The 57483-nt window shown below is 39.1% G+C and overlaps 3 protein-coding genes across 3 annotated transcripts; 1 reads left to right on the top strand and 2 right to left on the bottom strand.

Annotated features, from left to right (window-relative positions):
* The first annotated feature begins 12928 nt into the window (after positions 1 to 12928).
* LOC122082101 (geraniol 8-hydroxylase-like) lies at positions 12929 to 14077 on the top strand. The gene is made up of 2 exons (XM_042649590.1): positions 12929 to 13186; positions 13451 to 14077. Exons 1-2 carry the CDS (start codon positions 12929 to 12931, stop codon positions 14075 to 14077), a joined length of 885 nt encoding a protein of 294 aa, XP_042505524.1.
* Positions 14078 to 25500: 11423 nt separating this feature from the next.
* On the bottom strand, positions 25501 to 26607 carry LOC122081149 (50S ribosomal protein L7/L12-like). Its single transcript, XM_042648137.1, has one exon. The coding sequence runs from the start codon at positions 26371 to 26373 to the stop codon at positions 25723 to 25725; it is 651 nt and encodes a 216-aa protein (XP_042504071.1). The 5' UTR covers positions 26374 to 26607; the 3' UTR covers positions 25501 to 25722.
* Positions 26608 to 28355: 1748 nt separating this feature from the next.
* On the bottom strand, positions 28356 to 32060 carry LOC122081197 (phosphoribulokinase, chloroplastic-like). Its single transcript, XM_042648211.1, has 5 exons — positions 31163 to 32060; positions 29960 to 30044; positions 29736 to 29820; positions 29352 to 29596; positions 28356 to 28814 (listed from the first exon to the last, which is right to left on the bottom strand). The coding sequence occupies exons 1-5, from the start codon at positions 32029 to 32031 to the stop codon at positions 28563 to 28565; spliced, it is 1536 nt and encodes a 511-aa protein (XP_042504145.1). The 5' UTR covers positions 32032 to 32060; the 3' UTR covers positions 28356 to 28562.
* Between the last annotated feature and the right edge of the window lie 25423 nt (positions 32061 to 57483).

Below are 57483 nucleotides of genomic sequence, written 5' to 3' on the forward strand. Positions count from 1 at the left end.
GCACATAGACTTACCTTGCTTAATATTAATACAATCCACAATACAGAACATGGTTCTTAATCATGGAAAATCTGGTAATTGAAGACGACAATCTGACAATCATGACTGCTAGAAAATTTGCATCAATGAAAAAGACAATACAAGTATACAACATTACCAAAAAAATAAAAAATAAAAAATAAAAACCAAGGAAATCAGAACAGAGAAAGATTTCTGTTCTGTGTGAGTGAACTAAGGAAGAGGAAGAAGAAGATTAGAAGAAGAGAAGAGACTGATTACTGATTAGTAGTAGAAAAAGGGGGGAAAAAAAAGAGGTGAAGACTCTGAAGAGTCGAACACACCAGACTCTGTAGGATCAAGGAAGAAGGTTAGAAGAGGAGAAGAATAGAAGAAGAGAAGAAGAGAAGAAGAGAAGAAAAGAAGAGAAGAAGAGAAGAAGCCAGAGGCAAAGAAGAAGAAGGTTAGAAGAAGAGAAGAAGAGTCCATAGACTCAAAACCAGAGACAAGGAAGAAGAAGTTTAGAAGAAGAGAAGAAGAGTCGAACATACCTATCTTCGTTGGAGCACAGAAGCAGCAACGCCGGAGCAGGAACAGCTATCGCCGGAGCAAAATAAGATTAAAACAGAGAAAGATTTATGTTCTATGTGAGTGAACTAAGGAAGAGGAAGAAGATTAGAAGAAGAGAAGAGACTGATTACTGATTTAGTAGTAGAAAATGGGGAAGAAAAAATGAGAGGTGAAGACTCTGAAGAGTCAAACAAACCAGACTCTGTAGGGTCAAGGAAGAAGAAGGTTAGAAGAGGAGAAGAAGAGAAGAAGAGAAGAAGCTAGTGGCAAGGAAGACGGTTAGAAAAAGAGAAGAAGAGTCGATAGACTGAAAACCAAAGACAAGGAAGATGAAGGTTAGAAGAATAGAAGAGTCGAACATACCTATCTTTGCCGGAGCACGGGAACAGCAACGCCGGAGCAGGAACAGCTATCGCCGGAGCAAAATAAGGGTTGAAGGGTTGAAGGGAGTCTTCGGTCTTCACTTTGAGACTTAGGGTTGGAGGGTTGAAGGGAGTCGGAGCCGCGACTTGTCTCTTTGGTCTTAATTTAGACTTTTTTTTTTTTCTTTTTCATTGGTACAACTTATTAATTTACAATTTTATCCCGTGTAGCATTAATTTGTACATTTCAATTACACCTGCCAATAACATTGTTAGAAAGAGAATCAATTTAGTAATTAACAATAATAACTTCAAAAAAAAAAATGGCGATCGATTTATGTGTACAACGTCATAAATCGTCGCCGGGGACGATTTGGCGACGCCATACGACCCTTGGCAGTCGATTAATGAAGGTGACACTAATCGGTCCACCGATTTTCCCTCTCCAAAACGCCGGGCCGCCTTGGCGACGCCGTGACAACTATGGTGAAAAGGTGGGTGTCATCTCCTTCCTCCAGCTGAAACAGGGGTGGAAAACAGGATTGTTCTCGAAGAAGAAAATTCCTTTGTATGAAGCCTGATCGAGTTGAAATTTCAGGATATAATTCCTAACACAAGACCCTCGTGAACCCAGTTCGTTACCACCCGGAAGAACAACCCAAGCTTTAAATTCAAGCAGCTGAAATTATACTTGGTGGTATAAAGAATATCAGATTTGAAACTCGATGTGCTTCCCACAGTCCTTTTAAATATTAGACACCAGATTCCATACATTGAGTTGCCCCTAGGGTAGGCATTAGCACAACAAATTAGTGGTTGAAAACTTGAAAGGATCAAGAGTGAGAGAGATCGATCCGAGTAGGAGTACTGGTAGTGTTGTTTGAACTGACTGATGGAACAGCAGCATAGCATGATGAAGAAAAGATGCAAGGTAAGAAGAACAGAAGAAAAGAAGACCAAGGCTGCAGAGGACAGAGGAAGAGAGGGAGGGGAAAGCACACAACCACACCATGCAAGCTTCAACTAAAACAATCTCAATTTCATTCTCAAATCTGAAATCCATTCTAGATACGATCTATATAAAAGAAGAAAACCCAACTATAAAATGAAACTTATTTAACTAGGAAACTCTAAAATAAATTTAATCTCCAACACAACCTACCCAAATAAAAGATAACACAGATTATCCCAATAAAAATCCTAAATATCCAACTAGAACACAAAACCCAATTGGACCCAGTTCATCTTGATCTCGATGGCCGGAATGGTCGAACTGGTTCAACCACGAATCTGTATCACTGACCGTATCTCCCTCCCTCTCTCATCCTCTCTGATTCTGTTCCTTCCTTTCCTTTACTCTCTTGTTTTCCCCCTTACTCCCCTTTCTTCCTTTCTCTCATTGTTGGACTTTGTTTCAATGATAAAACTGGTAAATGAGAGAGTTGTTCTTTCTAGATGCTGCTCTGTTCGGTCTCCAATCCTGGTATAATAGTCGCTGCTCAAGGGTGACTTTAGCTCCAGAGTCCTTACTTGCTGGAGCTAAACTGGCTGTGAAGAACTAAGACTGAAACAGTCCCTTGACTTGTTCTTTCTGCCTTGCTTATTATTTGTGGTTATATCTCCTCTAAACTCTTGCTGTTTGGGCAACCATTGGTCGATTATTAAAAGGGTTGGTCAAGAGGATCTCTAGCCTGAACCCTGAAGTTTCAGGTTAGACCATGGTAATGCAAGAGAGTTTGATCAGTTTTATGAAGTCTGGTTCTACCTTCCTTTTGGTAAGGTTGAGAGGTTGAAGAAGAAAAAAAGTTACATTTAAGACCCTACCTTTTTAGTATTACACCAAAGCCCTTTTATTCCTATTTTATCTATACTTAAACTCTTTAATTTTCTGAAATCCCAAATTTGTACCTCACTTAGTAGGTTTCCTTACGAGGGCTCAATCCAATCAAGTCCGTACCATCTACCAATTTCACCATATCCCCCTTTGTTTTGAGGCTAGGATCTTATTGTGATGCCAACCCCTTGTTTCTTTTTTCATTTATGCTGCAATCCCTTTCCTATTTAATCTATAGTTGACTCTTTAATTTTCTGAAATCCCAAATTTGTACCTACTCCTTTAAATCAATTGCTGTTCTGTCCCTTCCCTTGTTCATTCTTCCTTGCAGGGTTCTGGGCTTCCATTTAATTAAAGAATTGGCATCGCCTTTTTTGAGCCGTTAATCAATTGGGTGGGCCCATGTTTGGAATCCAGGGTTGCATCACAACTTCTGTAGTAATTATGTTCAAAAGATTTCATCTCTGCTGTGCTTGGGATCCTACCTGCAATCCATAGCAATTTCAGTTCAGTGGAAGTTAATTACGATTTACGATACCACCATGATATTGTGGATCATCTAATTTGATTTGGAACCAGCTTGTCCACTTTTCGCACCTTTCCTTCTATTTGCTTTTTGATTTGTACAAAGTTATCAATTTTACTGTTGCTTTTGTCTCATGTATATTCTTGTAACTGTGAATCAGCATCAACGTGTATTTGTGATTGTTCTCTTTGACACTATTTGTTACCCTCTAGATTTTGGAGAACCAAGGATGAACTTTTCAATGCTCAATTTTTTAGGCTTTTTTAATTCTATTGTTATTTTTGGCGATTGTCAAGTGATGAGAACTCAAACCACCAAAATCTTGACAAAGTACTTGTGGAAATTTCTGAAGGAACCTCAAAACATTTGGGATTAAAGCCAAATATGGATTGAATTGGAAATGGTTGGGACTCAAGCCACCAAAAATCTTGTCAATTGAGCTTCAAATTTGAAAATTATCAGCTTTGTTCTTCCTAAATTTTCCTGATTTGCCCATTATGTGGAATAGGTTCTGGTTGTGAGTAGATGTCTGGTGGGGAAATTCTACTTTGAATAAATATCCTATGGTTGTTTCTCTTAAAAAATTCATAACGGAGTGTCTTTCTCGTTTTCTTAGGGTCTGAATTGGGGCTTTGGGCTGAGGTGGGAGATGCAAGATGCGGAAGTAGAAAAGATCCGACACTTGAGTTTCTTGGAAAATATTAATCTTGCAACTTTGTTGATAATTGTAGGATACGTTCTCTTTTCTCCTAAGAGAAATTATCTTTCATGGCTCCAATCAACACATTCGCAGCCATTTTTTCTATCTACATAAGATAATATGGAAAGTTCTTGCCTTCTTTTCTGCTTGCTTCCCAAGGATAGAAGAAAGTGTAAAAATGAGAAAGTATGAATTCCTTCTTAGGGACTCTCCAATGCCAAAGTCAGAAAGATATCGCAAATGTTTGGAAAGTCTCCGTCTTTGGTAGGAGATTCCTTGGGAGAGTCCTATTAGGAAACTGGTTCCTTGTCTGTTGAATTCAAGATCGGACTGATCTCCTAGGAGAGTCCAGATAGGGCAAGTAACCTCTCAGAGAGATTATGTGAGCTTCAAGTGATTAGGCTTGCTGAGCTAACGGGAAGATCTGCTGAGTTGGCGGCGCGAGATCCTCGGGATCGGGTCAGACATGTTGATGGGCGTTCTGGAGGGCTTGGATGTGTCAATGAGTAAACTGGAGGGTCAGCCACCTTGATGTTTCACGTAGCCCCTGCCATGCGTACGCATAGGAATTAGCTTGTCTTTATTTGGCTTTTATCACTAAGCAACTAGAAAATCGACACAAAACAGGGGAACGATAAGCTAGTTAAGAGAGGAAAACTGACGAGACTTGTGAGAACTGGAAGGAATGAATGGTCCAGGAATCAACAACAGCGCCATTGAGAATCCACCCAAGTCAATTCCTCTGACCCAGAAGCAATTTGCAGAAAACTGAAATCTCAATGTCAAATATCATGGGGTGGCCTCTGACCTTACAACTATTTATAACTGCTGGACAGACTAAATCCAACAACTCCTATTCTTATCTGGTATTCAAACTAACACAAGGAAACTAAGTTTTCAGTCCTGACATTTGAACTTTCAATCATTTCTACTTTTACTAGGACTTGTATCTAACTCTCATAAACAGAAAAGAAAACTGAAATTATATTATTCCTAATGACTTGACCAAATAAAAGTAGTTAAAGAGACAAAAATTGATCCACTACTTAGCTATCTGTCCTACAGAACAAGAGTAGAACTGCTGCTAGATCCTTCTCTTCTTCCTTTTGGCTGCTACATCATTTATTCTTCTTCTCTTCGAGGCTTTAGAATTTGGACGAGGAAGGAAATTTAGCAACAGTTATAGATTGGAGGGGTTCAGTTGGAAGAGGCCCATGGAAGTTTCTTTATCTTACTAGGCATATAATGGATCTAGCTATCTCTGTGAATATCTTTATTCTCCTGGAAATCTTCACTGTGGAACTCCTTGTCAAATGAACTATACAAAAAAGAGAACAAAAAAAAGGAAAAAAGAAAAAAAAGAAGGGGGGTGGGGGAGTAGATTGCAGGGAAGAATGTGTGTTGGTCTTCACCCCTAATGTGTAGGAAGTTCACATGGTTTTGTTTTCTGATCAGCTGTTTGTCCTCCCTATTTCAGCTGTTGTTCCTTTTATTTTACCCATTCGACACCAACCACAGGAAAGCAAAACTCTTGTCTAGTCTCTATTTGCCAAGAGAAGAGACTGAAACACTTGCTTTTAATTGGTTTATCATTTTAGATATCTTAACTGAATGTAAATTACATGGAATTGTTATCATGCTCTCATGCTTGAGAGTTGAGAGCAAGTTTGGCCATTTAATCCTTGCTCTAATGGCTATTATCTGACTTACGGATTTCCATTTGACATTTGTGAATTTTATTTTCCCTGTGTATCTTAGCAGCATAATCTAGCAGAAAAAGAGTATCATTGTTGCATCCTTCTTAAGATTGCGAAAGCCCTATGTTCTCTAGATCTATTTCGTTCTCGCTTCTCTGTCTACTTGATCAATTCTATTCCTTATCCAGTGCTATCGTGTTATATGCAAGTCAAGAATGTCTTCCTTTACTCATAATATGATGTGATCAAATTTCATTGTTCATTTTTCACCTATAAGTGGGTGAGCCTATGGCACAACGGTTAAGTTGCACTTTTGCAACATGTTGGTCACTAGTTCAAAACTTGGAAACAGCTTCGTCTGTGAAGCAGTGGTTACGGCTATGTACACTTGCCCCTCCCAAAAGCGGGAGCCTTGTGCATTGGGTTGCTCTTTAATCTTGGTCTTGTATATTATTATCTTAGTTGCTGACTTTCTATTGTTTACTTTCTGCATTGAATTTAAAATGCAGATTGCATTCCTCAAATATCAGAATTTTTGGTGTACGTTGAAGGTCTTTATTACATGAACTCATGATATAAATTTTATTTGCATCTCCATGAACATCTTCTTGACTTTTTGTGCATGCCAGACGCTGATCCTCTCTAGTTGCTGGTGTGGGATAGTAAAATCTGTTATAAAAGAATTATAAACATTTTGATCTTTCCTCATGTAGCATTAGGGTATTCGAATCAATCACTCATCCAGTCGGAGACAGTTTATTGGTGGGTCCTGTGGTGCAATGTTTAAGTTGCATTACAACAGGTTGATCACAGGGTCAAAACTTGGAAACAACCTCTCCTGCAAAGCAGGGGGTAAGGCTGTATACATTTCCCCCTCCCAAAGCCTGCACTAGCGGGAGCCACTTGTGCACTGGGTTGCTCTCTTTATCAGTGATGATAGAGATGTGAAAAAGATGCATTTATATATAGATGTGTATCAACAGGGATTTTGATTGTAGAGTGTGGAGTTAGATAACTTAGGTGAGGGGATTGCAACAAGGGGTGTTGCCTTGCCTTCTTTAATTCCAAACCAAACTTCTCTAGCACCAAGCTCCACACCATGTGGCAATTGCCACTTGAATGAACGCAAAATTGATGCCAATAGGTATGGTATGATTCTTTTTGGATTCCAACACATACCCTTCTTCCTGATTCAAATGGCATATATCGATAATCTTTGCCACTAAAATCATATTCATCATCAACTGATCTCAAGAACCTCTCTGGTTGGAAGTTGGAACTCCAAGGGGTTAACCTAAACAATGTGATCCCTCTGTATAGCCAATCCATTCACCACAAATTTGGAACCCTTTGGGTGTAGACGAAGGACTTCCTTCACCGCTCCATGCAAGTAATGCAACTTAGGCAAATGAGACTCTTCCACCATATTGAAAGATCTTAGGTTCCTAACCTATTTCTAGACAATATATGAGAAACCTAGACCAGTTATACATCTGTCTTATCTTACAACTTACAAGAAATTGAATTATGATATGTCCCAACCCTCCCGTTTGATAACGTTTCAAGAAATGTGTTTCTGCTGTTTTTGGAAGAAATTGAACAAAAAGCATTTGATAAAACTGTTTCGTTTTACTTGTTTTATGAAATAGAAATAGAAATTTCTACTTATTTATGGTTTAAGAAACGACCCAGGTTCGTCGTTTCTGGAAACAACTCGTGGCCATTCTTTCGTTGGTTACTATCGACTTCCAGAAATATGACTTATCAAACACCTTCAATTCCGTTTCTGTTTCTAGAAACGGAAATTTATGTTTCTGCCGTTTCTTGAAATAGAAACGACAGAAACGTTATCAAATGGGCCCTAAACCATTAGGCGAGAGGACCATTACACATTTTATATATAGAAATATAACACCAGATTAGTATTACAACCATTACAAGAACAATGAAAACTTCATACCACACAACAAAAAAAATCATGACCAAAGAGAAATAAGCAGCAATAAAGAAATTACTTTAGAGGTAGCATGCCTGAATTAGGAGAAACTTGTATCTATTTTGACTACATGGACGCCGAAGCTGGATTTGGCAGATATCCTCATAAGCGAGTTCAAGCTTATATTCTACTCTGCCATGAGACAAGAATTATATCTTCCTTAGCTCAAAACCAAAGTTCACCACAACATTCTGCCCTGACCAGAGAGCAGAGAATTGATCACCTCAAACTTGACAACCAAAATGCAATATCGTATGCTCCAAAGTGAGAATTGAGGGCCTTGAGCTAATTCAAGAAGTATATCTTCCTCGTCTATCTCTTCTTGAGCTGTCTTCATCGTATGTGGGTGTTTCAGTAGCTCAGCCGGTAACCACTCCACTATGCTCGATGTTGATCTAGTATCAGCCCACCATCACATCTTGCGAAATAAAATTTAGGTCACTTTTGGATGTCAAGAAAATAAAATAAAAATCCTAAAAAAAGAAAAGAATTTGAGGAGAGAGAGACATAAATCAATCAGTATGTCATTATAGTTTTTAGAGATCTTATGTTTTTATGTTAACATAGCAAAAACAAGGCCTAAATGTGGGAGATGGTAAGGCAAGGTGTGGTATTATTATGGATTCTTTTTGCCTTGAGATTGAGCTGTTGTAGTATGACCTAAAGAAGATCCTTGTCTTGTTTCCCGCACTTACTCTCTTCTTGATGCTAGCTCGCTTTTTCTCTCTCTGTGTTGAGCCGCTTATCGATGATCGAATACACTATCTAATCGAACAAAGAAAATGATTTCATTCATCGTCCAATATCTTGGATGTCAAGCCACACCAGCATCAGAAAAAAAAAAAAAAAAGGAAAATATTAGGGTCACCAAGAAGCATCACAACTCTATCCATTACTAGTCGAAACTGGACGGTGGTGAGCCACCCCTCCTCTTCAATTGTATCACCACATAACTTGCTGGTTATAATGTTGAATGTGGTGACGAACATCAACTCCCTAATGTTGACTAGTGAGCTGGCCTCAAAATATAGTAGTCTCACCATGTCGCAGATGTCCCTCTGCCGGAGACTAGACCATAAAGGGCTTCGAGCCTTTTGCTGGTTATAATGTTGAATGTGGTGACGAACATCAACTCCCTAATGTTGACTAGTGAGCTGGCCTCAAAATAGAGTAGTCTCACCATGTCGCAGATGTCCCTCTGCCGGAGACTAGACCATAAAGGGCTTCGAGCCTTCTGTGATTTAGAATCTTTCAGATGTATAACTTACGGAGCATCCACCAATGATCATTGTATGGGACTATGTTAAAGCCTCCGTAACTGGAAATAGCCGCCTCCACTGGTACATCATGGTTGGCGACTATGGTGTTGTGATCTTTGGTGACCTCCATCGCCAGAGATGGTAATGTCACCACTATGCAAAGCTTGTTGCCTAGTTGGAGTTTCATGATGGGACCCTAGGTCTTATTGATCTTGGTGAAACTGCGGTGGAGCTTGGTGCCTATGAATTGAGGGTTGCCTATTATTAGTAGGCCTAGTAGCCCTAGAGAAAGTGGTGGTCTCTTCTTCCTTGACCAGCGCCACTACCATGCTACAATTATGGCAGTGGCAAACACTAGTAAGATCCATAGCACACGAGTATAGAGGAGAGGATGCATTTGGTTTGGGACACAATGGTGGTGTCTGGCTTACTTACTCCTGAATGTACCAATTACAAGCATTGAATGTGCTTTGATCTTCAATATATATACCCAAAGAAAGGGGGCAATACTTTCCAGAGCTAAAGTTGATATAATCTACTCTTTGGGGTGTTCATATTGATGTCCTCATTGATTTTGTTCCAGATTCTCCTCCATGGCACATAATGATGGGGGAGATGTATAACAAGATGATAGGATGTAGATGATGATGATGGCGATGATGATTCCCGCTTTCTAGAGTTCCATCACATCAGTATATGAAGATAAATTGGAATGAATTAAAGAAGCAAAGTCGATGAGTATTGAAGCCATGTAAGAGGAGTAACTGCATGATGGATTACAAGAAACAGGTGCGTAGTTTGACTTGTTCCACATTCGAGGGTTGTTCATTCGAGTGAACGCACTACACAGATTGACACACAAACAATGTGAATAGAATCACCAATAGTGGTGTATATGGAATAGTGCATGTAGAGATAGTGGTGCACACAGAATGATACATGCACTAAGGGTCCGTTTGATAATGTTTCTATTGCTTCTCAGCTATCAAGAAACAGATTTTTCTGTTTCCGTGCTGAGAAATAGTTTTTGGGGTGTTCAAAAACATTTGATAAACCTATTTCCGGAAACATTTCCTGAAGACATTGGTGTTTGATAAAACATGTTTTTGGAATTTTTTTTAGGTTTCCAAAATTTTAGACAACTTTTATTGGGGCACAATTTCATTTTGGCCACTTCCAATTGTTTCAAGAAACAGAAAAACAAGTCCAACTTGTTTCATCAAACCCATTTCTTGAAACATGGGTTTGTCAAGTGTTTTTTTTTTTTTTACAGAAAAATGGAGAAACACATTTCCAAAAACGTTATCAAACAGTGCCTAAGAATACGTAGGGTGAAGAATGTAACAAGTAAACTATTTGCAATGACAAAGAAACCACGTTGTGGGATTGGCAAGATGCGGTTGGCACTCCTACAATGTGAGAAGTTTGTTATGCGTCGATGGAAAGCCTATGTTGTCAGGGTACACAGATGTTGACATGGCAGGTTTGAAAGATTCTTCTTGTGAGTCGGAGGGGGAGTTGGGATCCTCCTCACTCGAAGGAGGGGGACCCACACAGTAACTCACCTCAAAACTGACTTAGTTTTCTCATGCCATTTCCTTAGATAGTTCATGTCTCTTACTTATTCTTATATATTATATGGTAAAAGGAGATGAGAAGTACGTATGCCCGCTATAAGATCTGATTTTGATTCCAAATCGAGACGAACTTTTATTGTGTGAGATTTCATTCTACTCTAGCCTTTAGTAAGGGTGAAGAAGAGAGGAAAGAAGGAGAGGAGGTTCTCTTTCTTGTGTTCTCCATATTAGGTTGTGGCATGATGGTGTTCTCTCTGTCAAGGGAAGAAGGGAAGGTATTGAGGCTTTTCCTTATTTTGTCACTATGGATTTTGAGATGAGAGAACTGTGATCTTGTGAACCCATTTTTTGGTGAGTTGCTTTGTAATCGAATAGAAAATATTCTCTTGATGTTTTGGTAGCCTCTATATTTTCTTAAAGAGACGATCTTATGACCCCATTATTGATTATAGTGGAAGTTTACCTAGACTAGGTCCCATGGTTTTTCCTCTTTTACTTTATCTAACACATAGATATAGAGTGATTATGAAAACTTGCTTTAATAACTAGAGTATGAGAGACATCATTAATAGAAAATAGTAATTTCTATCAAACCCCAATTTCAAATCCTTTTGTATTAAATAAATTTAGACTAAAACGAGCATACTACGCCGGGGCTTGGGCTTGGGCTCACTTAGTTTAAAGTTTATCGATATTCCGTCCCTGGCCAGCTCACCTCCTCTTGCACTACAACAAGCCTTAGCAATTAGATTGGCTTTGCTTTTACTTAGATTATGTGTACCAGTAAAGATGAAGAATTCTGGTCAAGAAGGATAATTGAGTTCTGTTTTTTTTTTTGGGGAAAGATTTGAGTTATGTTCGAGAAGGATACTTAACTTGTGTTTTCTGAGTATTAACAACTTGGAACAAGTTCTAGATCCAGAGCCCCAAGTTGTGTAGTCTGGATCTCATCCTTGGGGATCATCTATGGGATTTGGGGACCATACACAGCATAGACGGTGTGAGACGGGGTGGGATGGTTACTTGCAAGGGAGAGGAACTTGATTCCACGTTATGGTACGGGCGAGACCTCATTAAAGAATTGTGATATGTTGGTATTTTTTATGTGGATACCTTTATAGATATCTTACTTTGTCGACTCATGTTATTGCAATGAGTCTTTGGCTTTTTAGTTGTATTTCAGGAGGGTATTTTGAGAAGATACTAAAATCTTATATTTGTGAATTAAAAAAAAAGAAGGCCAGTACCACTGCGCAGGTGGAAAGAGCCATTTGCCATTGCTCCAAGCAACGATCCCTTATTTGTGAATCCTAAGAAGATATTGAATGAATTGTTTTTCTTTTTAAAATAAAAAGAAATCATTATTTAATATATATGTCGAGTGAAAATCATTCTTGTAGGTATTAGTATCGCTGCTTGTATCGAATATCAATATATATGCAGGGTCTTGGGAGAGGTGAGTTTAGAGTTGGTCCTAACTTTTGGCATTTTTTCGTAAAGTTGCACTCTTCAAGATTTGCATCCAGGCATTTGCTGTTACAGCCCAAACCTTTTAGTCTTTTACCATTGCTCTAAGCAATGCCCCCAAGCTCTTATTTGTTAGTCATTTACCATTGCTCAAAGCAATGCCTCCCAGCTCTTATTTTTTGCTAACAGGTACAACCTTGAGTTCACCTCCTCCCCATAATACTCTTCCTCCTGTTGTCACTTTCACTTTTCCCTTCTCTTTCATTTGAAGGCATTGGTTTCAGATCTCCTGTAGTGAGTGGCCGCACTAATTTCAAAGCTGGCATTTTGTTTTGATGATTATATCAACATCACATCCGGCAAGTATTGCTCATTTTTCTTGGGTATTTATCAAAGATCAAGCACATTCGGTGCTGATTGTAAGGGTTATTAAGCCAGATTCCGCCGCTGTGTCCCACACCAAATAATGCATCTTCTCTCCTATACTCCTTTGCTATGGATCTTCTTGGTGTTGGGGAGCGCCATACCTGTAGCACAGTGGTGGCGCTGGTCAAAAAAGAAGACACTGCCACTTCCTCCAGGGCCACTAGGCCTACCAATAGTGGGGAACCTCCCCTTCATTAATGGTACCGAGCTTCACCAGAGTTTCACCAAATTTGCTGAGACATATGGTCCTATCATGAAACTCCGATTAGGAAGCAAGCTTTGCCTTGTTGTAACAACACCGTCGTTGGCAAAGGAGGTCTTCAAAGATCATAACACCATATTTGCCAACCACGACGTGCCAGCAGTGGCAGCTATTGCCAATAATGAGGGCGTTAACATAGTCTGGTCACCATAGGGTGATCATTGGAGGATGCTTCATAAGTTCTGTGTCTCGGAAATACTAAATCACAAGAGGCTCAAAGCCCTTTGTGGCATCCGGCAAAGAGAGGTCCAAAACATGGTGAGACAACTCTATTTCAAGGCTGACTCACCAATTGACATTGGGGAGCAGATGTTCGTCACTACATTTAAAATCATAACCAGCATGTTGTGGGGTGACGCACTTGAAGGAGAGACGGGGCGGTTCACCACTGTCGAGGTTAGCCAGGTAATGGACAGTGCTGTGATGCTTTTTGGTGAGCCCAATATTTTTGATCTTTTTCCGGCATTGGCATGGCTTGATATCCAAGGTATCGGGCTGCGAATGAAAAAGAAGGTTTCTTGACTCAATCAGATGTTGGACTTCATCATCGGGTCAAAAGACAGAGAAAAAGCAAGCCGTCAACAAGAAAAGAGTGAAGACGCAGAACAAGAAAAGGATCTCTTGCAGGTCTTACTACAATGGAATAATACCACACCAGGCCTTGACATCTCCCACATCAAGGCCTTCTTCTTGGTACAATACCATAAAGACATAATAAGACAAAAATTATAATGATGCAATGATAGATTTACCCTTTCATATTTTTGTCTTTCACAGGAAGTGATGACAACAGGGAGTAGATCAACATCGAGCACAGTGGAGTGGGCAATGGTTGAACTATTGAAACGCCCAGATATGATGATGAAAGCTCAAGGAGAGATGGAAGAGGTAGTAGGGTTAAACAATACAGCGGAAGAGTCTCGTTTGCCTAAGTTGCATTACTTGTGTAGAGTGGTGAAGGAAGTCCGTCTGCACCCACCTGCTCCTTTCTTGATTCCTCGATGCCCTTGTGCATCTTGCACCATAGGTGGATTTATGGTTCCAAAGGGTCCCAAAGTTATAGTGAATGCATGGGCTATACAGAGGGATCCTATTGCTTGGATTAACCCCTTGGAGTTCCAACCAGAGAGGTTCTTGAGATCGGTTGATGATGAATATGAATTTAGTGGCAAAGACTATCGACATATTCCATTTGGATCAGGAAGAAGGGTATGTGTAGGAATCCCAATGGCAGAGAGAATGATACCATACCTAGTGGCAACAATTTTGGATTCATTCAAGTGGCAATTGCCAAATGGTGTGGAGCTTGATATGTCTGACAAGTTTGGTTTGGAATTGAAGAAGGCAACACCCCTTGTCGTGATCTCGTCATCTAAATTATCGGACTTCACACTTTATAATTAGGTGTATTTAGAATTTGACACATTCTCTTAATTGTTTATTGTCTTATTCCCAAAAAGTTTATAACACGGGGGTATAAAAGGGTTCTCAAAAATAAATTGAAAGTGACATATTATTATATCATTATCAAAAATTGTAATCGTAATATAGGTACACATAAAATGACATTATTACTCTCATTAAGAAAAAATTGTCATACCATAAATAAATGCATCTTTTTCACATTTCTACATTATTGATGTAATCTATAAATGCACCGTTTTATGTATGTGGAGCCTACACTTTGCAGCAATTCTCATTATAGATCAATTGTAGAATGGTGCTCAGATTTGCACACGAATGATGTATTCAGATCTCAACCAATCTAGTAAACAAAGGTCTCTTCAAAATGATTAAAACACCATGACAAAGTGATATACATTTTTAATCTCTGACTTCTTACCTTGCCAAAGATACGATGAAAACTCAGAGAGAGCTCCCCCACCAATACACTGTCAGAGAATTGATGAGTGATATGATGCCCTTGCTTGTTACATTATTTTCACATTCTGATAATAGATTTCAACTCTACAAGGCCTCTCATATATCAGAAAGGAAAAAAAAAGTTGGAAAGATTCGGTCAATCTGATACAGATATGTCAAACGGGTCAATGGGAGGACATACAGAACATCTTTAGCACACGGGGGAGAATCGACACAGTACTTTAGCATCCACACCAGTCTAGGGCTAAGCATTTCCTACGCCAAATCTCGCATCCATCGGATTTAGACCTTGCTTGTCAATGAGTTGTAATTGTAGTTACATTGTTACATACGTAGGCGATTGATGATTGTGCTATTTTTTTTTCTTTTTCAAATAAATAATAGAGAAAATTACATGATTACACAAAATCAGGTTTCTTCTTACAAAACTAACCAAAATAGTGTTCCTCCATCAAAGGACCTATTTTGATGGTTTCTTCCTTCCTCTCCTTCTTCCCCTTCTCTTACCACGGTTCTTCCAACCTTCTGAGGAGACCATCCATTCCTAGCCCCTTCTTCCTGCTACCCCATCCGCCATGCCCCTGTGGCCACACGACCTCACCGTTTGATGAGTTCCCAAGATTCTGGACTGGCCAATTTGTTAAGAAATGATGACTGCCAGTTTCACCATTCATACGCCATTCGCAAAAAGCATACAGTACCGCTCAGATCACATAATATCAAAACCCTCATTTACATTCGGATTAAAACAAAAAAAACTGGAAGATAAAAGAGAAGCTCAACAGAGATCTGAAAATCATATTTTAAGGGGTGGATAAAAGAGATTTTGCAGACTGCAAATCGAAGAAAAAATAGGTTGTAAAGAAAGCAGTCATCCCAAGATCCAATTAACAGAATCTTTTATTTTGGAAATAATTTGAAACCATTCCACACAATTTAAGGAAATCCAAATAGGATAGCCAATTGGGAAAGGGAAGTAAGAAACTCTAACCATATCAAGAACCAAAACAGGTTTCAATATGGTCATACCAAATCCTCATCGTTGCTGTTCCACCAAATTCAACACTGTGAAAAGAGGCTGGTGGGTTGGGGAGGGATCGGGTTGCAGGTAAAGAAGAATATGCTCAGATCAAAGAACAGAAACAAAACATCATGTGAGGAAAAACGAACTGCTAAGAAGATCAGAGACGATACGAGAACATTGCTGCAAATGGAAACACATTTCAATAACAAGCATGATGTACAGAAAGACGAAGAGATGGGAGTGTGTGGATTTACAAACAAAATGTATCCATGATTGGGGAAGTGAGTTTTAAGGACCACCATGTCTACTGGACCTTCTGAAATTGGCTGCTAAAAAAGGATTGCACTCTCAAGTGATAAGTTTAAATGCAGGGTTGACAGCAAACAAGAAAGCAAAAAATACAAAATCTGCAAAATTATCTTCGTCAACTTTGTAACCCAGGTAATAAATAAAGGTGATCGAAATTAAAACCTCAATGTTCCAGTCATGAGAAAAATGAAACATTCATGAGTTGCACATGTCAGAACAGCAGTAAAGGAACTGAAATGTAATTAAGTTGAGAAATGGTGTTTTCTAGAAGAACGCATCAGATAGAAATCCAAAAGATAAATAACAAACACCAGAGTCAGAACTAACCAAATGTTTGGTTTGTAAGAAAAGAAAAGAAAAGCTTATCATTAGTGTCATTACTTTTTTTGTCTTATTATGTTTTTCTGTTCTTTTCTATCCATTTATTACCAATCAAACATATAATACTGTGACAGAACTTTGTCTAAACTCGTAAAAATAACGAAGGCAAGTATATTACGTAAGATTAGCTCAGTTACAAATCTAAAGTAATAAATCCATGAACACCAAGCGTTTTAGTATGTTCTCCTGTTGAATACGTCCCAAACCATGAGTACTCGTCTGTATTAGGATGGGAAAAATGAAAGAAACAACAAATACAACAAGGGCAACCCCTTAACAAACGAGCTGGTACCAAAACACCAGCTTGAGTCAAGTTGAAAGAGACATGAAATTTTTTTTCCGACAGTAAAAGGCAGGGCTGATACTAAAACGAAATGACGACCCTCTACACACGATTTAATTCAACTCCCCCAACCAACCCAACCCCCTCACCCCCCCCCCCCCAAAAAAAAAAAAAAAAAAAAAAAAAAATGTAGTTTCGTTATTCATTTTCCAGGGAATTGGTACAACCAAGATTTCCAGGAAATCAAGGAATTCACTACAATTGCTAAAGCCCTGGCATGCCTAATAAGAATTAATTTCCAGGGGCCTCCCACCAACTGAATCCCATCAAACCTTTAGCTCCTCGGCCCTTCAAGCTTTAACCTATTTCAGCCAACTGATGAGAACCATAGAAAGACAAATCCGTCAAACCTTTATAGACTGAATTTTCTTTTTTTTTCTCAACCCATCAAAACCTGCTGCACCCGTCCAAAAGCCATAGTAATTGACACTAGCCTAGCCACACCTCCCTTTACTTGCTTCTATTCAATTTTAACTGATATCTGAATTTTAGAATTACAATTTCAAAGTATCCTACATGAAGTAGGACTCACTAAAACACATACCAGAACCAATCCTATTCTCTATTTTCTCTAGCAGATTGTCTTTTGTCAGTGGAATTGAGTTGCGAAAGGATTTCATACATCAACAGGTTGAAAATGCAGTGTTGACAGCAAACAAGAAAACAAAATCTGCAAAATTATCTGCTTTGACTTTGTAACCCGGGCAATTAAAAAAGGTAATCAAAAATAAAATCTCAATGTTTCAAGACTTTCAGTCATGAGAAAAATTGAAACATGCAAATTCGCATATAACTTCATAGTGACCAGGACATCCATGAGTTCCACATGTCAGAATAGCAGTACAGGAACTGGAACATAGTTGATTAAGTAGACAAAACTCAGGATGAAAATAAATCTAGACAATAAGCCTTTTGAATCTCAAGAAGACTGAAAAAACAATGCTTTCTCTGCAAGAATATGCTAACATTCAAAAGGAAGATAAAGTTGAAAAATGGTGTCCTCCAAAAGAAAGCATCAGACAGAAATCCAAAAGAAAAAAAGCACTATTACAGCCACCAGATTAAGAACCAACCGTGTGTTCAGTTGGCAAGAAAAGAAAAGAAGAGGAAGGCACATAAATTTATTGTCAGTGTCATCATTACTATTGTTTTATTATGTTTTCCCCTTCTTTTCTATCTATTTCTTAACATCCAAACATACCCTAAGTGACAGAACTTTGTCCAAACTCATAGAAACAACAACGAAGGCAAGTATATTACATAGGATTAATTCAGTTTACAAACCTAAAACAATAAATCCATGAACACCAAGTGTTTTAGTACGTTATCTTGTTGAATAGGGCCCAACCAGTAGTACTCATCTCCATCAGGATGGGATGCAGCAGAAGAAAACAATCGCAGGTTGGGCCTTGGTGCAACGGTAAGGTTGCTCCATTGTAACCAAGTGGTCACAGGTTCGAGTCAGGAAACGGCATCTCCATTAGGCAAGGGTAAGGCTGCGTACATTATGACCCTCCCCAGACCCTGCAGTGGCGGGAGCCTTGTGTACTGGGTACGCCCTCTTTTATGCAGCAGGAAAAAATGAAAGAAACAACAAATACAACAAGAAGGACAGCCCCTAAAATAAACGAGCTGGTACCCAGACACCAACTTGAATCAAGTTGAAAGAGACATGAAAAAGATTTTCCTTCACTAAAAAGGCAGGGCTGATACTAAAACAAAACAATAACCCCACCTACATGTATTGGCAAAGACCACTATACACTGTTTAATTCAACCCAACCCTTAAAAATATTTTCCTTGGGTAGAAGGGGAAGCTCCCAGAGTGAGTGTAAAACAAAGAGGGATGAGGGCTGCTGAGAAAGGAGACCGATCGGATGATCTAGTTGGTTGTGACAAGAAATCAGCTAACACATTTTGCTTGCCTTTGATATGTGTTAGAATAAGAATAAGTGTGACGTAGGGGCACATTGGGGCTTTCCCACCTCCACCGATCCTATTTAGAGTGGGTGGCTGGATGGGGGGTATTTTTGTAATTATTTTTATTTTTTTATTTGTACTCCTATCATTACTCTAGCATGATTCTATATTATAAATAGAAGACTTTTGTGATCAATTAAAGACACAAGCATTCTCCCATTCATCCTGTCAACGTGGTATCAAAGCCTAATTTTTTATCTAGGTTTTCAGTTTCCAGCCCCTTCTCCTTCAAGAATCGCAGACCTTCATCACCTTCCTTCCATCACCCTTCATTAGCCTCCATCTTCTCCTACCTTTGTCCCATGAACCTACCATAGGACAACATTAATGAGGTGATTCCTACGAATCTAGTGACTGTCCTATACCCTACCTCATGAACTCAAACACCAAAAACCCTTGCAAGAAAATTAGGGTTCTTCACCCCCTCTGCGATTTTTTATTCTTCTACTTTTAGGGAGTGGTTTCTTCCTATTTAAAGAACGCACCTCTACCTCTTGAAGATCAAGGACAGCTACCTAGAAGGACTCATCATCAATTATAAGATTGAAGATCTACTCTAATCAATTTTGTGCAAAAACATGGTTTTCTTCCAAAGCCCTGAATAAATCGATATTTGGGACCCCTCATAATTGTCTAACTTTTGAGATCATCATCACCATTGCAGAGGTAATCAATCAAACTTGTGGCTCCATCTGCCAAGTCTCTATATCAAATCTCCCCTCTTCTTTGAAAATTAGGGTTTTCTCCCAAAACCCTAATTTCCTATCACACCAATTCTTCATCAAAATTCGATATTATTAGAGGAGTGCCTCACTACTCTTACTAAGCAATTCGATCCAATTATAGACACTTCCTGTTGGTTGATTTTGAAGATCTGGTATCTCTCTCTCTCTATCTCTCTCTCTCTCTCTCTCTCTCTCTTCAATCATGTTTGAAGTAACTACTGTGACCTCTGGGTCTGATGGACAAAGTCGAAATGACTACATGCCTTTTAGGACTAGCTCTATGAAATTGGATGGAACTAATTACCTTTTCTGGTCCAAATCTACATATCTTACCATTGCTGGTAGAGATTTCACTAGACACATTACAGGGAAATTGAAGAAACCCTCTTATGAGGGTACCCCTCAGGATAAATGGGCCACTACTCTTTGGTAATGGCTTACTTGATTGGTTCTATTCATCAATCTAAATGTAGAGGATTTTTTCTGTTAGATACTAGTTCTCAGATTTGGGCTGCTGCCAGAGAAACTTATGGGCAACTAGGGAATCATGCTCAGGTATTTGATCTTCACAATAAGGTTCGTACCACTATCCAACAGGAACTCTCTATGTCCAAATTATGTTGAACTTCGAACCTTGTGGTATGAACTGGATCACTTTACAGATTATAATCCCACTAATGTTGCTGATTGTACTACTTACACCAAACATGTGGATAAAATTAGGGTGTATGATATCTTAGCTGGTTTTAATGTCGAATATGATCAGATCTGTGTTCAGGTGCTTAGAAAATCTCCCTTACTACTCTGGAACAGTCCTTTACCCTGGTTTATACAGAGGAATGTCGTCGTAACTCTATGCTACATATTCCTAAAATGAAAAGTCAGCCCTACAAACTGGATCCGCTACTCCCTCTGAGGGAGCAAATCCAACTGGTGATACCACCAAAGAGGTTGAACACTGCCACAAGCCATACCATACCAAGGCAAACTGTTGGAAGCTCCATGGAAAACCAACTGATTCTGAGGCAAACGTGCTCGTGGTAGATCCAAAACTAAAACCCATCAGGCTAAGAATGTGGACACTCCACCCACAACTAATACAGGACTTTCACAACTAACTCCAGACCTTCAAATGTATGCTCAAAGCTTCAAATTCCTCAAGTCCTGCCAATTCAGTCCCCTCCGGTACCAATTTTGCTCACACAAAAGTATTTTATTTGTTGGTCATTGTGCATCAATCTTCTCCAGTCCTAGATCATTGACTCTGGTGCCATTGATCACATGACCGGTTCCTCCAGTTTATTTCACCAGTATTCACCCACCTCAAGCAGACATAAAGTTAGGGTAGCAAATGGCATCTTACCATCCGTCTCCATAAATGGTTCTATTAAGTGTTCTTTCATACCTCTGTCTTTAATTTTACATATTCCTAATTTTCTTACTAATTTGATATCCATTAGTAGTCTTACTAAGGACTTAAACTGTAAGTAACATTTTTTTCCTTCCCATTGCAATTTTTAGGATCTGCTAACGGGGAAGACGACTAGATGTGGTAAGGTTAGGGTGGTCTTTATTTGCTTGATGATGGTTGTCTCCCTACAGATGCAGCATCAATTACTCCTCATCAGCTACACTCTGCTTCTTCTGAATTGAATCAATGGCACTGTCGTTTGGGAAACCCACCAATTGAGGCCTTATCTCTTTTATTTCCGTATTTAGTTAAAACATGTACTAGGGATGAATTCTTTTGTGAAGCCTATACTCTGGCTAAACAGCTTCCAATTATTTACCTTTAAATAAGAGAAGCTCTTCTATTTTTCATTTGGTTCACTCTGATGGGTAGGGTCCGTCTCAAAGGACATCTATTTCTAAAAAAAGATGGTTTCTGTTCTTTATTGATTGTCACTCTAGAACTACTTGGGTTTACATGATGCAACACAAAAGATGAAGAATTCAGTTGTTTTCAGCAATTCCATAAAATGATTCAGACTCAGTTCAATGCCACTCTGAAAATTCTCTATAGGGATAATGAAAAAGAGTACATAGAGGGCCAGTTTCAAAAATACCTAGCTGACCATGGGATTCTTCATCAGACAAGCTGTATTGATACTCCTGCTCATAATGGGGTGGCTGAACACAAACATAGGCACTTGCTAGATATTTCTCGAGCCATGATGTTTGCTAGACAAATTCCATCTCAATATTTGAGTGATGCTATCCTCACAGCAGCCTATCTCATCAATCACATGCTGGCTCGTGTCCTCAATTCTCGAACACCTATTGAGGTTCTTCAAGGGATTACATCCTTCTTGGTGCCTCCAAAGACTTTTGGGTGTGCCTGCTATGCTAAGGATCATCATTCACTAGAAAAATTGGACCCTTGAAGTACTAAGTGTATCTTTTCGGGTTACTCCCCTACACAGAAATGATACAAGTGTTATCATCCTCCTACCCGGCGTACTATAGTTATAATGGATGTTGTGTCTCATTAATCTGTTGGTTACTACTCATCATCACCTCTTCAAGGGGAGTTTGTTATTATTAGTGAAGAAGAGATGACTCTAAATCTGCTTGATCGACTAGTATACCCATCATCTTCACCTCAGGATACTCATGCACCACAAGACGGTGAGGGGACAGACCCTATTGTTCCAACTCAAGGGGAAATTCCTATTGTTCCAACTCAGGGGGAGATGAATCCAGCTTAGAGAACCAATGGTGAATTCCAGAGATAAATTGATGACTCCACTCTTCAAGTTTATCGTAGGAGACATACCAGAAATAAGCAACTTCAAACCATCACCACTATAACACCTTTACACATCCCTTCGCTAGCCCTGGATTCAGAACCGATTGAGCTCATACCACAGGTATAATTTATCCTTCTAATCAACCTATTGCCTTTAGAAAATGCACTAGGACCTGTACTCAACACCCTATATCTCATGTTGTTTCCTATGATTCCCTATCTCCTTTCTATCATGTTTTTGTGTCTTTTCTTTCATATACTTGTGTCCCCAAGAATTGGCAAGATGCTCTTGTAGAAAAAAAAAATAAAAAAAAGGAAGGACGCAATGGAGGAAAAAATGGATGCCTTAAAAAAGAATGCTACATGGAAACTTGTGACCCTTCCACCTGGGAAGAAGCTTGTTGGTTGTACATGGGTGTTTGTGGGAAAACATAAGATCAACGGTTCTGTTGACATATACAAGGCAAGGCTTGTAGCGAAAAGGTTCACTCAGACATATGGAATTGACTACTAGGAGACGTTTGCATCAGTTGCCAAGTTGACCATGCGAGTGTTACTCTCATGTGCTGTGAACCTAGGATGGGAACTCCAACAACTTGATATAAAGAATGTTGTCCTCCATGGAGAGCTTGATGGGGAAGTTTATATGAATATTCCACCAGGTTTCTCAAGCACAAGAACTCAAGGCAAGGTCTGTAAGTTGAAGCGTGCTCTCTATAGTTTGAAGAAGTCACCTAGAGTGTGGTTTGGAAGATTTCACAAGGCTATGACATATGTGGGTTATAAGCACAGCAATGTTGATCACACAGTATTCATAAAGAGGTCTGCTGAAAAAGTTACAATGCTTATTGTCCATGTGGATGACATCGTGGTAACAGGAAATGATAGTACTGAGATTGATCATCTCAAAGGTTTTTTGGGCAGAGAATTTGAGATAAAGATCTTGGAAAGTTAAGGTACTTTCTTGGGATTGAAGTTGCCAGGTTTTCAAAAGGCATCTTTCTCTCTCAAAGGAAGTACATCCTTGATTTGCTGTCCGAGATAGGTATGTTAGGTTATCATCTTTCTGATACTCCTATGGGAGCTAATAACTGGCTCAAGGAAAAGGAGGGTGTGAACAAGTTGACAAATGCCACTACCAACGATTGGTAGGGAAACTGATATATCTCTCTCATACACGACCTGATATTGTTTTGGTTGTGAATTTGGTAAGTCAGTTTATGTATGATCCATATTCCTCTCATATGGAAGCAGTTATGCATATACTGCAATACTTGAAGTCAGCTCCAGGGAAAGGGATCCTCTTATTTCCTCATGATCACCTCCGAGTTGAAGCTTATACAGATGTTGATTGGGCTGGTTCACCTGACAGAATGTCCATCTCTAGTTATTGTATTTTTGTAGGAAGGAATCTTGTCACTTGGCGCAGCAAGAAGCAGAATGTGGTGGCTAGATCTAGTGTTGAACCAGAATTTCGTGCCATGGCACAGGGGATTTGTGAGTTATTATGGTTGCGTACACTTTTGGATGATATTAGTATACCTGTTCGTCTTCCTATGATGCTCAATTGTGATAACAAGACTGCTATCGATATTGCTCATAATCCAGTCCAGCATGACTAAACCTAACACGTGGAGATCGACAAACACTTCATCAAAGAGAAGTTGGATGATGATTTGATTTGTGTTCCTTTTGTGAAATCTTGTGATAAACTAGTTGATGTGTTCACTAAAGGGCTAATTGGAAAGTTTTTTCATCCTAGTTTAGTCAAGTTGGGCATGTGTGATATCTATGCACCAACTTGAGGGGTAGTGTTAGAATAAGAATAAGTGTGCCGCAAGTGCACATTGGGGCTTCCCCCCTCCACCGACCTTTTTTAGAGTGGGGGGGCTGGATAGGGGGTATTCTTATAATTATTTTTATTTTTATTCGTACTCCAATCATGACTATCATAATTCTATATTATAAATAGAGGACTTGTGTGTTCAATTGACGATACACAAGCATTCTCTCATTCATCCTGTTAACAACATGTTTGACAGTAAAAGACCATTTTGCAAACCAATCTGCCCATCTTAATAGTTGACTCTGAGGGAGAACTTTCTGGTCCCATATACACTATATTTTCTGCTTTTTTTCTCAACCCATCAACCTGCTGCACCAATCCAGAAGTTATAGTAATCGACACTAGCCTAACCGCACCTCCCTTTACTTCTATTCAATTTTAACTGAAATCTGAATTCTTGAAGTACAAATTCCAAGTATCCTACACTGAAGGACTCATTAAAACACATACCAGAAGCAATCCTATCCTCTTTTTTCCTTCAACAAATTGATTTTTTCCTTGTTAATTGTGTTTTTGTCACTGGAATTGAATTGCAGATGGATTTCATATAACATCATGGTACTTACCCCATGATTGTCCTACATAAAGGGCCTTTTATAGTAGTTTTTATAGCAGGGGTAGGGCTGATTGGATTTCAAATCTAACCATGAGTGTTTTCTTTTTGTTTTTTTTTTTCAACCTAGTCCCTGGGTAGCTACCACCCCCCCCCAAAAAAAAAAAAAAAAACAACAACAATAAAAAAAGTAAGGTATTATTGAGACAAGGAAAAAGTATAAAGATGAAATTCAAATCAAAGACAGATTAAGAAAAAAACCACTAGCCAAAAGCCAGATACAAAAGCAGATGTCCAGCTAGAAGCCAAAGAAAGAAAAGATTCATTAACAATAGTCACCCCAAATAAGCAAAGGAAGTGGCTAGAGTACCCTATACTTAATCAAAAATTGAGGACCAGCAATTAGAAGGCTGATAAACCACTACACCTTTTTTTTTTTCTTTCCCCTTTTTTATTTAGCGTGTTATTCTCAAAGAAGCAAGAAGCCTACTGTCCTCCTCCTATGACAACCTGCCTACTCTCAAAAAAAAAAAAAAAATTGAAAACATACGTCATATGATGCAACCTCTCCTACTGAAAGCTATAATTCCACACTTTGGTCAGGGAGTATCAGGCAAAGACCACTTCATTGTGAACCTTTTCAGGAAGTGTAACCAAACATTTCAACCAAAACAATAATGCCAAGACACTTCTAAAACCTTTCCTTACTCCAAAAAAAAATGCACTTATGGGATTGAATGGACTCTAGATATATTATGGTAAATAGTGAACTTTATTTCCCCATATGCAGTCCACAGGAAAAGAAGAGTTCAGTGACATTTTACTCCCAACCCAAGGGAGTCAAAGATCGAGCTAATAGCAAAAACCCAATTGACACATGATAACCAGAACTTCTATTAAAATTTGTAACATTTCTACTCAGAAAAAAAAAAATTAATAATAAATAATAAATATATATATATATATATATATATATATTAGTGGGATTCTTAAATCAAGTAACTAAGCTTTCCAATCTCAATGAACAAATAAATGACGAGAGGAAACAGAATTAAGTTCATCACTGAAACCTGTAGTTGTGAAACATATGAGCTAACCTTAAATATATTATTTTCATCAACCTCAATTACAGTGAAGTTAACCCATCCCAAAATAACCAGAGTATAGAATCGAAAATCATCAGTGCTAGTTTCTATTTCAAACAAAAGCTTTAAATTGGGAAGAAAATCCAAAAACCACGGATGAATAACCTGATTCACTCCATGACAACTTTAGCACCAAGAGCCTTCATCTTCTCAATAATCTGCTCCCCTTCCTCCTTTGACACCCCTTTTTTGAACACCGCCGGCGTCTTCTCCACCAAATCCTTTGCTTCTTTAAGACCCAAATCGGTAAAACTCCTGACCTCCTTGATGATCTTTATCTTCGCCGCAGCCTCATAAGACTCCAACTTCAACTCAAATACAGTCTTCTCTGGCTTCTTCTCCTCCTTCGCCGCCGTCGTTGCTTTCATCCCCGTCAATCCGGCCAACCCAGCAGCTCCTGGCTTCATGACCCCAACCACTGGCGTCTCCTTCATACCCAATTTCCTCATCAGAATCGATGACAGTTCAGCCACTTCAATCAATGTCAACCCTCCAACTTCATCAACCAACCTGAAAACCCGATCTGTTGGAGGGCTCCGATGCTCTGTTGGATCGAAATTTGATGTGTCATAATCTGCAGGAAGTCTCCTCTGATCAATCTCTACCTCATCTTCCTCCTCCTCCTCTTTCGTGGCAGGAAGACTAAATGTCCGGGAAACCCAGTTCGATTTGATCGATTTCGACGACAAAGGTACAAGAAAATGTGGGTTTCTGCAGAACCCATTACAGAAACTTTTCCCAAATCTTGAAATCAAGCTCATTTTGAAGTTTTTGAGACTTGACTTACTTTCTATTTGACCACCCCGACTAGAGAGAATCCATTAATGAATATAGCAGATTCAAGTTAGAGGCTTGAGCTAGAATGATAGAGAAGAAGAGATTTGAGGTTTCAGACTTCCAGTGGTCCACAGCATTCGGTAGAGAACTAAGAAACTCAAGAGAGGAAGAAACGAAGCCCGAAGCAGGAAACCCCGTTCCCCTTTTTGCGAGTTGAGGGGTTTTGCTTATGAGAACTAGAATAGTAATGGGCCATTTCAGGCCGTCACAGAAACTGGGCCTTTTTTTTTTTTTAGTTTGAGTTCATTCACAAGGAGTAAACTTATCATGGGCTTTGAGAGGAAGCCCAATCTAATACAAATGTGATGGTGGCACAGTTTGAGAAATCGTATCGAGTCGGCTTGAATCGGTCATATTGGATTGGTCCACCTTGTCCGAACCTGATTCTTGGCCGATACCATATCTTTAGATAAATACGTATGAAGGGTAATAAGGTAAAAAAAAAAAAACCGGTTCTCTTATGACACCAAGGGTATTTCTCCCCACCCAATCTGAACTTATATGGGCCAATCCGGATCGGTATCAGCGCTGTCTGATCCTAAGATGATTCCAATATCTTAAACCATAGTTTGTGGGCTAAACAGAGTGAAGGTTAAGGGTAAAGACCTCAGTTTATTGCACCCGGACTCAGACCTAGATCCTCATCAATGTGCATCGGATAATTGGAGGCATCGGGCACACACAGCAAGTGCTTCTTAATCATCGAATGCACGCTGGAGGGGCTGGCATCGTTGAGAGGATCTTGTTCCCAATATATTTGGTATAAAGGTTTTGAGATTCACCTGAACCCATCTAGTTTTCTAACCCCATTTTCTCAAAATCATTGCTGGAAATTAAGGTTCCCAACTTGACACACCCCTCTTCAAAACCTGATGACTTGGATGAAATTATAAAATGATATCCGAAGCTCAAAATGCCATTTTATATATTCTTGTAGGTAATTCGAGGATTAGTCGAGGTGTGCTAGTTTCCCCGATGATTAATTGAGGTGCACGTAAGCTGGCCTAGACACGTTAATTAACAAAAAAAAAAATAAGTAATTCGTCAAAAACCTTACTTGTGAGCATTAATTTAAATCAACATTGATATGTCAAAAGGTCTTGAAAACCAAACATTTGCGAACACAAAGGGAAAGGAGATTGGAACAATTAGAAAAAAAAATATATATTGGCTAAAGGAGTGAAGGTCCAACCATTTTGGAAAAGTTTTTAGTTTTTAACAAAATCGGTAGTTTTTCTATGACTCGGTCAAAACAAACAAGTCTTAGGTGACTCAGTGTGAATCAGTCCAAGTCTCTTAAAAATTTTATATAGGGCAATTCTTCATGACTCATGATCGGGATCTTTTATTTTTTCTTACTCAACTTGGGTTACTCATCCAAATCAAAACCTGATTTTCCAACAATGTTTCATATATAGTTGAAAAAAAATATATAGAGATCATAGTCATTTTTCAATTCTTGAACCTAGGGCTTCAATCGCACTTAAGCATGGTTTGATAATGTTTCTATGTCTAGAAACAATAGAAACGGTTTTTCATGTTTTCGGAAACAAAACGGATTTTTTGACGTTTGATAAACCTGTTTCTCGAAACCTTTTTTTGCAGACATAATGCCATTAAAAAACATAATAGTATCATTGGATGTCCAAAATGGTGAGAGGGTTTAATTGTCTCTTTTTAGGTTTAAATAGTTTGAGAGATTTATCGGGTACAATAGCCTTTTTTTTTTTTTTTTTCTCTCTCAAATTCGTTTCTAGAAACTATGTACTTGTTTCGTCAAAGTCGTTTCTAGAATTGTAAATAGGCATAAATTTTGATTTATATTTTTAGAAACGGAACAACTTTATCAAACGCTTTTTGGATTGTTTCTCTGTTTCTGGGAACAAGAAAACGTAAAAACGGAACGTTGTCAAACAGTGCCTAATGTGATTAACCTTCTTAATAAACTGCTTTTCATCTGTTATTTGCATTTTTCTATATTACAAATCTCCATAGAATTACAAGAAATACATTATTAAAATTTTCTAAAACTTGTATCAGGCACCTACAGACTGAGATGAAGATGAATAAGGAAGAACTTATTCCTTAAAAGTGGACATCAAATTTGCAGTTATCAGGCTTTGGCTGCTTGTAGTGGAGTCGCAGCTCTGCTAGCGACGATCTGCTCATAGAGATCCCTTATCTTCAACCCAACTATGGTTTGGAAGAGACCTGTTCCATTGTTACTTCCAGGGAAGTCAGAGTGCTTCAACATTTGCTGTGTAACTTCACCATAGAACCTTGTGGAGATGTTGCTCAGATGACTCTCCACATAAATGAGCTCATCTAATCTGTCAAATTGCCCATCCATCTCCAACACAGACACCTAATAAAATTAAGAGATAAAATAAACAGATTTAGTTACTAATGGGACTTTAACTACAGCTGAGTGTGTGTGTGTGAGAGAGAGAGAGAGAGAGAGAGAGAGAGAGAGAGAGAGAGAGGGAGAGAGAGAGAGAGGGGTAGTTCTGAAATGAACCTATGATAAGTGGTGAAGAAAGACGTGCATAGCTTAGGACTAGTAATAACTATGGTTTTGAATCAGTTACCTCATGGCCAAAGTAGTTCCGGGGCCATAGAAGAATTTGAAGAGAGAGAGAGAAGAGGGGGAGGAGGGTGGGGTAGGTCTAAAATGAACCTATGAGAAGTGGTGAAGAAAGGCGTGCATAACTTAGGACTGGTAACAACTATGGCTTTGAATCAGTTACCTCATGGCCAAAGTATAAACGCCTAGGCCATAGAAGAATTTGAAGAGAGAGAGAGAAGGGGGGGAGGGGTAAGTCTAAAATGAACCTATGAGAAGTGGTGAAGAAAGTCGTTCATAACTTAGGACTAGTAACAAGTACGGCTTTGGATAATTTACCTCATTGCCAAAGTAAGCGTCGGGACCATAGAAGAATTTGATGCCAGGATATGAACATGTTAATTTCCTTCCACAAGGGATCCATGAGATGGTGGAACCCTCATCAAACAAGTAAACAGGACTGAAGAACTTGACACCTTCTTTCATTATCAACCTAACCCTCAAAACCTTCCCTTCATTGTCACCAGGAATGAGTTGGGTTGGAAGGACTTCGATCACTGCATCTGCATATTGCTTCTGTGGGTCTGCATTTTTTGAAAACCATATTATAGAACTGTTAATAATTATGATCACTAAAGATTAGAGAGATCATTTCATAAACAAAAGAAGATCAAGAAGAACTCTTTCACTCTTCTCTACTACTTTTGGGAACCAAAAATTTACCAATGTAGGCATCAAAGTCTGGTTTTCGGGCTTCGATACTAGCCTTAATACTTTCAAGACTGTGTCCACGCTCTTCCATGTCCCTCTGCAAGGCTTCTTGAATTATTAGTAGACCAAAAAAAAAAAAAAAAAAAATGGTAATATATAACATTCATAGATGATATGAGATAATAATGGAGATGGATGGATGGATGGTTATAATTAAAATTAAAAAGGAAAAATACCTGAATTTTCCAAGCAAACTTCACCTCATTGCTGATGTCCAAGTAAATACTGAAGTCCAAGAGGTCTCTTACACGAGAATCATACCTACAAAGATGTCAAGAAGCTCAATATGATTTTAAATTGTAGATTTCGATTTTAAAAAGGGGACTCATTAAGCAGATAACAAGCTTCTCTTGTCGAACTACAAAATATCCCACATTGCTCGAGGATGTGCTATTTATGAAAGCACACATATTAAAGCAACACAAGACTCTTAGACAGATCAGGTTCCTGTATGAGAATGGTTTTCGTATAACTTGATCCACACTCATAGAAGCCACTCAAGGATTCCATTCTCATACGATCTTGATCGACACAAGGACTCCATTCTCGTATGATACTGATCCACAATTCAGCTTCTTTTCTTTTTTTTTTCTTTTCAAGGCAATGATAGCCCAATGGGTTTTATGGACCTGTTCCAAAACTGGGTCAGGCCCATGATTAATGATTAACCAGGGCCCATCAGAAAGGAATCTATAGAATGGTTTCTGCCTTGTGGAATGTGGACAGAGTGAATGGGGCCACCAAGAGGGACACATGCTCAAATCCAACGGCTAATATATCCCTATAAATACTGTCATGAAGCACCAAGGGATAGGCGAAAATTCTTTGGACCTGGTTGGGGGAGCATGTGCCACGTGGCACCAAACCAAATCCAGATAAAATCACATCATTCGAGATATTTAAAAAAAATATATTTTTCAGGATAGAAGAAGACTAATGTGGGATTAGATAAGATTCCTCTTCATAGAGTTCATGGACCATAGAGTGATCTCACAGTTGGGTGGACCTCGTAACGTGTGCCCGAGCTCGTAACATGTGCCCGAGCGCTCTCAGCCACGAGATCACTCTATGGTCCATAAGCTCTATGGAGAGATCCGAATCTGACTAATATGTGTGTTGAGAGAGAGAGAGAGAGAGAGAGAGAATCCCCAATTAAAGGTCATTAAAACAGAGAATTTTCATTGTTTCTCTCTTATCAGAAATTAAATTCAGACAACCCTTTAAAACAAATTCACAGACGGAGGAAGAAAAGGAATCCTAGTAATCAAATATGAAGCTATAAGCTTTCAGAAATTATACCCATAACTGAATTTTCAAGTTATATTGGAATCAATCAATCAGCTTCAATGAAAGAAACAGAAGCATGAATTAAAACTTACATTGGGTGTAATCCTTCAATGACCAAGATCTTGGGAGGCTTAATAAGCTCAGGAGGGTCTAAGAGACCAGAGACATGGTTATAGATGGGCTTATCAACAGCAGTTCCTTCCTTGAGAGCCTTGACCTGCTCATACATGAGATCAAAATCGTTGGCTCTTGGGTCAAGTGCAGTGACTCCCTTCACTTTCCTACCTGTCCTATCAAGTGAATGATAGTCATCCAAACAAATCACAGTAGTGGTATCACTGATTAGGGTGTTTGAGTCTGGATTTCCACCCCTTGGTGGCTCTGCTGCACCACCAAACACACTTGTCAATCTCCTCATGAAGGTACTCTTCCCACAACCAGAATCAGCTGCCAAACCAATCACCACTGTCTTCTCTGCTGCGCATGTGATCTCAGAGGTGTTGCTGCTGCCTCTCCTGTTGCTTCTCCTGCTAGTACTGTAGAAGAAGACCTGTCTCTGGTGAAAACCCAAGTGGGTTTTTGTTGGTGTGGAGACTGAACAGGTTGAATTGAAAGTAGTAGTTGTGTAGACTGTGCAAACTGCCATTTTTGCTGTGGATGACCTCTTAGAAGCTTCAGAGAAGAGAAGTTCTGAGGTGGGTTTGTTGAAATTAGCTACTTCTGTGAACAGACATGAATGGGTTTTGCTCCCCTTTCTTTGATTTCTAAGGCACAGCTGGGAGATCTGGGAGAACAAGAAAAGGAAGAGAACTGAAAAGTAGTTCTGAAAGGCAATGAAAAAGAATTGATTTGATGATGGAAGGTTGGCATGGTCAGTATTCTTATATGGTTCACTTTCTGCCCCTTGTTTTGGACAAGATGATGGGTTTTTTATCCTGAAGTATGCAAAGAGAGAGGACATGGTTGGAGGAAACACAGGGCGCTGTAAGTAAATTTGTGCTTTTTGGATCCTTTATTTGTTGACTCTTTCTGAATATAAAATTTATAAATGTTGATTAGGTGATGTTTGTGATGACCACACATACTTACAGAGAAGCTTGGTGATGAGCAGCAGTTTGGACATGTGGCATGCCACGTGGAAAGAAGTGGGTGGTTGGTTAGAGATTAGGGGAAGGATGGTGTGGGGTGGAGGAGATATGGGGTTCCATGTAAATTTCTGTGTTTGGTTCTTTCGATTGTGTAGCAGTAGGGACCACAAGGTTCTGTTCCTTTAGACCAGACCAGCCGGTTCAGCCTGTCAAACAAATAGGTGAGTCACATGTCATATGTCAATCTATCATTTGACTGCCTTTTTTTTTTTGGTAACACTCAATAACATTTTATGAAATTGGGAAGAGATCAACTAGAGCAAAATTAATGAAACATATGCAACTAGACACTTTTATCCATATGTTATATTGTGTTGTAGAGAATAATGTGAGCCCAAGGGGGTAGCGCAGTTAGTGAGCAATAAACTTGATACGAGTCATAAACTCAAACGTCTTAAGTTCGACTCTCACTAGGCACACCTTGGGCCACTTACACGGAGGTGTTTAGTGTTCTTCACTGTTTTCAGTGAAAGTTGAATGGTTCTCATTCAACCTTGGTATGACTCAGTCCATACGATTGTGGGGTTAGTATAGTGAAAGTTGAATAATTCTCATTCAACCCTGGTATGACTCAGTCCATACGATTGTGGAGTTAGTATGGGCCCGTGGGACTAGTCAAGCATCGTTAGCAAAAAAAAGTGATCTACAACTTTAATTTTGTGACTTTGGTATTTTAATGAATTTTTGGCAAATAAAAATGGGAAAAATTGGTTTAAGGAAGATGAATTTTGGATTTTTATAATTTAAAATAAAAAAATTTCCAAACAATTATGAAAATGATGGATTAAATGTCATGATCTACAAAATTTATATTTTATATTTATTTAATGTCATTTTGCAATGGAAAAAAAAATTGGGTAAAATATGGTTTTTATAATTGTATCTATTAAAAATTACCAAATTTATGAAATATGTGAATATGTTAGGTGGTGACTAACATATTAAGGAGAAAATGATAGAGAAGACGAAAAATATATGGGTAAGGCGAATGCCAGTTTTAACTTTCAATAAATTATCATTTTATGCTACTAAGGGATTAGAACTTCAAAACTTGTTAGATGCAGCAGTAGAAGAGGGGAAAGTAAATGCCCCTACCCTATGGAAGATCTAACACACATACCTTCCAATGCATAAGTAAAATTTGAAGGATTAAATAAAATCCCTCCGACCAGACTAGGTGAGGAAGGCGGTGACCATTATGTGGACTTCGATGAGTAAGAAAACGTTCATTGACTAATGATGTACTCCAATGGGAATATGATATTCCTTAAGTCCGTTGATGCCTCAAGAGATAGGAAGATAAGTAATTTCTTACCCACGTAGATGATATCAGTGTCCTGGATATTGGAGAGGAGCATGTTGTCTAAATAATGAAGACAACGAGTCTACATAATGAGCAGTATAGAGAAAGTTAGAGCACATGTGTCGCCCATTGCCTAAATCTGATTTTGCTAGATCTTTGCAAACTTGATGAAATCAGAGAGATGCAAGTGATGGGGCAGAATATATTTCACAAGTCTCAATTGTTCAACAGACTTTCTATTTGGGTTCTATTATTGAGCCTCTATGATACATCTTTTTTTTTTTTTTTTTTTTTCAGTTCTCTTTGAAGGCAAGGAAATATTTCTCTTTCAATTCCATTATTAGCCTTACTTTAATTGAGGGAATTCCTTTTAGGAACCCAAGTGCCATAAAAATTAAATTATTTCTTGTTTTGTCCCCCACGTTTAAATCCAATACGTGAGATTCTCTTTCATTTGAGGTTTGGTATGATCTCTTAGGAGGAGAAAAATATGTTAGTTACCACTCCTTTGAGTGAAGAAATTCTTTATGTCATTAATGCTCTTAAAGTGCAGAAGCCTTTGGCCGAATGATTTTAGTAAGGCCTTTTTTAATGCCTAATGGTGTATCATTCAAGACGATTTGATTAAAGCTATCCAAAGCTTCTTTTATAATCCATTTTAAGTAGAGATAATTAATTAGGCTTTATTAGTCTCATTCAAAAGTATGATCGAGCTTCTAAGGTAGTGACTTTAGACCTCCTTAGTAATATCTTTTATAAATTCATTGCAAAGATACTGACCAATAAATTGAAATATGTTATTGGAGGTCTTGTTCGTTGTAATCTACTTTTATCCTTGGTAGATGTATTTTTGAGAATATTTTATTGTACAATGAGGTTGTTCATGGTTTTGGGAGAGCTCATCCCATGCCCCTCTTTTTTGCTAGATAGAATGTATTTCCCCCATTCATTCATGCGTTGGGTTCATATTTGTATCTCTATAGTGCGAATATCTTTATTTTTGGTTCACCACTCAAGGAACCTCATGCCTACTAATGGTTGATATATTGGAGATCCACGTAACTGTGATATTTATTTATTTTTTTTTTTTTTTTTTTTTTTTTTATTTCATACTTCACATTCTAGAATTCTCATAAGACTGGGGAAAAATATTAAGAAGTTCACCTATACAATTTACATATGTTCTTTATTTTTTGTGTTTCTTAATAGTCAAAAACACGATAGTTGATGAAGTTTACTAGCTATAATCTTTCAATGTGTGATATTGATAGATATTTCAAATTAGAAGTTGGAATTAAATTCATTTTTTAGAACTTTTCTCTTTCTGTGTTATATATTATTATTATTATTATTATTATTATTATTATTATTATATAAGTGCATGTACTTATGCTTCGTGGCTAATCTTTTTTTGGACTATTTTATCTTTCTTATTTATTTAAATATCTTAACTTCTTATTATCAATTTTCTTCATCTTTTCTTTTTTATTTTTTCTATTTTTTTGGTACCCTTGTTCTTTTTTATAATTAGATATTAATTTCTTTTGCATATCTTCTCAATTGCTTTTTTTTTTTTTTTTTTTTTTTTTTTTAATTTAAAATAAATCTATAATCAAATATTACTGTCTTAATTAAAGAAAATCTATAGTAAAAAAGTAACTTCTTAAAGAAAAATTCCTATTTTCTAGATTCTCTCTTTTATTGCTTTCCTAATTTAAAGAAAATTTATATTTTCTATCTTCTCTCTCAATCTATCGAGTATCAACACCTTTTAAAAGAGATATTTCTTCAAAATCTTATTAGCAATTCCTCTTATGTGAGTAAACGTTTTTCGTTTCTACAATTCCTGGACCTTCGAGCTCCATCAACTCGAGAGGGCTTCCATCTCCATGTCTACAACTCGTGGATCTTCCAGCTCCATCGCTGCAATTCGAAGATGCTTCTTGGACACTTAAACTGATGCCAAGTTATTCTCTGAAGCTTTATCTTCCTTCATTGAAGGGGTTTGGTGTGTTTAAGGTGACTTTCTCTAGGGTTTCTATAGAGCTTCATCTCCTTTCATTCGGTGATTTCATCTCTTACAGTGGAGGTTTCAAAATTTTGTGATCTGTGTAAAATAGGTGTAACTCTTGTATTCATAGAATTCTCTGTTTGATGAAATGCCTGAAAGAACATGTGAGAGTTATTGAAACAATTCATGATTTTGTTAATTGTGGTCAAAACCGATATACTTAATCATAATGGCATCTGGATATATAAAAGAGCTTCCATTAAAGCAGGTGTATATTGACATTCTATTAATTGACTTCCAAATAGAGATTTCAGTTGTTTTATTTTGGGATTCTTATGCATTTTCAACTGTTTCATTTTTTATAACTCATATAAGGGAAATGAGGGGTATTGACATAGGTGCATAAGATAATGTGTTGATGTAGGTTCTTTCTTTGTTTCTTTCTTTCTTAATACAAAATTTCTCATCGTTGATACTTTTTTAAACTCTTCATTCTGGTTATTACTGTTCTTTAGTTGTTCTTTGTTTGTTTAAAACTGTCTTAATGGCTATTATAATTTATTCCTAATGCATTTCAACTTTTATTGTATGAAACTGGATAAACCAATGCAAAATAATCCGATTTAGTACTTTTATATATTTCATTTATTTCTTATTGTTGCTCATGGCATGTTTCAATTTTTATTGGTAGATTCTTAGTTTTCAAACAAAGGTAATAAGATATCCCCTAAATAGTCCTACGCATGCATTGTTTGTTTGGAGAACTTGAAAAATATATTACTGAAACTTCTTAGTTCATATGTTGCTAAAATACATGCAATGTTTTGTTTCAACTTGCCATCAGTGTCCAGGAAGAGGAATGGTGAAGTGTGGATCATGTTGGTTTAAGTATTGTAAATGATTGTAATATATTTCAATTATTATCCCTTAATTCAAAGTAATTATATTTATTACGAAGACAAGCATAATACTTTCAAGTTGAACATCTTATACATGCCAAGATCTTAAAACTTTGAATGCAATTAAAATGTGTCTAAGGTTATGGATAATTTATTAGGATTATTTTGAGTATTAGTTTTTCTCTTGTTTCTTTATGTTTGATATTGTGCGTGCCCATTTTTGAGTCATGTTGATCATATTATTCTTTTCTATTGAAGATATAACTTGAAGCTAAAATAGATGGTTGGATGGTTTAGTGATGTATTTTCAAATGGTTATCCAAATGTTTCTATGATCATAATGCTTAGGAGTTTGAATGGTATAACTGGCATGACCATGTATATGACAATCTTAAGTTATGTCCTAATGTATGTTGCGCCTAAGTTGTCTCACATGAACAAGGCATTATAAAGTTTTCAATTTAAATGTGTGAGAGTATAAATTAGATTATAAATTATGTTGTTAATAATGCTTTTCTTTGTACTTATTCAATGCTTCTTCTTTTCGAGCAACTAATTCATTTAACGATCTGACTTAAATTTATCTCAATTTCATTCCCTTCGTCTATGGTTTTAATGATGAAATATTATTTGTATGATCATTTCCTCATGGTTACTTGGTTTCCTTTTTTTTTTTTATCATGAATTTTATAATTTAAATATAGGTCTTTAACTCAATTGGTAGAATACTTGTAGTGTAGAAATTTGGCTCCATATCTCAAGAGGATGGTGATTCAAATCCACCAAGTCCCTTATTTATATTTTCAATTTAACCTCAATGGTTAGAAATGTTGACTTTTTATTGCTATTTTTCATGATATTAATTTATAAGTTAAACCAAGTCAACTCAACACTTAGACAAGTTAAAAACTTGATTAAAATAACAAAGTTTAATCAAAATAATATTGAGCTTGAGTTGATTATTGCATATGTAAATAGTAATTAAATAACTTAGATCCCTCTCTCTCTCTCTCTCTCTTTCTCCTATAACAACATTTAAACATTGATTGTAATATATTATAATGGTCTATCATTACTTAAAATAAATAAAAAATTAATATTTAATAATCATCTTAATTACTAATTGTTTCAATGGATATCATATATGATTGAAATATAATTTGATATAAATATTTTGTTCTCTCTCTCTCTCTCACTCACACACACATACACATATAGCCACACGTGCATTTGCATGTTTACTTTTACTAGTATATATATATATATATATATATAATAGATTTATTGAGTTAATTATTAAGGATTGTGCTCAAATCTTTAATATGATGTCATAAATTAAATTGTTTAAAATTTTTTTTGCTTATTATAGGTTCAATTACATTGGAAATTATTACTATGAATATAAAATTGATGATCTTTTGAATAATTAAAATTTTGATAATCTTTTGGTCATTCTGATGAATTATGTTAATACCAAATTTTTATTAATGTTAATAATCTTTTTGTCCAGTTACGTAGTGTACTCTAATGTCTCCCCGTGTCTATCTCTCTCTTCCCACAATAAATAGTAAATATATCATTTTATAAGATGAATGAGAGAAATAGAGATAAGGAGGTGTTATCGTATGTTACATAGTCTGGCAACATTCTTTTTTTCTATCAATATATGTTTTCTTTGTTTTCCTTGTTAGTAATATAAAAATAGATTTTTTTTTCTGCGACATATATAATGTAACACCCTACTTCTTAAACCCGGTCTGATTACACGGTTGACCCGGTTTAACCATGCAGGATCCGAACCGAAGAGAATTAGAGCGGGTTCCTTATAGACTATGATGGCAAGGGTGACCTTAAACACCGGCTGGCCCGACAAGTCCGAGCCAGTGCCAGAAGAGACGGGAATACCCAAGCCGTGTACATGCACCTATCATAAGGCCATGTACGGATAAAGCAGGTATGTAGCCGTATATTAAGGTGCATACGTATATTACATCGTATGCCAAGAGTGAGATTCGCACCGAGGCCCGAACTCTGTCAAAATCCCAAGTTTTTGCCCTCAGGTGGGCGGACAGGTGGGCGCATCCACCCACCTGAGTAACCCACCCATGTGAATTACTTAGTATTTTAAAGAAGTATATATAGCATTTATACTTTTCTTTTCTTTTCTCATTTATGACACTCGTACGTTGGTGAGAGGAGTAAAGAGGAGAGAGAAAAGAAAGGGAAGAAGAAGGGAAGAGAAGGAAGAGGAAAAAGAGATGGATGTCAGCAGCGCCGAGGCTTGATCTCCCCATTCCGGCGCCGGAAGAGTGATCTTCAACACTAGATCTACATTTAGAGGTAAGCAAAGTTTGGGTTCCTTAAACCTTCACCATACCCAAGTGAAACCCTTCGTTTGGGTAGGGTTTCTTAAGATCTTGTAAATCCCCCTTGAAATGATGAATCTAAAGTTTAATAGATGATTTATGTGTTGATCTTGAAGGATTTGAAGAAGAATTTACAAGGTTGGAGAAGAATTGTGGATTTGAAGTGATTTTTGGGGTTTGAAGGTGTTCTTGAGCAAAGAAGGTAAGATGGCTTCTCATTCCTTAAATCTAACTTAGATCTAGGTTAGAACCATCCTATAAGACCTTGAAGGTGTGAAGAATGGGTTTGAAAAAGCCCCATTTGAATCCCCAAAGATTGGGGAAAGTTGAGAAGAAATAGCAGGTTTCCCACCAAGATCGGTGGGCCATCTGGCCCGCTTGTGGGCACCCGCCTGAGAGGGCAGGGCCTCCGGCACAACCGACGGGCCAGACCGGTGGGCCAACCGACGGGCCACCCTACCCGCCAGTCTTAGCAAACCCCCTGGCCCAATCGATGGGCCAGATCGGTGGGCCAACCGGTGGGCAGACCTACCCGTCGGTCCAGATCGGTGGGTCTGACTGGTGGGTCAGACAGGTGGGCTGTCCGACCCACCCGAGAGGCTCCGAATGTGATTTTTACATCCTATTGGACCCGAATCGGACATGTGACCTTCATTTAGGATTCTAAACATGATCGTGTAATTGGATCGTGTTAATCTTGATTTCAAAATGGTGAAATACTAACCCCGCTCACTCATGTTAGGTTCACCAAATCCTACGCTTCTTGCACCGGATCTTACCCGTACCGAGCGGGAATCCTTGTACACTACAGGTAAGTGGGGAGAGGACGTTTGGCCTTGTTTCAAGGCATTGTTTGGCATTCATTTAATTTTATCTAGTCTAGTCATGCCATCATGAAAATGCTATGTAGATTAGTCATCCTCACATTGTTATGCATGGGTGTTGTGTTTATTTTCTAAAATTGCCAAGTGATAATATGCTCCTGTGATGAATGTAGACATCATTGTGCATGATGCATTAGTAGACTAGATGCCGTAGTCGACTTGGAAACGAGTGTATTGGTGGCCCGTGGTATGGGACGCGGTGGCACTATGAAATCGTGCTATTGTCATATAAGAGCATGCGGTTTAAGATTTTCACCTTCCCATGCTACGACCCTTCCCAACATGGGTTAAGGTGTTGGGTTACCATTTGGGGGGAAGCAATGGTCGCGGTTGTCGGGTCACTGTGGCAATTAGACATAACGCCCGGTGGGTCATTAGGACAGTCGGTAACCCCGATGGTATATTCAAGAGGGCCAATCGTACTGCTTTTAAATTGCTGGAGTCAGCACCTTTAATTTCAGTCATTTACTTTTCTGTTGAGAGCCGGTGGTCGGCATGTTTTTACTTTTTCGAGTACTCACGGTGGGCCTTCTCCGACAGCCCTATGGGCGTATCGCGGGATGGAGTTCGTGGCTCGTACCCGGAGCATACGCGCACTGTGGTTGTAGTAGCACTAAACCAAAGACTAAGTAATGTTGCTTAGGTGGATGTGATTTAAAAATGTATTGTATAGCATGTAGTGCATATGGTTGTGAATTATTGTGTGGACTGTTATGTGGTCCATCTTTCCACTTACTGAGCTAGTGAGCTCATCCCACATGTGCACCTTTTTTAGATGATTTTACAGGTCATCAACCAGATGAGCATGGGGCGGGTCCCATGGTTGAGTTCCCTGAAGAGGACTGGTGGGCCCCTGAGGAGTTAGTCACGGCACTGGCTGCTCGTGCGAGAGTTGTGATGCGGGACCGCAGTTCTGATGCCGAGCTGAGCTCCACTTCTGATGCCGAGCTGAGCTCCATTTTTACTGCCGAGCCGAGCTCTACCTTCTGAAGCCGAGCTGAGCTCTAGGTTCTGATTCCGAGCCGAGCTGTATACTCTGATTTTGATGATTTCCTTTTGGTACTTGATATGTGAATTATACTTTCATTGTGTAAATATCATGCCTTCGGGCCCACATGTATATAATTATTGTATCACAATTCGGGTATCAAGTATTATGGGGATATTCATAGATAAACCAAGTCTTTCGCTGATCTGATAAGCTTTTATTAGTCATGTGTATGCTATGGTGGAATACAGTATCAGATGATCTTGGTAGGTTTGGGTTAACCGGTGTTAACCCGGTCACTGACCCGGTTCGGTGTGAACGGGGTGTGACAACGGTGGTATCAGAGCATGATGCTCTGCTCCACTCACAGTATACCATTAGAATCCCATAGAATCCATAATAGAAAAATGGGATTGGGTTAATGTAAAAGCTTTAAGGAGTTAAAAGCCAAAGAAAGAAAGTATTAAAAAGGATTGCATTTAGATATTGCATTCATGGCATGCGTGAGAGTAGATAAAAGATAAATAAATTGGTGTTATAACCTATCGAGTACTAGTTTGACGAAATTTCGGCAGCATAACGGCGTAAAATGGAGTTTCCAAAAAATTTACACACAAACACCTGATAAACAACATATATATATATATATATAATATAACAAGGATTAAAAAAATTTACAAAGACACAATTAAACTACACAAGTGATCTCACATACGAATTCACCATAAAAATCACTATCAAAGTACATTACCCCACAAATAATTCCAGTTACAGTGCAAGTACAAGGTATGAGAAAAGAAAGGAAATATACAATAGGATCCAATAACAGGAAACAGATAAGAAGCTGGTGTGGACGAGCTAAGTCCTCACTGATCATCTTCGTCGTCGTCTATGATTACTATGTTCGCCGGAGGTCTAGAGTTGACGTCGAGGCGATGGTCATAGTAGTCAAACCTTGCGTTCACCAGCCGTACCTCCCTCCGAAGCCGGTCAAAATCTGCTGAGATGGCGTTGGCCATGGTGTCCAAGTCCTAGCCCAATCTGAGGAAGGAATCCTCCAAAGTAGCCTGCCTCTCCAGGATGCATTCCTCCCTGGAAGCACTCTCGTCCAGCATTCTTAGCAGCTGATCTTGGCCATCTTTCAAATCCCTCATGGTGGACAGCATGCCCTCAAAATCATAGGCACCACCCTCAGGTGGTGGGGCTTTACGCTGTGGGGCTGCAACTCTGGTGAAGCCAGGATCGGTACCTCTCGACTCCTGAGGCACCTCCTCAGGGATGTCCTCATCCACCCAATCATCCTCCTCATCCTGAGGAACATAGTCCTTATCCTCCTCACTGGACTCCTCCTCCATGAGAACATCCTCTATAGGAGCAGCCCTCCTATCCCTACCTCTCTGAGCTCCTGCTCTTGGAGGTGTATCCATAAGGGTATGGAGACCCATCCTCAAGAGGTTACCTCTGTTAAACTTGTCCGTCGGAGTCTTCCCCTCCTCGCCACTCAGGTCTACCCCGAAGAACTCGAAGATCCTAGTGAGGATCCTGCCATATGGGAATCCTCCATCCTCGGGGTGAGAAGTATGGTGCTCCATCGTCTTGAGGATGATGTATGGCAAGCACAAATGCTCGACACCTCCCTCTAAGGCCGTGTAGATGCAGTAAGCTATGAAGGCCGCCATGAAGCCCACCTGGTTCTGATGACCTCCCCTGGGGAGCAAGTTGAACTGGACCAGTTGGGCAAATACTCGAACCTCCGGGTAGAAGGATGTCTCGAACTCCGGACGGGCATTGCTGCCACAGATAGTCTCATAGATGTAGTCCAGCGTCTCCAGACTCATGAATGGGCCCAGGGGCTTACTCCTGGGAGGACTGTAGTAACGGTGCCTGACGGCAGAGATACCCAGAATGCTGGCCAAGGTGTCCACGGTCAGCTGGATGTCCACCCCCTTCACCATACTGATGATCGCGTACTCTCCGCACCGGTAGGAAACCTCCAGGTTGCAGTAGAACCTACGAACCAGCTGCTCATAGCACGGGCGGTCTACGTGGAGGATAGACTCCCAGCCCAGTGCTGTGAACCTATCCTGAAGCCAAGCTTTATGGAAGTCGTCGACTACCACGGTCTTTTCCATCATTACTGACCTCTTCAGGAAAGCCGGCCAGTTGGCTGCTGCCTCTGAGCTATGGAAGAGCTCCTCATCGTAGTCAGAGGGATCAAACCGGGCAGGTCCGGGTCTCCCTGTGCGGGGGGTTGGAGAGCTAGTTCCCGTACTCTTCCGCTTAGAAGCGGTGGTCTTACGTCGAGCGCCAGAGGATGCGGGCTCCTTGCCTTTGCGAGATGACATCCTGGCAAGAAAAGAGGAAAGCAGGGTGAGTAAAAAAAAAAAAAAAAAAAAGAATGACAGCAGTAAGGGGGAGCCCAACCCATCAAGCCTTAGAGCTTTATAATCATTCAAAACGAAAAATCACTCTTCTTACTTCCTTAGAAACACCTGTCTCAAGCATCAACTATTGTTCACTAGATAAAACACCATTAAGGGGAATGTTGTTAGGACAAAACCACTTTCAAACCCAAAAAGATTTTTGTAAAAATCCACTGCTTCCTTCTTTATAAGACTCAGATCATCGATTGTAACACCATCTTTCCTTTCAATCTCAAGAATATTATTCATGTACTGCTTCATTCTTGTGGTTGAGTGAAAAAAAATCCATTATTATCATTCTTAAGCTACGACCACTTTACCTTTGATTTTTCCTTGAGAAAAATTTTCTCCACCTTCAAAGCATCCCACAACCCCTTTTTAGCTTCTTTTTTTAAAGACACAAGGGAAGGGTTGAATTAGTCGAAACTTGAGCTTGAAGTATGAAGATCCCTTCAGCCTCTTTATCAGCTTTAAACATATCACCAAAATCTAAGAAGAAGATTAAGATTGCATTATACTGAAGTATTCCACCCTTTGATCAAATATTGTCATTATCATAATGAGAAGTCTAGGTATAAAAAATCTAAATGACTTTGGTTCATAATTCATCTCTTCCAAGATAGAAAGAATAATGGGGTTATGATCTGAAATTCCAAGGCACAAAAAATTAGCTTCAGAAAACTTAAATTTGTCAACTCAAGAATTATTACAGAGAACCCTATCCAACTTACAAGAGACTCATCATTGCCCTTCTTTTCCATTACTCCAAGTGAATAACTCTCGTTTTCACTTAAGATCCATCAAATCAAAGTTAAAAATACAATTATTAAAGTCATCAATAAGAGTTTGTTGAATTGCTTCCTCACCCATTTTTTCTTACTGATTTGAAATCACATTAAAGTCTCTCAATAAGATCCATGGAGATTGGATACTATTAAAAATGACTAAAATACCAATCTAAAACTCTCTCATTCTCTCCACACAATTATTAGCATATACTACAGAACAAAAGAACTCCATACTCGAACCTTTAATTTTAATTTTCATATGAATCATTTGAGAGTTTAGTTTAACTTCCTCAACCAAAAGATTGATATTATCCCTACCAATCCAAATCCTTGTGAAAATATCATTAGTCAATTATATAAGACCAACCATTAGCAGAAAATATAGAACAAATACTATATTTTTTAACTTTAGTCTCAAGAAGAATTCTTAACTTAATATTTTTTCCCTAATCATGTTCTTAATAGCCCTTTGCTTTTCTGGGGAATTTAACCCCCCAATGTTCCAGCAAAGAACATTCATTAAACGATATGTTTAGAGAGAATTCCTCTTGCCTTCTTAGCATTCACCTCCTTTCCCCTTTTAGAAGAGCCATTTAAAAGTTTAGAGGAAATATGAATACGTTCAAGCTGTATGTTTACATTCTTTGGTTGAGAAAAACCTTCTCTTATCTCCCCTCTTGAAGACTGATTCAAAAAAGAACTTGACATGTCCAAAAAAAATAAAAATGAAGAACATAAGACATACCTGTCTTCAAGCTATTCTCCTCCATCAAATTTGAAGAAAGAAGAATGGTAGCTAAAGGAGAAATATATAGAGCTTTAACTGAATTGGGCACCTCAGCATGTGGCCCCCCTTTAAAAATTCGTATCTTTTGTTGCATAAACGTTAAGACTAGATTTGCAAAATATTAGATCTTGTAATGAATAAACAAAACTTAAATAATAATATAATTATATGTCACACCCCGTTCACACCGAACCGGGTCAGTGACCGGGTTAACACCGGTTAACCCAAACCTGTCAGGATCATCTGATACTGTATTCCACCACAGCATTCACACGACTAATAAAAGCTTATCAGATCAGCGGAAGACGTGGTTTACCTATGAATATCCCCATAATACTTGATACCCGAATTGTGATACAATAATTATATACATGTGGATCCGAAGGCATGATATTTATACAATGAAAGTACAATTCACATATCAAGTACTAAAAGGAAATCATCAAAATCAGAGTATACAGCTCGGCTCGGAATCAGAACCTAGAGCTCAGCTCGGTATTAAAGGTTGAACCCAGCTCGGCTTCACAAGGTAGAGCTCGGCTCGGCAGCAAAAGTGGAGCTCAGCCCAGCATTAGAAGTAGAGCTTAGCTCGGCATCAGAACTACGGTCCCGCAGCACAACTCTTGCACGAGTAGCCAGTGTCGTGACTAACTCCTCAAGGGCCCACCAGTCCTCTTCAGGGAACTCAACCGTGGGACCCGCCCCGTGCTCATCTAGTTGATGACCTACAAGATCATCTAAAAGAGGTGCACACGTGGGATGAGCTCACTAGCTCAGTAAGTGGAAAGATGGACCACACAACAGTCCACACAACAATTCACAATCATATGCACTACATGCTATGCAATACATTTTTAAATCACATCCACCTAAGCAACATTACTAAGTCTTTGGTTTAGTGCTACTACAACCACAGTGCGCGTATGCTCCGGGTACGAGCTGTGAACTCCATCCCGCGATACGCCTATAGGGCTGTCGGAGAAGGCCCACCGTGAGTACTCAAAAAAGTAAAAACATGCCGACCACCGGCTCTCAACAGAAAAGTAAAAGACTGAAATTAAAGGTGCTGACTCCAGCAATTTAAAAGCAGTACGATTAGCCATCTTGAATATACCATCGGGGTTGCCGACTGTCCTAATGACCCACCGGGCGTTATGTCTAATTGCCACAGTGACCCGACAACCGCGACCATTGCTTCCCCCCAAATGGTAACCCAACACCTTAACCCCTGTTGGGAAGGGTCGTAGCACGGGAAGGTGAAAATCCTAAACCGCATGCTCCTATATGACAATAGCACGATTTCATAGTGCCACCGCGTCCCATACCACGGGCCACCAATACACTCGTTTCCAAGTCGACTACGGCATCTAGTCTACTAATGCATCATGCACAATGATGTCTACATTCATCACAGGAGCATATTATCACTTGACAATTTTAGAAAATAAACACAACACCCATGCATAACAATGTGAGGATGACTAATCTACATAGCATTTTCATGATGGCATGACTAGACTAGATAAAATTAAATGAATGCCAAACAATGCCTTGAAACAAGGCCAAACGTCCTCTCCCCACTTACCTGTAGTGTACAAGGATTCCCACTCGGTACGGGTGAGATCCGGTGCGAGAAGCGTAGGATTTGGTGAACCTAACATGAGTGAGCGGGGTTAGTATTTCACCATTTTGAAATCAAGATTAACACGATCCAATTACACGATCATGTTTAGAATCCTAAATGAAGGTCACACGTCCGATTCGGGTCCAATAGGATGTAAAAATCACATTCGGAGCCTCTCGGGTGGGTCGGACAGCCCACCTGTCTGACCCACCAGTCAGACCCACCGATCTGGACCGACGGGTAGGTCTGCCCACCGGTTGGCCCACCGATCTGGCCCATCGGTTGGGCCAGGGGGTTTGCTAAGACTGGCGGGTAGGGTGGCCCGTCGGTTGGCCCATCGGTCTGGCCCGCCGGTTGTGCCCGAGGCCCTGCCCTCTCAGGCGGGTGCCCACAGGCGGGCCAGATGGCCCACCGGTCTTGGTGGGGAACCTGCTATTTCTTCTCAACTTTCCCCAATCTTTGGGGATTCAAATGGGGCTTTTTCAAACCCATTCTTCACACCTTCAAGGTCTTATAGAATGGTTCTAACCTAGATCTAGGTTAGATTTAAGGAATGGGAAGCCATCTTACCTTCTTTGCTCAAGAACACCTTCAAACCCCAAAAATCACTTCAAATCCACAATGCTTCTCCAACCTTGTAAATACTTCTTCAAATCCTTCAAGATCAACACATAAATCATCTATTAAACCTTAGATTCATCATTTCAAAGGGGATTTACATGATCTCAAGAAACCCTACCCAAACCAAGGGTTTCACTTGGGTATGGTGAAGGTTTAAGGAACTCAAACTTTGCTTACCTCTAAATGTAGATCTAGTGTTGAAGATCACTCTTCCGGCGTCGGAATGGGGAGATCAAGCCTCGGCGCCGCTGACATCCATCTCTTCTTCCTCTTCCTTCTCTTCCCTTCTTCTTCGCTTTCTTTTCTCTCTCCTCTTTACTCCTCTCACCAACGTACGAGTGTCATAAATGAGAAAAGAAAAGAAAAGTATAAATGCTATATATAATTCTTTAAAATACTAAGTAATTCACATGGGTGGGTTATTCAGGTGGGTGGATGCGCCCACCTGTCTGCCCACCTGAGGACCAAAACTTGGGATTTTGACAGAGTTCTGGCCTCGGCGCGAATCTCACTCTTGGCATATGATGTAATATATGTATGCACCTTAATATACAGCTACATATCTACTTTATCCGTACATGACATTATGATAGGTGCATGTACACGGCTTGGACATTCCCGTCTCTTCTAGCACTGGGTCAGACTTGTCGGGTCAGCCGGTGTTTAAGGTCACCCTTGCCATCATAGTCCATAAGGAACCCGCTCTAATTCTCTCCGATTCAGGTCCTGCATGGTTAAACCGGGTCAACCGTGTAATCAGACCGGGTTTAAGAAGTAGGGTATTACATTTCCCCCCCCCTTCTGAAAAATTTCGTCCTCGAAATTGCGTACCTGGTTGATCAAAAAGATGAGGGTACTTGGCTCGCATTTCATCCTCTTTCTCCCAAGATGCTTCTTCAAGTGAATGATTAGCCCATCACACCTTTACATAGGAAATGGAGCGGTTGCGAAGGGTCTTCACCTTTCGGTCCAAAATTTCAGCTGGCTGCTTTGTATAGGTCATGTCAGCTTCAAGGTATTCTGGCTCCACGGGTAATACATGAGAGGGATCATGAACGTATCGCTTCAGCATGGATACATGGAATACATTATGAACGTCCCCGAGTGAAGGTGGCAGAGCAAGCATGTAGGCAACTGTGCCAACCCGGGCTAAGATCTCAAGTGGTCCAATGTATCACCTACCTCATCCCAATACAAAGGAGTTCTGCACTTCTTGCCGTATAATGCCTCATACGGAGCCATCCCAATTGTAGCTTGGTAACTGTTGTTATAGGCAAACTCCATAAGGGGTATATATTATTTCTAACTACCACACATTTCCATTGTACATGCCCTGAGCATGTCCTCTAATATCTGTATGGTTCGCTCCGACTGACCATCAGTCTGTGAGTGGAAAGTAAAACTCAAATTCAATTGTGATCCCAAGGCATGCTGGAAGCTTTTCCAAAATCTAGAAGTGAACCTCGGGTCCCTATCTGACACAATGCTCACTGGCACTCCATGTAAGCGCACTATGTTGTCCATGTAAAGTTGTGCTAGTTTGGCCATAGAGAACTTGGTCTTGATGGGAATAAAATGAGCAGTTTTAGTAAGTCGATCAACGATCACCCATATCGCGTCCATCCCCTTAGGTGTACATGGTAGTCCGGTGACGAAGTCCATTGTAATCCTTTCCCACTTCCATTCTGGTACTGGGAGTGACTGAAGAGAACCATAAGGTCGATGCCTCACAGCTTTTACTTTTTGGCATGTGAGACAAGTCGCCACATACAGAGCTGTTGTGACTTTCATGCTTGGCCACCAGTAATTTTGTTTGAGGTCTTTGTACATCTTTGTACTTCCCGGGTGGAGTGAGTACTCTGAGCTATATGCCTCTCGCACTATCTTGTCTTGTATATCCAAATCATCGGGTACACACAATCTGCCTCGAAACATCAATGCCCCATCACCGGCTAAAACAGAATCTGGGTCGTTCATTGTTTGATCTTGAACCTTAACTTTGATCCGCTGTAATTCAGGATCCAAAGGTTGTTTCATTATTACCTCTTGCCTAATAGCCGGATGCACCTATAAAGCCGTCAAGGATACAGTCAACCATTTAAGGTTTTCTGGTTGACGTTCTAATTCTAAGGTTGCTCCTTCATATAAGAGGGCTTCATCCATTAGCGTCGCCTCTTGAATGAGTGGTGGGTTGACTGCTAAGCATGAGAGTGACATAGTCTGTACCTTCCGACTCAACGCATCTGCTACTACATTAGCTTTGCCGGGATGATACTGAATATCGCAGTCAAAATCCTTCATGAGCTCAAGCCATCTCCTCTGCCTTATGTTCAAATCCTTCTGGGTGAAAAAGTACTTAAGGCTTTTGTGATCACTGTATATCTCACACTTCTCCCTATACAAATAATGTCGCCAAATCTTAAGGGCAAAAATGACTGCGGCTAGTTCCAAGTCATGAGTGGGGTAGTTCTTCTCATACTCCTTTAGTTGTCGGGATGCATACGCTATCACCTTTCCGCGTTGCATGAGAACACAACCCAACCCAACTTTGGAAGCATCAGTGTAGACTGTCATTCCACCTGTGCCTTCAGGGATGGTCAACACAGGGGCCGACACCAACCTCTTCTTCAATTCCTGGAAATTCTTCTCACATTCCTCTACCCAGTCGAATTTCACACATTTTTTGGTTAATTTAGTCATTGGTACTGAGATTCGGGCAAAATTCTCAATGAAGCGCCGGGAGTATCTAGCCAATCCCAAGAAGCTTCTAATTTCAGTGACATTCTTGGGGCTTTCCCATTCTACTACTGCTTTCACCTTATCAGGATCTACCTCGATTCCGGCTTTAGACACTACGTGCCCCAGGAATCCAACTTGCTCAAGCCAAAATTCACATTTTTTGTATTTGGCAAACAACCGTTGTTCTCTCAACCTCTGTAACACCATTCTCAAATATTGAGTGTGCTCCTCTTCTGTCTTGGAGTAGATCAAGATGTCATCAATAAAAATAATTACCCATTCATCGAGTACATCGTGAAATACTCGATTCATTAAATCCATGAATGCTGCCGGTGCATTGGTTAACCCAAAAGATAACACTAGGAACTCATAGTGACCATACCGAGTCCTAAATGCTGTCTTGGGTATGTCGCTGCTCTTTATCTTGAGCTGATAATAGCCTGATCGAAGGTCTATCTTTGAAAATACTTTGGCACCCTGCAACTGGTCAAATAAATCATCAATGCGTGGCAATGGATACCGGTTCTTAATGGTTAGCTTATTTAATTCCCGGTAATCGATGCACATACGCAAGCTGCCATCTTTCTTCTTGACAAACAACACTGGGGCACCCCAAGGTGAAACACTTGGGCGAATAAACCCCTTTTCCAATAGTTCCTGCAACTGCATCTACAAGTCCTTCAATTCAGCTAGAGCTATCCTGTACGGAACCTTAGATAATGGAGCTGCTCCAGGAGTCAAATCTATGGCAAACTCCAACTCTCTATCAGGTGGTAAATGCATCAGATCATCTGGGAAGACGTCGGGAAACTCTTTAACCACCTTTACCTCTTCTAGAGGTGTAATTCTTGCATCAACATCAAGTACCGATGCTAAGTAGCCCTGACACCCACTTTCTAATAATTTTACCGCTTGAAGAGCGAAGACAATGACCTTTCTCACCCGTTTCATTTTATCTGCTCGGTATACCAATTCTTTCCTTTCGTCATCTGTCACCCTAATCAGCTTTTCAGCACACATCAAATTAGCTCGATGAGCCGATAACCAATCCATACCCAGTATAACATCAAAATTCTGCATATTGAACTTAATGAGTTGTGCATCAAAGTTCTTCCCTCAAATTTCCACTGGGCACGACCCATACACCTCCTTTAACTGAGTAACTTTACCAGTAGGCATACTAACAATCATTCCGTGATCTAGGATCCTGGGTGGCATCCCCAGTTTCTCAGCAAATCTCTTATATGCGAATGAATGAGTAGCTCCTGAATCGAATAAAACATAGGCTGGTATGCTTGATATGGATAGGACACCTAGTGTAACAATGCATATAATTTCAGCAAGTCATCAATATTTAACATAAAGAAATTCTTAATTTAAAATGTACCTGTTACTACTTCTGTACTGGCCTCAGCTTCCTCAGCTAATAGAGCATACATCCTTCCCTGCGGTTGGTTTCCCCGAGTTAAGGGAGGTCGGTACGCCGAGGGCTGACTGAAGGGCAAGGCTAGTCTGACCCGATAGTCTTTTGTATAGTGTCCATATGAATGGCAGTTAAAGCAATGAATCTGAGATGTCGGAACTGGGGCGGGGCCCCTCTGCACTTGACCCGTTGAAGATGGAGGTCGAGGCGGCCTTGGAACTGTAGGTGCCGCACTAGTGTTCGGGCGAAAAGATGTGGAGCCCGAACCACCAGTTGGTCTAAGAGGGTATCCAGATGGCCTATAGGGTTGCCTATACATAGGCCCAGCATTGTACGACCCACGGTATGCCTTGGAGGAGTTACGCATATCCAGAAATGGGTGTGTTCTCTTCCACAGTCCGGGGGTGAGGGACTGTTCTCCCTTTTGCTTATCCTCCATGGTCTTGGCCTTCTGCACAATCTGGCTATAGTCAGTCAAATCCAAGACCTCAAGTATAGACCCAATGGATGCTTTTAGGCCTTTTAGAAATCTCGCAGCCTTCTCCTCAGTCGTCCGCATATGCCTTGGGGCAAAATGGAACAAGCTCTCAAATTGCTGTTGGTACTCAAGGATAGTCTTACCTCCTTGGGTTAAAGCTATGAACTCAGTCTCCTTGCGGTCTCTGAAGCTGCGTGGGTAATGATTGTCCAAGAGCAACTCCTTGAACTGTTCCCAGGTGGGTTCTGGATGGGCAACCAACAATATGGGCTTGGAGGCTTGCCACCAAGAGTTGGCCTCCTTCTTGAGTTGCAACCCCGCACAAATGAGTTTCTGTGCATCTGTACTCAATCACCTCAAATATTTTCTCTAGTTCTTGGATCCATTGGTCCGGTTCCAGAGGATCACTCCCCACCTTAGAGAATACAGGTGGTAAGTTCCTCTTGAATGACTCCACTACCTTTGACGTATTATTCGTCGGCGGGAAGTTAGGAGCATAAGCCAGAAAGTAAGAGTATGGAGGAGGCACCCCATACTGAGGAATACTGAATGGTGGAATTGGAGGTGTACCTCCCACTTGTGGTCCCGTTCCCGACCCTACAGGCGGGTCCTATGGAGTAAGTACCCGGGGAGGTTGACCCGATAGAGAAAGGTCCAATTGTTGCTGAATAGCAGTCATAAATGCTTGCTGTTACTGAAGCATTTGTTGCTGGAAAGCCTGTTGTGACTGCTGAATTATGGTAGCAACATCCCCCGGAGTAATAACCAGTGGAGGGTCTGGGAGTGTAGTCATAGGTGGGTCCCCATGTGCCCCACCCTGACCAAGGGTCTCTGGAGGTGGTGGAGGTGAGGTTTGCCCCACAGAGCGGGACCTCCTGGGATTCGGTGGTCGACCGACCGAACGAGGACCACGTGAGGTGCCTCGGGCATTGCTACCGGATCTAGTACGTACCATCGTATCCCTGTACCTAGAGCACATCATACATCACATTGGTTAAACACCATAGAATTCATATCGGCACATAATTATATGCCAACACACAGGGTATAGTAGCGTATGATAGTCTGCAACTAACCGCAACTTGATTCCAAAAATACAGGGTTAGTGCTTCAACAAGCATGTCAATGGTCCCACTTGCCCATAACATGCAATTACAAGAGTAATAACAATAACCATAGTAATTATATTAATAATATTAAATAAATAAATAACACAAAAACCAAAATTTCCCATTTTTCCAAGTTTTCCTTAACTGGTGGGCTGTACCGGCGGGCAGGGTGGCCCGTCGGTCAACCCGTCGGTCCTACCTAAGCAGTAAAACGTGAACAGGGCACTTAAGCCCTGTTCACCGTTTTCTTCTTTCATTTCCCTCTCTCTCTCTCTCTCTCTCCTAGGCGATTTTTGAGAGCATTTCGACGCTTCCACTTGTGATCCCACTCAACGATCCGGCGCTTTTGTGAAGATTCATCTCCTCCACTTCCAAGTAAGTTTTCCTTCTCTTTTTCTCAGAATTTTCACTTGGGGGGTTAGAACTCATGTGTAAACTTTAATCTAGGTTCTTTTCCATATTTCTTTCCATAGAATAGTTTTTCCATGTGATTGTGGTGTTTCTCTTGTGGTTATTTCTAGTTTGTTAGGATTTATCTCCCCATTTTGAGAAAAAACCCCAACCGTGCCCTAGTTTTTCCCAAATTTGAGGATTTCTTCATTTCTTGCCCTTCTTCCCCAATTAATGATTCAATTGTGATGCATTATGCTTGATTTGTGCTTAACATGCTGTAGAATTCATGGAATGCCCCTTATGCTTGAAATCCCCATGTCTTCCCATGAAAATCCCTCTTTTGTGTTGGGTTTTCCTTGATTTTTTTTTCTTTACATCCTTGGTATTTGTGGACCTCAATAGTCTATTAGCGTATGTTTTTGCATGTTCATGATCTCACTACCACGGCATTTCCATCTTAGACTTGTAGCTTCAAGCTTTACTCCATTGTGAATGAACTTGCACATTGAAGATTTGAATCCTCTTTATCATTCCTTACCTGCCATGTTACATATGCCCCTTTCTGTCATATTGTTGTTTTTCCATGATTCTGTGTTGTCACTTACCGTGCATTTCGTCCATGAACTCCCTATCATTCCTCGCTTGTCACATTTTCTGTTTTACATGAATAATATTCTTGAGATTGAAAGGAAAGATGGTGTTACAATGGATGATCTGAGTCTTATAAAGAAGGAAGCAGTGGATTTTTACAAAAATCTTTTTGGGTTTGAAAGTGGTTTTGTCCTAACAACATTCCCCTTAATGGTGCTTGAGAAAGGTGTTTCTAAGGAAGTAAGAAGAGTGATTTTTTGTTTTGAATGATTATAAAGCTCTAAGGCTTGATGGGTTTGGTGTTGGTTTCTTTAAATATTCTTGAGAGTTGGTGGGGAAAAAGTTAACTCTTACTGTGAAATGGTTTTTCACAAGTTCTTTTATGCTAAATTCTATTAACCATATTTTCACAAGCCTTATCCTAAAATTTAGAAATGTCACTTTTTTTGCTAGTTTTTGACCTATTGCTCTTTGCAATATCATTAATAAAAATATGTCAAATAAGTTTGAAGATATTATTAGAAATGTGGTTAGTGAAAATCAATCAGTTTTCATTAAAGATTCGAAGATAGAATTCTTTATAATACAAGATCTCATAAATTAGCAAAGGTGGCTAATATCCTAAGGGATAGAGAGTGGCATCCATCTCCTACCACTACTATGGAGCTTATGGAGGTGTGGGGTGCTCTCTCGGCTATTCATAAACTTCCTCATTCTTATTTGGATATAGTAGTGTGGAAGGATCATTCTTCGAGTTCCTTCTCTACAAAATCAACATGAAAAATTGTGAGGACTCGAGATGAAAAAGTGGATTGAGTAGATATTTGATTTAATGATAATATTCCTAGACATTCAGTTACTGCTTGGAGAAGTTGGGTAAATGTTTTTCCAACTAAAGATAATTTGATTACACGTAGTATTCTAATTTCCCCTATTTGTGAATTTTATTGGGCTACAATTGAAGATAAGAATCATCTAGTTTTTGGATGCCCATTCACTTATATTTAAAATGAGATTTTTGTGTTATGTTCTCAGCATGGAAAACTCTATAGCCAAATAGAAGACATTGCAGCTTGGGTTAAGTATAAATTTAATAAAGATGATCATTTGAGGTTGGCTTTCTATGCAAAATCATTGTTACTATTGTTGCTGATGTTAGTAGCAAGTGTGAGTTAATTCACTTTTCAAGAGCCCACAACACTAGAAATCAGTTTTTAGTGAAAATTGATTTTTAGTGGAAAAGTGGATAATTGATATGAAATAGGTGGTGAAATTTTTGAAAGCTTGTTCTTGGTCTATTCCTCCTATTGATATGGTAGCATTTCATTGTGATGGATCCCTAAAGCAGGATACAACCTCTTATTATGGGATCATTAGAGATAATAGTGGGTACCTATTTTAAAATTTGCTGGTTTTAAAAATGTGACTTCGATTCTTCACATAGAGTTATTGTCTATCTTAAAAGTTATAACTATATGTATTGATAATAATTTGTTGTAGATATCATTCCAATTAGATTCCAAACTTATAGCGGATATGTTGAATGGAGTGATCTAAGATCCGTAAAATAACAAGCTATCAAGAGGAAGATTTTACAGTTTTGTGGGTCTCTAGTCTCAAGGGATTACAAACATGTTTATAGAGAGAGCTAAATAGGATGACAGATTTTATGGTTTCTTTTGGCTCTTTAGGTGAAGAATTTTAGATTAAGCCTATTGCCTTTTCTTGTGAGTTGAAGGCTTTGGTGGAGGAAGATGCAGCTCATATGGTGTACTGTAGAGAATAGTAATTATTCATTGTTTTGGTTCTTCTTTGTTGTTTGGCGGAACATGTCCTGCTTGTGTTAGGGATTCATCTTCCTTGATTTAGGTCAGTCCTAAGAAGGTTGCAGGAATTATCTATTTCTTTTACATTATTTTCTCTTTTCATCAATACAAACACTACATATATATAAAAATAAAAATAAAAAATAAAAACTCGAGAAGCCTTTATATAGGACTACACCTCATGTAGAATACTACTTCCATTATTTGTCTCTTCCTTTTTTTCAATGGTAGGCTTTATACTAATAATGCAAACCTAAATAAGAAAGTGGATGAACAATTTGTTGCACATACTATTATGCAGTCAATTTTAGATGCCTTCTCTATTGGAAAGGTGCATGTAGTACTTGATTCGTTGAAAGCATCTCTCTCTCTCTCTCTCTCTCTCTCTCTCTCTCTCTCTCTCTCTCTCTCACACACACACACACACACACACACACACACACAAATAATAATATCTATGCATAATTGAATCTACTTTTATCTGTCAACAAAGACCTAGTTTGTTAATGCTTTTGCAGATGAACCTAACTTAGGAACATGCATTTTTTATGTAGGCACTTCTATAAGTATAAAATAGAAGTTGGAGTCCTCATAGAAATAGTAGTACTATTCCTTTCCCTTTTATTGAATGAATTTCATTATATTTATCCTATATATATATATATATAGCAATTGCATGTGTGTTGTTTTACCCAACTTTTTAAGCCTATTTAGCAGAAATATATGACAAATAATGAATGCATTAGTTTTACTGATCAATTGAATGAAAATTAATTGCTTAAAATAAAAAAATAAAAAACTTTAGTAGAGAGAATGAATTCTGAATTGCAACTTGGTTGGACCCAAGAAGAGATGTATAGTATACACCATAAGAAAATTAATTTCTTAAAAATAAAAACTTTAGTGGAGAGAATGAATTCAGAATTGCAACTTGGTTGGACCTAAGAAGCAATAATCAGCATGTGTAAACTTTAAAGCCCGTATGTTGGTTTCTGTTCTTTCTGCTTCAAGAGTATCGTGGCAACAACCACCTCCTGATTCATCTCCCCTTTTGTGTCATGCCCTGCACTAGTTACTATTATAAATGTCAGACATTGTACACTTGGCTCCACCCACCAACCTATGTTATAAGAAAGAAGAAAGGGAAAGAGAAAAAAAAAGACAGTGAGAAGATGTATATGGCACTTACATTTGCTGCTCGGAAAGAAGAACAAGATTACAATCTCATAAAATTGACATTTCCATTGTTGTACTAAGGATACCAATCGATGATTGTTGGTAGGTTGAGAGTATCAATTGAGTATTGAGTTACAGTGATAGGCACCACAGAATCATATGTCTCCACTGCATAAAGAATTCAATCGTTGGGCATGATCAGCCAAGGAATCATACATAATCCAACATGGATTGGTTGATAACTAATCTTTATACATTAGTAGCAATATAACACAATAAACACTATATAAACAAACTTGAAGGAGTCAGAGAGGAGAGAGGAGGAATCTATCGCTACTTTAGTTGCTCATTTGTCTTCTCTTTGGTATATATAGGCAAGGGCTCATCTGTGAATGAATCCCCTGCAAGGAAGGGAGAGAGACATTTGGCTTTTATACCGCGCACAAAAGAGTCGTTCAGCTTATGTTTGTTTGTTTTTTAAAAGAAAAAAAAGTTCTCAAATAGGGAAAAAATTCAATTCTCGATATAATTCTAAATAAAAATCAAAAAAAGATGTCTATCAAATGCTAATCAAATACTGAATTGATAGAATATTTAATTACACAAAATGCAGCCCAAAGAGCCCTTTGGCTTCTGTTCTTTCGTTTTTGGAAATTTTTTTTTCTCATGTTGAATAAATGTTGAAAATAGATGTGAATCAAATGCTAATCAAATATTGAATCAATAGACAATTCAATAACACTAAATGCAGCCCAAAAGAGCCATTCAGCTTCTGCCCCTTCATTTTTGGATTTCTTTTTTCTAATATCAAAAGGATTTTTTTTTTTTTTTTTTTT

This window comes from Macadamia integrifolia, chromosome 6 (genome assembly GCF_013358625.1).
Source record: "Macadamia integrifolia cultivar HAES 741 chromosome 6, SCU_Mint_v3, whole genome shotgun sequence".
Taxonomy (NCBI): domain Eukaryota; kingdom Viridiplantae; phylum Streptophyta; class Magnoliopsida; order Proteales; family Proteaceae; genus Macadamia; species Macadamia integrifolia.

What these genes read in the sequence shown, in the direction of transcription:
- LOC122081197 (XM_042648211.1), bottom strand. Translation starts at nt 32,031, where the DNA reads ATGTCCTCTCTCTTTGCATACTTCAGGATAAAAAACCCATCATCTTGT. An exon ending in ATTGAAGGATTACACCCAAT is followed by an intron (nt 30,045 to 31,162) that starts GTAAGTTTTAAT and finishes ACATCTTTGTAG; the next exon opens with GTATGATTCTCGTGTAAGAG. An exon ending in AGACTTTGATGCCTACATTG is followed by an intron (nt 29,597 to 29,735) that starts GTAAATTTTTGG and finishes CAAAAAATGCAG; the next exon opens with ACCCACAGAAGCAATATGCA.
- LOC122082101 (XM_042649590.1), top strand. Translation starts at nt 12,929, where the DNA reads ATGGTGAGACAACTCTATTTCAAGGCTGACTCACCAATTGACATTGGG. An exon ending in GGCTGCGAATGAAAAAGAAG is followed by an intron (nt 13,187 to 13,450) that starts GTTTCTTGACTC and finishes TGTCTTTCACAG; the next exon opens with GAAGTGATGACAACAGGGAG.
- LOC122081149 (XM_042648137.1), bottom strand. Translation starts at nt 26,373, where the DNA reads ATGAGCTTGATTTCAAGATTTGGGAAAAGTTTCTGTAATGGGTTCTGC.